The 72,089-nt window shown below is 44.5% G+C and overlaps 2 protein-coding genes across 2 annotated transcripts; both read left to right on the top strand.

The window, feature by feature from the left end:
• The first annotated feature begins 13,506 nt into the window (after window positions 1–13,506).
• Window positions 13,507–42,642, top strand: LOC123738994 (uncharacterized). The gene is made up of 10 exons (XM_082973916.1): window positions 13,507–13,783; window positions 22,847–22,948; window positions 23,199–23,663; window positions 23,866–24,002; window positions 31,543–31,652; window positions 31,798–31,845; window positions 31,942–31,989; window positions 32,086–32,133; window positions 32,278–32,361; window positions 42,516–42,642. Exons 1-10 carry the CDS (start codon window positions 13,636–13,638, stop codon window positions 42,640–42,642), a joined length of 1,317 nt encoding a protein of 438 aa, XP_082830042.1. The 5' UTR covers window positions 13,507–13,635.
• A 2,275-nt stretch (window positions 42,643–44,917) lies between these two features.
• On the top strand, window positions 44,918–61,389 carry LOC123739013 (uncharacterized). Its single transcript, XM_082973978.1, has 6 exons — window positions 44,918–45,398; window positions 51,988–52,089; window positions 52,320–52,769; window positions 52,993–53,129; window positions 60,234–60,343; window positions 60,777–61,389. Exons 1-6 carry the CDS (start codon window positions 45,317–45,319, stop codon window positions 60,907–60,909), a joined length of 1,014 nt encoding a protein of 337 aa, XP_082830104.1. The 5' UTR covers window positions 44,918–45,316; the 3' UTR covers window positions 60,910–61,389.
• The last annotated feature ends 10,700 nt before the right edge of the window (window positions 61,390–72,089 follow it).

Here is a 72,089-nt window from a genome sequence, read left to right as displayed (position 1 = left end):
CTGGACAGTCTGATTCAGGTATTGGAGGGAGTCCTGGACAGTCTGATTCAGGTATTGGAGGGAGTCCTGGACAGTCTGATTCAGGTATTGGAGGGAGTCCTGGACAGTCTGATTCAGGTATTGGAGGGAGTCCTGGACAGTCTGATTCAGGTTTTGGAGGGAGTCCTGGACAGTCTGATTCAGGTATTGGAGGGAGTCCTGGACAGTCTGATTCAGGTATTGGAGGGAGTCCTGGACAGTCTGATTCAGGTATTGGAGGGAGTCCTGGACAGTCTGATTCAGGTATTGGAGGGAGTCCTGGACAATCTGATTCAGGTATTGGAGGGAGTCCTGGACAGTCTGATTCAGGTATTGGAGGGAGTCCTGGACAGTCTGATTCAGGTATTGGAGGGAGTCCTGGACAGTCTGATTCAGGTATTGGAGGGAGTCCTGGACAGTCTGATTCAGGTATTGGAGGGAGTCCTGGACAGTCTGATTCAGGTATTGGAGGGAATCCTGGACAGTCTGATTCAGGTATTGGAGGGAGTCCTGGACAGTCTGATTCAGGTATTGGAGGGAGTCCTGGACAGTCTGATGCAGGTATTGGAGGGAGTCCTGGACAGTCTGATTCAGGTATTGGAGGGAGTCCTGAACAGTCTGATTCAGGTATTGGAGGGAGTCCTGGACAGTGTGATTCAGGTATTGGAGGGAGTCCTGGACAGTCTGATTCAGGTATTGGAGGGAGTCCTGGACAGTCTGATTCAGGTATTGGAGGGAGTCCTGGACAGTCTGATTCAGGTATTGGAGGGAGTCCTGGACAGTCTGATTCAGGTATTGGAGGGAGTCCTGGACAGTCTGATTCAGGTATTGGAGGGAGTCCTGGACAGTCTGATTCAGGTATTGGAGTCCTGGACAGTCTGATTCAGGTATTGGAGGGAGTCCTGGACAGTCTGATTCAGGTATTGGAGGGAGTCCTGGACAGTCTGATTCAGGTATTGGAGGGAGTCCTGGACAGTCTGATGCAGGTATTGGAGGGAGTCCTGGACAGTCTGATGCAGGTATTGGAGGGAGTCCTGGACAGTCTGATTCAGGTATTGGAGGGAGTCCTGGACAGTCTGATTCAGGTATTGGAGGGAGTCCTGGACAGTCTGATTCAGGTATTGGAGTCCTGGACAGTCTGATTCAGGTATTGGAGGGAGTCCTGGACAGTCTGATTCAGGTATTGGAGTCCTGGACAGTCTGATTCAGGTATTGGAGGGAGTCCTGGACAGTCTGATTCAGGTATTGGAGGGAGTCCTGGACAGTCTGATTCAGGTATTGGAGGGAGTCCTGGACAGTCTGATTCAGGTATTGGAGGGAGTCCTGGACAGTCTGATTCAGGTATTGGAGGGAGTCCTGGACAGTCTGATTCAGGTATTGGAGGGAGTCCTGGACAGTCTGATTCAGGTGTTGGAGTCCTGGACAGTCTGATTCAGGTATTGGAGGGAGTCCTGGACAGTCTGATTCAGGTATTGGAGGGAGTCCTGGACAGTCTGATTCAGGTATTGGAGGGAGTCCTGAACAGTCTGATTCAGGTATTGGAGGGAGTCCTGGACAGTCTGATTCAGGTATTGGAGTCCTGGACAGTCTGATTCAGGTATTGGAGGGAGTCCTGGACAGTCTGATTCAGGTATTGGAGGGAGTCCTGGACAGTCTGATTCAGGTATTGGAGGGAGTCCTGGACAGTCTGATTCAGGTATTGGAGGGAGTCCTGGACAGTCTGATTCAGGTATTGGAGGGAGTCCTGGACAGTCTGATTCAGGTATTGGAGGGAGTCCTGGACAATCTGATTCAGGTATTGGAGTCCTGGACAGTCTGATTCAGGTATTGGAGGGAGTCCTGGACAGTCTGATTCAGGTATTGGAGGGAGTCCTGGACAGTCTGATTCAGGTATTGGAGGGAGTCCTGGACAGTCTGATTCAGGTATTGGAGGGAGTCCTGGACAGTCTGATTCAGGTATTGGAGGGAGTCCTGTACAGTCTGATTCAGGTATTGGAGGGAGTCCTGGACAGTCTGATTCAGGTATTGGAGGGAGTCCTGGACAGTCTGATTCAGGTATTGGAGGGAGTCCTGGACAGTCTGTTACAGGTATTGGAGGGAGTCCTGGACAGTCTGATTCAGGTATTGGAGGGAGTCCTGGACAGTCTGATTCAGGTATTGGAGAGAGTCCTGGACAATCTGATTCAGGTATTGGAGTCCTGGACAGTCTGATTCAGGTATTGGAGGGAGTCCTGGACAGTCTGATTCAGGTATTGGAGGGAGTCCTGGACAGTCTGATTCAGGTATTGGAGGGAGTCCTGGACAGTCTGATTCAGGTATTGGAGGGAGTCCTGGACAGTCTGATTCAGGTATTGGAGGGAGTCCTGGACAGTCTGATTCAGGTATTGGAGGGAGTCCTGGACAGTCTGATTCAGGTATTGGAGGGAGTCCTGGACAGTCTGATTCAGGTATTGGAGGGAGTCCTGGACAGTCTGATTCAGTTATTGGAGTCCTGGACAGTCTGATTCAGGTATTGGAGGGAGTCCTGGACAGTCTGATTCAGGTATTGGAGGGAGTCCTGGACAGTCTGATTCAGGTATTGGAGGGAGTCCTGGACAGTCTGATTCAGTTATTGGAGTCCTGGACAGTCTGATTCAGGTATTGGAGGGAGTCCTGGACAGTCTGATTCAGGTATTGGAGTCCTGAACAGTCTGATTCAGGTATTGGAGGGAGTCCTGGACAGTCTGATTCAGGTATTGGAGGGAGTCCTGGACAGTCTGATTCAGGTATTGGAGGGAGTCCTGGACAGTCTGATTCAGGTATTGGAGGGAGTCCTGGACAGTCTGATTCAGGTATTGGAGGGAGTCCTGGACAGTCTGATTCAGGTATTGGAGGGAGTCCTGGACAGTCTGTTACAGGTATTGGAGGGAGTCCTGGACAGTCTGATTCAGGTATTGGAGGGAGTCCTGGACAGTCTGATTCAGGTATTGGAGGGAGTCCTGGACAGTCTGATTCAGGTATTGGAGGGAGTCCTGGACAGTCTGATGCAGGTATTGGAGGGAGTCCTGGACAGTCTGATTCAGGTATTGGAGGGAGTCCTGGACAATCTGATTCAGGTATTGGAGGGAGTCCTGGACAGTCTGATTCAGGTATTGGAGTCCTGGACAGTCTGATTCAGGTATTGGAGGGAGTCCTGGACAGTCTGATTCAGGTATTGGAGGGAGTCCTGGACAGTCTGATTCAGGTATTGGAGGGAGTCCTGGACAGTCTGATTCAGGTATTGGAGGGAGTCCTGGACAGTCTGATTCAGGTATTGGAGGGAGTCCTGGACAGTCTGTTACAGGTATTGGAGGGAGTCCTGGACAGTCTGATTCAGGTATTGGAGGGAGTCCTGGACAGTCTGATTCAGGTATTGGAGGGAGTCCTGGACAGTCTGATGCAGGTATTGGAGGGAGTCCTGGACAGTCTGATGCAGGTATTGGAGGGAGTCCTGGACAGTCTGATTCAGGTATTGGAGGGAGTCCTGGACAGTCTGATTCAGGTATTGGAGGGAGTCCTGGACAGTCTGTTACAGGTATTGGAGGGAGTCCTGGACAGTCTGATTCAGGTATTGGAGGGAGTCCTGGACAGTCTGATTCAGGTATTGGAGGGAGTCCTGGACAGTCTGATTCAGGTATTGGAGGGAGTCCTGGACAGTCTGATTCAGGTATTGGAGGGAGTCCTGGACAGTCTGATTCAGGTATTGGAGGGAGTCCTGGACAGTCTGATTCAGGTATTGGAGGGAGTCCTGGACAGTCTGATTCAGGTATTGGAGGGAGTCCTGGACAGTCTGATTCAGGTATTGGAGTCCTGGACAGTCTGATTCAGGTATTGGAGGGAGTCCTGGACAGTCTGATTCAGGTATTGGAGTCCTGGACAGTCTGATTCAGGTATTGGAGGGAGTCCTGGACAGTCTGATTCAGGTATTGGAGGGAGTCCTGGACAGTCTGATTCAGGTATTGGAGGGAGTCCTGGACAGTCTGATTCAGGTATTGGAGGGAGTCCTGGACAGTCTGATTCAGGTATTGGAGTCCTGAACAGTCTGATTCAGGTATTGGAGGGAGTCCTGGACAGTCTGATTCAGGTATTGGAGGGAGTCCTGGACAGTCTGATTCAGGTATTGGAGGGAGTCCTGGACAGTCTGATTCAGGTATTGGAGGGAGTCCTGGACAGTCTGATTCAGGTATTGGAGGGAGTCCTGGACAGTCTGATTCAGGTATTGGAGGGAGTCCTGGACAGTCTGATTCAGGTATTGGAGGGAGTCTTGGACAGTCTGATTCAGGTATTGGAGGGAGTCCTGGACAGTCTGATTCAGGTATTGGAGGGAGTCCTGGACAGTCTGATTCAGGTATTGGAGGGAGTCCTGGACAGTCTGATATTGTATTGGAAACATGAACTCATTACCTTGATGTTTTCTCTGTTCAAGAGGAAGATGGAGAGAGAGAGACACAGTGAGACAGATACAGAAAGAAAGAGAGAATTTTTTGGGGGGGGGTGAATCTTTGACATTTAGACCCCCCCTCCCTCCTTCCCCGGAAGAGGAAATTGGAAGTGACATTAAATGTAGACCTCAGGCCCTCTCTGAGGAACATAGAGACATCTCTGAATAACTATTCTCTCTGGTGTCCATGTCACACAGGAGACAGTAAATATAGACCTCAGGCCTTCTCTGAGAAAGATGGAGACATCTCTGAATAAATATTCTCTCTTAATGTCACACATTGAGCTATCTACTGTTCATCCTGCTGCTGGTGTCAACATCATATCAGAGTGTCAGTTTAAACCACTGCCTACAGTTTAAAAGGAAGTGAACCGCCAAAGTTTCAAATGGTGTGAATGACATTGCCACTGAAAAACCTCTGAGAAAGATGCAGACATGCAGTTTAACACATATGTCTGAATAACTCTTCTCACTGAGACAGCAGAGATGAAAATAACTATACATGGCCATCGATGGTGTGCAAGGTGAAATGTGTTAAACTACTAAGAGTATGAAACTGTAGAAAGCATCAAGGTAATGAGTTCATGTTTCCAATACCTGAATCAGACTGTTCAGGACTCCAATAACTGAATCAGACTGTTCAGGACTCCCTCCAATACCTGCATCAGACTGTCCAGGACTCCATATATACAATTCAGAAAGGACTGTCAGGCGAGAGGAGCAACCCTGGTGATCATCGACAGCAGAGAGGAACAGGCTTTAATTAAAACATTCAACAAAAGAGCCTGGTTTGGTCTGACTGACATAGAAGTTGAGGGAACCTGGAGATGGGTGGATGGCACACCACTGACCACAAGTTACTGGAACAAAGGGGAGCCAAATGATTTGCAAGGAGAAGACTGCGCTTTGGTTGACAACACTCTAAAGGACCCAGTAGTGGCTTGGAATGATGTGCCATGTAACCACAAAAATGGTTGGATCTGTGAAAGGCAGGTGTGTTAAGTCTATCAATAACAGGTTGGGGTTGGGAAGAGCTTGGGGGGGCTGGGGTTGGGGAGGGTTGGGAAGAGCTTGGGGGGGCTGGGGTTGGGGAGGGTTGGGGATGGGAAGAGCTTGGGGAGGGCTGGGGATGGGAGGGTTGGGGTTGGGGAGGGCTGGGGTTGGGGAGGGTTGGGGATGGGAAGAGCTTGGGGAGGGCTGGGGATGGGAGGGCTGGGGTTGGGGAGGGTTGGGGATGGGAGGGCTGGGGTTGGGGAGGGTTGGGGTTGGGGAGGGTTGGGGATGGGAGGGCTGGGGTTGGGGAGGGTTGGGGATGGGAAGAGCTTGGGGAGGGCTGGGGATGGGAAGAGCTTGGGGAGGGCTGGGGTTGGGGAGGGTTGGGGTTGGGGAGGGTTGGGGATGGGAGGGCTGGGGTTGGGGAGGGTTGGGGATGGGAAGAGCTTGGGGAGGGCTGGGGATGGGAAGAGCTTGGGGAGGGCTGGGGTTGGGGAGGGGTTGGGGAGGGCTGGGGTTGGGGAGGGTTGGGGATGGGAGGGCTGGGGTTGGGGAGGGTTGGGGATGGGAGGGCTGGGGTTGGGGAGGGTTGGGGAGAGCTTGGGGAGGGCTGGGGTTGGGGAGGGCTGGGGATGGGAAGAGCTTGGGGAGGGCTGGGGATGGGAGGGCAGGGGATGGGAGGGCTGGGGTTGGGGAGGGTTGGGGAGGGCTGTGGCTGGGAGGGTTGGGGAGAGCTTGGGGAGGGCTGGGGTTGGGGAGGGCTGGGTGGGTGGGTGGATAAGGGCTATATAAGGCCAGGGCAGCAAACCTGACCAACTGAGCTAATTGATATGTTCATTGATTGCTGGAAATCCAAAAACATGAAGTGCCTGTCGCACTCCAGGACCAGGGTTACCTATCTCTGGGCTAGGGTGTTGGCTGGGTTGAGATCCAATGGAGTTGAGTCAGGATGATGGCTGGGGGAAGGCTGGGTGGAGGCCAAGGGTTGGGGGAAGGTTGTTGGGAAGGAGGGATCAATACCAGGGGTGCTGGGTGGGGCAGAGGGGTGGATGCTGGGGTTGTTGAATTGGATGGAGGCCGGGGTAAGACTGTGGAGGAGTAGGGGTAGATGCTAAGGGTGTTGGGTGGGGAGGAGGATGGGGAAGGTTTGAGGGAGTAGGGGTAGATGCTGAGTTCAGCTACATGCTACTGTAGGTTATTCTCCATATGGCTGAGTTGACTGTTCAGCTACTGTAGGTTATTCTCCATATGCCTGAGTTGACTGTTCATTTACATGCTACTATAGGTTATTCTCCACATGGCTGAGTTGACTGTTCAGCTACTTTAGGTTACTCTCCCATATGACTGTAGGTTACTCTCATGCTACCGTAGGTTACTCTCCCAAGCTACTGTAGGTTACTCTCATGCTACAGTAGGTTACTCTCATGCTACAGTAGGTTACTCTCATGCTACTGTAGGTTACTCTCATGCTACAGTAGGTTACTCTCCCATGCTACTGTAGGTTACTCTCCCATGCTACTGTAGGATAATATCTGGATTGTATCATAATAACTCTAGGGTAATCATAATCATAACTCTACGTAACAGCCAGTGGAATCCTGTGGCGCGTTATTCAAATACCTTAGAAATGCTATTACTTCAATTTCTCAAACATATGACTATTTTACAGCATTTTAAAGACAAGACTCTCGTTAATCTAACCACACTGTCCGATTTCAAAAAGGCTTTACAAGGAAAGCAAAACATGAGATTATGTCAGCAGACTACCCAGCCAGAAATAATCAGACACCCATTTTTCAAGCTAGCATATAATGTCACAAAAACCCAAACCACAGCTAAATGCAGCACTAACCTTTGATGATCTTCATCAGATGACAACCCTAGGACATTATGTTATACAATACATGCATGTTTTGTTCAATCAAGTTCATATTTATATCAAAAAACAGCTTTTTACATTAGCATGTGACGTTCAGAACTAGCATACCCCCCGCAAACTTCCGGGGAATTTACTAACAATTTACTAAATTACTCACGATAAACGTTCACAAAAAGCATAACAATTATTTTAAGAATTATAGATACAGAACTCCTCTATGCACTCGATATGTCCGATTTTAAAATAGCTTTTCGGTGAAAGCACATTTTGCAATATTCTAAGTAGATAGCCCGGCATCACAGGGCTAGCTATTTAGACACCCAGCAAGTTTAGCACTCACCAAAGTCAGATTTACTATAAGAAAAATGTTATTACCTTTGGTGTTCTTTGTCAGAATGCACTCCCAGGACTTCTACTTCGTGCGTTCAAGACACTATCCAAAAGGGTAAAGAAGGGTGACGAGCACGACGCATTTCGTGACAAATAAATTCTAAATATTCCATTACCCTACTTCAAAACATGTCAACCGCTGTTTAAAATCAATTTTTATGCCATTTTTCTCGTAAAAAAGCGATAATATTCCGACCGGGAATCTGCGTTTAGGTAAAAAGACGAAAGAAAATAAAGCATGGGGTCGACTCGTGCACGCGCCTAAGCCCATTGTCCTCTGATCGGCCACTTGCCAAAAGCGCAAATGTGTTTCAGCCTGGGGCTGCCTCGATATCATTCAGCTTTTTCCCGGGCTCTGAGAGCCTATGGGAGCCGTAGGAAGTGTCACGTTACAGCAAAGATCCTCAGTCTTCAATAAACAGAGACAAGAAGAACAAGATCTTGTCAGAGAGGGCACTTCCTGTAAGGAATCTTCTCAGGTTTTTGCCTGCCATATGAGTTCTGTTATACTCACAGACACCATTCAAACAGTTTTAGAAACTTTAGGGTATTTTCTATCCAAAGCCAATAATTATATGCATATTCTAGTTACTAGGCAGGAGTAGTAACCAGATTAAATCGGGTATGTTTTTTATCCGGCCGTGTCAATACTGCCCCCTACCCCCAACAGGTTAAGAAGAGGTGATGATCAGGACCAGGTATGCAAAAGGTTGATGAGATGCAGGTGTGCAGAAGGTTGATGAGATGCAGGTGCGGGTAATCACTAGATCTCCCGCCTAACTTCGTTGCCTAGCAACCAGACAGGGTGCGTTCAGGAACCTAAGACAACACTCCAAACAAAAAAAAACAGTCAGCTAAGGCAGAAACAGACTCAGGAAGCGGGATTCCTGACAGGTTGTGTATGTTTTACATTTATTATTACTATTATTTTAAGGTTGTGTATGTTTTACATTATTTTATTACTATTATTTTATTAAGGTTGTGTATTTTTTACATTTATTATTACTATTATTTTAAGGTTGTGTATGTTTTACATTATATTATTACTATTATTTTATTAAGGTTGTGTATGTTTTTGTAGTAAAGGAATATAACGTTCCAGATTAAATGTATCTTTGGAGAAAGTGAAGTGTGTGTGGCTTTTACTTTTTAATCTTTTGCTTGAATAAAAACCACGCTTACAAATGAATGATGATAACAACCCTTTGCTACTCCATGTCTTAAAGTAAAGTGTTATAAGTCACTGTGGGTGTGAGGGAGCAGTAATAAAATGCTGTTTTATAACACCTACTTTGCTGTTGTTTCTTTTCACTGGGGTTTTGTCAACTACATTACCCATGTTTATTCTTTGTTCTGTCTTCTAAGCACGGTCCTCTTCACTGACTTTCATGATTCTTAATTCAAGGTGAGTGGTATTAAAGTGACAATGCTTTCTCCTATTATTGAATTACGTATGTGTTACAGGTCCCAGGTGGTGGGGAATAATCAAATGTTATTTGTCACAAGTGCCGAATACAACAGGTGATAACAGCTAGTCTGGGGATATGACTGATAACAGCTAGTCTGGGGATATGACTGATAACAGCTAGTCTGGGGATATGACTGATAACAGCTAGTCTGGGGATATGACTGATAACAGCTAGTCTGGGGATATGACTGATAACAGCTAGTCTGGGGATATGACTGATAACAGCTAGTCTGGGGATATGACTGATAACAGCTAGTCTGGGGATATGACTGATAACAGCTAGTCTGGGGATATGACTGATAACAGCTAGTCTGGGGATATGACTGATAACAGCTAGTCAAAGGGATATGACCGAGACATGGATGGTAACTAAGAACACACACATTTTCAACCTCTCACTACCTCTTTCTCGTTTTCACACACACACACACACACACACACAGAGAGAGAGAGAAACTCCCATATCTATTAGGTGTGTGTCACCACAACTGCAAGAATTGTGACCCAGAACGGGACAACCAGTGGAACACAAACACCATCGCAACCTATTTTTATCTGTTTCCTTTCATACTTCAACTATTTGCACATTGTTACAACACAGTACATAGTCAATAATATAACTTTTGAAACGCCTATATATCTTTTGTGAGTGTAATGTTTACTAATGTTGTCTGTTGTTCATTTCACATTCCTCTTGCTTTGGCATTGTAAACGTGTTTCCCATGCCAATAAATCCTTTGAATGTAATTTAATTGAGAGAGAGAGATGGAGAGGAATAAGGTTTTTATTTTACCTTTATTTATCTAGGCAAATTAGTTAAGAACAAATTCTTATTTTCAATGACAGGCTAGGAACAGTGGGTTAACTGGATTGTTCAGGGGCAGAACAACAGATTGTTCCTTGTCAGCTCGGGGATTTGAACTTGCAAACTTTCGGTTACTAGCCCAACGCTCTAACCACTAGGCTACACTGCCGTTGTAATGTAACAAAATGTGGAAAAAGTCAAGGGTCTAAATACTTTCTGAATTCAATGTGTGATGGTGAACCGGAGTGCTGAGGAGGTGAACCGGAGTCCTGAGGAGGTGAACCGGAGTCCTGAGGAGGTGAACCGGAGTCCTGAGGAGGTGAACCGGAGTCCTGAGGTGGGGAACCGGAGTCCTGAGGTGGTGTCCTGAGGTGGTGAACCGGCGTCCTGAGGTGGTGAACCGGTGAACCGGCGTCCTGAGGAGGTGAACACGGACGTCCTGAGGTAGGTGAACCGGCGTCCTGAGGAGGTGAACCGGCGTCCTGAGGAGGTGAACCGGAGTCCTGAGGTGGTGAACCGGCGTCCTGAGGAGGTGAACCGGAGTCCTGAGGTGGTGAACCGGCATCCTGAGGAGGTGAACCGGAGTCCTGAGGAGGTGAACCGGCGTCCTGAGGTCAATATAAAGTGATACAAATGGTAATGTAAAACATCCAGAGGTGTTGGGGTCAATGGGAGTCAGATGGGCGGGGCACACAGGGAATTCACTCCAATGTCACAGGACTCCTCAGACACACCCCTTATTACTGGTGAAGGAAGGGAGGAATTACACACAGGACTCCTCAGACACACCCCTTATTACTGGTGAAGGAAGGGAGGAATTACACACAGGACTCCTCAGACACACCCCTTATTACTGGTGAAGGAAGGGAGGAATTACACACAGGACTCCTCAGACACACCCCTTATTACTGGTGAAGGAAGGGAGGAATTACACACAGGACTCCCCAGACACACCCCTTATTACTGGTGAAGGAAGGGAGGAATTACACACAGGACTCCTCAGACACACCCCTTATTACTGGTGAAGGAAGGGAGGAATTACCCACAGGACTCCTCAGACACACCCCTTATTACTGGTGAAGGAAGGGAGGAATTACACACAGGACTCCTCAGACACACCCCTTATTCCTGGTGAATGAAGGGAGGAATTACACACAGGACTCCTCAGACACAGCCCTTGAGAAGTGTAGTACTCTAATCCGAGCCAGGTCTCATGCAAATGATCAACATGCAAGTTACAGTAAGTCGTTTTCCTTTTTCCCAGTAAGTAGCACGTGACACGCTGACTCTCACACATAGCTGTTGTTACACTCATTCACACTTCTGTTCTTAGTGACACCATACTTTCCTCTGATAAACAGGAAGTTGGTAGAGTAGTGTGCAATGCAGTTAGTGTCTCTCCACTTGTTCTGATGTCGATAGAGGATGAGGAAGAGGATATGAGAAGTGAGAGTAATTGTAGACCTTAGGCCCTCTCTGAAAAAAGACAGAGACATCTCTGATTAAATATTATCTCTGGTGTCCATGTCACTCAGGAGACAGTAGTTAATATTGTGAGTGCGCCGTCTTGCATTGAGCTATCTACTGTTCATCTTGCTGCTGGTGTCAACATCATATCAGAGTGTCAGTTTAAACCTCTGCTTACAGTTTAACAGGAAGTGAACCGCCAAAGTTTCAAATGGTGTGAATGTTATCGCCATTGAAAAACCTCTGAGATAGATGCAGACATACATTCTAATACATATCTCTGAATAACTCTCCTCACTGAGACAGTAGAGATTAAAATAACTATACATGGCCATCGATGGTGTGCAAGGTGAAATGTCTTAAACTACTAAGAGTATGAAACTTTAGACTTCTCTGCTGTTTATGTCCTACAGCTATCATGTTGTAGCAGTATGAAGAGTTAGACTAGACTTCTCTGCTGTTTATGTCCTGCAGCTATCACATTGTAGCAGTATGAAGAGTTAGACCTAACTTCTCTGCTGTTTATGTCCTGCAGCTATCACGTTGTAGCAGTATGAAGAGTTAGACCTAACTTCTCTGCTGTTTATGTCCTGCAGCTATCATGTTGTAGCAGTGTGAAGCGCACGTGTGCACATGCTCAGTCATTTTTTGCAATACACCGTCTTGCATCTTGTCACGCCATGACCATAGACAGCCCTTGGTTCTCTATGGTGTAGTAGGTCAGGGCGTGACAGCGACGGTCAACGGTCCGGAACCTCCAGCGACGGTCAACAGTCCGGAACCTCCAGCGACGGTCAACGTTCCGGAACCTCCAGTGACAGTCAACAGGCCGGAGGCTTCTTCTGCGCCGGTGCCCAGTCCAGGCACGGCGTCCGGTCCCGCTCCATGGCAGGAGCCTTCCTCTACACCGGTGCCCAGTCCAGGCACGGCGTCCAGTCCCGCTCCAAAGCCGGAGCCTTCCTCTGCGCCGGTGCCCAGTCCAGGCACGGCGTCCAACCCAGCTCCATGGCCAGAGCCATCCTTTGCGCCGGTGCCCAGTCCAGGCACGGCGTTCAGCCCGGCGCGATGGCCGGATCCAGGGTCTGAGCGGGGGCTACGACCTGCACCGGAGCCGCCACCGACACTAATCACCCCTTTCCCTCCCCATTTGGTTTCAGGTTTTGTGGCCGGAGTCCGCACCTTTGGGGGGGTACTGTCACGCCCTGACCATAGAGAGCCCTTGGTTCTCTATGGTGTAGTAGGTCAGGGTGTGACTAGGGGGTGTTTTAGTCTATATTTTCTATGTTGGTGTTTTTGTATTGTTCCCAGTTAGAGGCAGCTGGTAATCATTGCCTCTAATTGGGGATCATATTTAGGTAGCAGTTTTCCCACCTGTGTTTGTGGGATATTGTTTGTTTTTGTATGTGCTTGTGACACTACGACTTCACGTTCTTTGTAAGTTTTGTTTCTAGTTTCACTGAAATAAAGATGTGGAACCCAACACACGCTGTGCCTTGGTCCACTCATTTTGAAGAACGTGACACATCTAGCTATCTGGAGACAGTAAATGTAGACCTCAGACCCTGTCTGAGAGAGATAGAGACACCTCTGAATAACTATTCTCTCTGGTGTCAATGTCACACAGGACACAGCATAGTGTATAAAACTCTACATGGTCATTGATGGCCGACCACAGAGTGCAAGACTTAATGCAGCATTTCCTAAACTCAGTCCTGGGAACCCCAGGAGGTGCATGTTTTAGTTTTTTCCATAACAATACACAGCTGATACAAATAATTAACTCTTCATCATCAAGCTGTGATTAGTAGAATCCACTAAATATACGAACTAATCTGCACTGTGGTAAACTAAACTAACATAAACTAAATATACAAACTAATCTTCACTGTGGGAAACAAACATGGTTCTCAGAAAATAAGTCTGGAGTCACATGGTGGTGGTTAGTGTCATACTATTGGTTAGACAGTTTCCCCTTTAATGAGGTTGACAGTTAAAACTGTCTCTTACATTAGACTGAGTCACACAGAGGCTCCAGCTGTGCAGAGAACAGACACAAACCTACAACTGAGATAACAGCAGACTTTACAGCAGTAGAAGTTACAGCAGTAGAAGTTACAACAGTAGAAGTTACTGCATTTGAACACACGTGTGTAAAGATGTCAGAGGAAATCTATGAAAACAGCGATGGATTTAGAGGCAAAAAAATAAATGAAATAGAGACCATGGATTTTAATGATCAAATATACAACAACGAAAGACCCATCATGCCCTGCAAGAAGGATGGAGTTGGTGATCAACATTCAGGTAACAGTTTATCCTGGTATAGTGCTTGACACTGACACACACTTACACCCCAACACACACATGCACACACACACACACATGCACCCGCACACACACACAACTTTTTTGCACTACATTTCCTACACTGACTATATGCATACACACTGGATTCTACAACAGGCTCACATGTACTGACACTGACACCACACACAACATAAATACAGACATTTCTCATTTACATAAATATTCACACCCAAGTCAATACATGTTAGAATCACGTTTGGCAGCGATTACAACTGTGAGTCTCTGGGTAAGTTGAATCTCTAAGAGCTTTTTCTTTTCAAATTTCTTCAAGCTCTGTCAAATTGGTTGTTGATCATTGCTTGGCAACCATTTTGAAGTCTTACCATAGATTTGCAAGCAGATTTAGATCACAACTGTAACTCTGCAAACTCCAGTGTAGATTTGGTCTTGTGTTGTTGGTTGTCTGGTGGAAAGCAGACTGAACCAAGTTTTCTTCTAGGATTTTTCCTGTACTGAGCTCCATTCTATAAAACATTTTATCCTGAAAAACTCCCCATTCCTTAACAATTACAAGCATACCGATAACATGATGCAGCCACCACTATGATTGAAACTATTGAGAGAAGTACTCAGTAATGTGTTGTGTTGGATTGCCCCCCTGTATTCAGTACAAAAAGTGAATTGCTTTGCCACATTTCTTTGCAGTATTACTTAAGTGCCTTGTTGCAAACAAGATGCATGTTTTGGAATATTTTTTATTCTGTACAAGCTTCCTTCTTTTCACTCTGTCAAGTAGGTTAGTATTGTGGAGTAACTACAATGTTGATCCATCCTCAGATATCACCCTTCTGTATCTGTGGTGAAATGTGGCAGAGCTAGAGCGATGTTTGTCAGACCATGAGACATCCTGAAAATCGGTCTTCTCTCAAAATCTTACGTAGCATCTGAACGGTTTGGCCTACAAACTATTATAACCCCTCTATTGAAAGATGAGACTCTCACAAACGGGATGGGGTTCTCCATTTAGGACGTCCACAAGCCTCACACCACTCTGAAGGTCCCTGGTACCAGTAAAAAGAAAGTGAATGGAAGTATATATGGAGATAGTTTAGTGCCTAAAATAAGGGGATAAATATATGTAAAAAAAATTACATGTTTCCTGATCTTTCTAATATCTCTCAGATTTAGGGCACTTCAGAACAAACATCCTTTTGATATTTTTGGGGACTATCTGTTGTTCCATGTCGTGAACCTGTTATTCAATGTGTTTCCATTGGCTAATAGCGTAAATGCCAAATTCAATGCTTCATGTAATAATTTTTTCACATTTGTTTTTATACATTAATGGGTCTTAAAATTATAAATCAAATAGCTAAATAATCCTTGGTATCTTAAAACAATTCCATATGTTGGCTCAGACCCTCCCCTCCCCCGGCTCAGACTCTAGAGGGTTAAACACTATAATTGCAAGCAGAGTGATTCATTGCAACTTATTATGTGACTTGTAAGCAAATGACTTATTATAAATGAGCTTATTTAGGTTGAAGTGGTTGAATACTTATTGAATCAAAACATTTCAGTTTTTCATTTTATATATAAAACCTTATATGTTATAACAGGTCAGTATATAAATATTATGTTATATATAAATATTATGTTATATATATATATATATATATATATATATATATATATATATATTTATATATATATATATAAACATAATTCCTCTTTGACATTATGGGGTATTGTGTGCAGGTCAGTGATAAAACATCATTTAAAAGTCAGTCAGTAACAACAAAATGTGGAAAAAGGCACTTTTCTGATGGCACTAGCTACCTCTATTACCTCGTACCCCTACACATCGGTAGGTACTCCCTGTACATAGCTACCTCTATTACCTCGTACCCCTTCACATCTGCTTGGTACTGGTACTCCCTGTACATAGCTACCTCTATTACCTCATACCCCTACACATCAGCTTGGTCCTGGTACTCCCTGTATATACAGTGCATTCAGAAAGTATTCACACCCCTTGACTTTTTCCAAATTTTGTTACGTTACAGCATTATTCTAAAATGTATTTAACCTGTTATGGATAGGGGGCAGTATTTTCACGGCCGGATAAAAAACGTACCCGATGTAATCTGTTTATTACTCCTGCCCAGAAACTAGAATATGCATATAATTGTTTGATTTGGATAGAAAACACCCTAAAGTTTTAAAACTGTTTGAATGGTGTCTGTGAGTATAACAGAACTCATATGGCAGGCCAAAACCTGAGAAGATTCTGTACAGGAAGTACCCTGTCTGACCATTTCTTGGCTTTCTTTGTCATCTCTATCGAAAATAGAGGATCTCTGCTGTAACTTGACACTTTCTAAGGCTCCCATAGGCTCTCAGAAGGCGCCAGAACGTTGAATGATGACTCTGCAGTCCCAGGCTGAAAAACAGTAGCGCATTTGGATAGTCGTCGATCTGAGAACAATGAGACGGGCGTGCACGTGAAGAGTCCATTTTACATTTTCAGTCTTTGAACGAAAACGACGTCTCCCGGTCGGAATAATATCGCTATTTTACGAGAAAAATCGCATAAAAATTGATTTTAAACAGCGTTTGACATGCTTCGAAGTACGGTAATGGAATATTTTGAATTTTTTTGTCACGATATGCGCCGGCGCGTCACCCTTCGTTACCCTTCGGATAGTGTCTTGAACGCACAAACAAAACGCCGCTATTTGGATATAACTATGGATTATTTGGAACCAAACTGTCACATAATCCATCGTGCTGTTGAAAGGAGGACCAAGGCGCAGCGGGAATATGGATGCTCATATTTTAATTTAAAAAAAAGGAGTAAAGCATCCACTGAAAAAACAATAAACAAAACAATGAACAGTACTCACGATACGACAGTGTAGCAGGCTAAACCAAAAAAAGCAGTGCTCACAACAATTCCCCACAAACACACAGACAAACACACCCAACTAATATAGGACTTCCAATCAAAGGCAACACCACACAGCTGCCTTCAATTGGAAGTCCACCCCAATTACCTCTACATAGAAACACCCAACCTAGACAGAACAAAGAAAACACAACTTCTTCTGCCACGCCCTGACCAACACTTATACACCTACTCCACCTGCTGGTCAGGACGTGACATTACCCCCCCCCCCCCTAAAGGTGCAGACCCCGAATGCACCTTCAAAAGAAAAAATACAGAACACCCAAAACAACCCGTAAATTTCCCCCTAACTACAGGGAGGGAAGGGAGGGTGGCTGCCGTCAACGACGGCACTGTGCTACATCCCCCCTCCCCAACCCACCTATGTTGGAGGCGGCTCAGGTTCTGGCCGTTGCAGGCAGTCGGGACAGTCCGGCAGCTCGGGGCGGTCCGGCCGCTCCGGCGGCTCGGGGCGGTCCGGCCGCTCCGGCGGTTCGGGGCGGTCGGGCCGCTCTGGCGACTGTTGACTGGCGGGCAGCTCTGGCGACTGTTGACTGGCGGGCAGCTCTGGCGACTGTTGACTGGCGGGCAGCTCTGGCGACTGTTGACTGGCGGGCAGCTCTGGCGACTGTTGACTGGCGGGCAGCTCTGACGACTGTTGACTGGCGGGCAGCTCTGACGACTGTTGACTGGCGGGCAGCTCTGACGACTGTTGACTGGCGGGCAGCTCTGACGACTGTTGACTGGCGGGCAGCTCTGGCGACTGTTGACTGGCGGGCAGCTCTGGCGACTGTTGACTGGCGGGCAGCTCTGGCGACTGTTGACTGGCGGGCAGCTCTGGTGACTGTTGACTGGCGAGGCTGGGTTTACGCACTTGAAGCCTGGTGCGTGGTGCTGGTACTGGGCGTACCAGATTGGGAACACGCACCTCAAGGCTAGTGCGTGTAACGGGAAACACCGGACCGTTGAGTCGCACTGGCAGTCTTAAGCGCAGGGTTGGCATCTCCGGTGCTGGCTCGATGCCTACTTTCCCCTGGCACGTGCGGGGTGCTGGTATTGAGCCTACTGGCCTAAAAATACCAGGCCCTACCATGGCACCTACCCCAAAGCACGGGACCTGTCCAGTCTGTTTACTTTTAACAAGGGTACGGGGCGCTGGCCTGGGTTTCCAATCTTGCCCCGTCACACAGCCCTTGTGCCCCCCCCTAAAAAATTCTTGGGGGTGCCTCTCGGTCTCCCTTACCCGTCGTGTTCCCCAGTCCTCGCCAGAATTCTTCCGCTGCTTGGTCCTGTGTTGGTGGGAAATTCTGTCACATAATCCATTGTGCTGTTGAAAGGAGGACCAAGGCGCAGCGGGAATATGGATGCTCATATTTTAATTTTTTTTAAAAGGAGTAAAGCATCCACTGAAAAAACAATAAACAAAACAATGAACAGTACTCACGATACGACAGTGTAGCAGGCTAAACCAAAAAAAGCAGTGCTCACAACAATTCCCCACAAACACACAGACAAACACACCCAACTAATATAGGACTTCCAATCAAAGGCAACACCACACAGCTGCCTTCAATTGGAAGTCCACCCCAATTACCTCTACATAGAAACACCCAACCTAGACAGAACAAAGAAAACACAACTTTTCTGCCACGCCCTGACCAACACTTATACACCTACTCCACCTGCTGGTCAGGACGTGACACAAACCAACATTTGTTGTTGAAGTAGAAGTCCTGGGAGTGCATTCTGATGAAGAACAGCAAAGGTAATCCAATTTTTCTTATAGTAAATCTGAGTTTGGTGAGCACCAAACTTGGTGGGTGTCAAATTAGCTAGCCCGTGATGGCGAGCTATCTACCCAGAATATTGCAAAATGTGCTTTCACCGAAAAGCTATTTTAAAATCGGACACCGCGATTGCATAAAGGAGTTCTGTATCTATAATTCTTAAAATAATTGTTATGTTTTTTGTGAACGTTTATCGTGAGTAATTTAGTAAATTCACCGGAAGTGTTCGGTGGGAATGCTAGTTCTGAACGTCACATGCTAATGTAAAAAGCTGGTTTTTGAAATAAATATGAACTTCATTGAACAAAACATGCATGTATTGTATAACATAATGTCCTAGGGTTGTCATCTGATGAAGATCATCAAAGGTTAGTGCTGCATTTAGCTGTGGTTTTGTTTTTTGTGACATTATATGCTAGCTTGACAAATGGGTATCAGATTATTTCTGGCTGGATACTCTCCTGACATAATCTAATGTTTTGCTTTTGTTGTAAAGCCTTTTTGAAATCGGACAGTGTGGTTAGATAAAGGAGAGTCTTGTCTTTAAAATGGTGTAAAATAGTCATATGTATGGAATCTTCTCAGGTTTTGGCCTGCCATTTGAGTTCTGTTATACTCAGACACCATTCAAACAGTTTTAGAAACTTTAGGGTGTTTTCTATCCAAAGCCAATAAATATATGCATGGGTTTTCATTGAGAATCTAGAATTTTAAGGCAGTTGCTTGCAGTTCCTATCGCTTCCACTGGATGTCAACAGTCTTTAAAAATTTGTTGATGTTTTTCCTTTGTGTAATGAAGAAGTAGCCCTGTTCAGAAAGAGGGTCGAGTGAAGTGTACTGTTTGATAGAGGCGCGTGACCTGAAAAACACTCTCCACTTTGTTTTCCTCCGGTATTGAACGCAGTTTATCCCGTCTTAAATTTTATCGATTATTTACGTAAAAAAATACCTAAAGTTGTATTAGGAAAGTTGTTTGAAGTGCTGGGACAAAGATTACAGGTAATTTCTGAGAGATTTTGTAGTCATATTGCGCAAGTTGTTACCGGTGTTTCTCCTGGATCAAACGTGGACATTTTGGATATATAACGACGGAATTAATCAAACAAAAGGACCATTTGTGATGTTTATGGGACATATTGGAGTGCCAACAGAAGAAGCTCGTCATTTTTACATTTACATTTACGTCATTTAGCAGACGCTCTTATCCAGAGCGACTTACAAATTGGTGCATTCACCTTAAGATATCCAGTGGAACAACCACTTTACAATAGTACATCTATATGTTTTTTTGGGGGGGGGGGCGGGGGGGGTTAGAAGGATTACTATATCCTATCCCAGGTATTCCTTAAAGAGGTGGGTTTTCAGGTGTCTACGGAAGGTGGTGATTGACTCCGCTGTCCTGGCGTCGTGAGGGAGCTTGTTCCACCATTGGGGTGCCAGAGCAGCGAACAGTTTTGACTGGGCTGAGCGGGAACTGTGCTTCCGCAGCGGTAGGGGGGCCAGCAGGCCAGAGGTGGATGAACGCAGTGCCCTTGTTTGGGTGTAGGGCCTGATCAGAGCCTGAAGGTACGGAGGTGCCGTTCCCCTCACAGCTCCGTAGGCAAGCACCATGGTCTTGTAGCAGATGCGAGCTTCAACTGGAAGCCAGTGGAGTGTGCGGAGGAGCGAGGTGACGTGAGAGAACTTGAGAAGGTTGAACACCAGACGGGCTGCGGCGTTCTGGATGAGTTGTAGGGGTTTGATGGCACAGGCAGGGAGCCCCGCCAACAGGGATTTGCAGTAATCCAGACGGGAGATGACAAGTGCCTGGATTAGGACCTGCGCCACTTCCTGTGTAAGGCAGGGTCGTACTCTGCGAATGTTGTATAGCATGAACCTACAGGATCGGGTCACCGCCTTGATGTTAGCGGAGAACGACAGGGTGTTGTCCAGGGTCACGCCGAGGCTCTTAGCACTCTGGGAGGAGGACACAATGGAGTTGTCCACCGTGATGGCGAGATAAAGGCAAGGCGTTAATTATATGTTATTTCTGAGTTTTGTGTCGCGCCTGGCGGGATGAAATATGATTGTCAGTGTTTGTTTGATGGGGTGCTGTCCTGAGATTATAGCATGGTTTGCTTTCGCCGTAAAGCCATGTTGAAATCTGACACGGTGGCTAGAAAAACAAGAAGTTCAGCTTTAATTTGGTGTGTGCACTTGAAAGTTAAATATTTTAAATATATTTTTTTTAATTTGGCGCTCTGCCATTTCACCGGATGTTGTCAAATCGATCCCGTTAACAACCCTCCAGACGAGCTTCAATGCCATACAACTCTCCTTCCGTGGCCTCCAACTGCTCCTAAACAACTAAATGCATGCTTTTCAACCGATCGCTGCCTGCACCTGCCCGCCTGTCCAGCATCACTACTCTGGACGGTTCTGACTTAGAATATATGGACAACTACAAATACCTGGGTGTCTGGTTAGACTGTAAACTCTCCTTCCAGACTTACATCAAACATCTCCAATCCAAAGTTAAATCTAGAATTGGCTTCCTATTTCGCAACAAAGCATCCTTCACTCATGCTGCCAAACATACCCTCGTAAAACTGACCATCCTACCGATCCTCGACTTCGGCGATGTCATTTACAAAATAGCCTCCAATACCCTACTCAACAAACTGGATGCAGTCTATCACAGTGCCATCCGTTTTGTCACCAAAGCCCCATATACTACCCACCACTGCGACCTGTACGCTCTCGTTGGCTGGCCCTCGCTTCATAATCTCCGCCAAGCCCACTGGCTCCAGGTCATCTACAAGACCCTGCTTAGGTAAAGTCCCCCCTTCTCTCCGCTCACTGGTCACCATAGCAGCACCCACCTGTAGCACGCACTCCAGCAGGTATATCTCTCTGGTCACCCCCAAAGCCAATTCCTCCTTTGGCCGTCTCTCCTTCCAGTTCTTTGCTGCCAATGACTGGAACGAACTACAACAATCTCTGAAGCTGGAAACACTTATCTCCCTCACTAGCTTTAAGCACCAGCTGTCAGAGCAGCTCACAGATCACTGCACCTGTACGTAGCCCATCTATAATTTAGCCCAAACAACTACCACTTCCCCTACTGTATTTATTTATTTTGCTCCTTTGCACCCCATTATCTCTATTTCTACTTTGCACTTTCTTCTACTACAAATTTACCATTCCAGTGTTTTACTTGCAATATTGTATTTACTTTGCCACCATGGCCTTTTTTTGCCTTTACCTCCCTTATCTCACCTCATTTGCTCACATTGTATATAGAGTTATTTTTCTACTGTATTATTGACTGTATGTCAATAATAAGGTGAAATAAAAAATAAAATAAAAAGACGGGCGAGGAGCTGTCCGTTGTGAGCGTTGGAATCAAGGGGTGAATCGAGTGGAACAGTGTCCAAGCCCGACTGTTAACGACACCACAGTCCAGGAAACTCTCTTCGGCGCCTGAGTCAGTGAGAGCAGGCAGAGGGAAAAGCCAGGCTCTGCAACACGAGGGCGCCGTCAAGCAGGGGTCTGGGGGGAGATGGGCCGGCGATTTGGCTCAACAGTATATCCCCCACTACTGCTGAGCACCACTTTTGCTGGACGCAGGGAACAAGTGGAGACAAAGTGACCAACCTGGCCACAGAACAGGCAGCTTCTAGTGCTGATTTGCCGCTGCCTCTCCTCTGGAGAGAGACGGGCCCGGCCGAGCTACACGGAGGCAGCCAGTCAGGAAGGAAATCTTGACCCGTTCACTACCATAAGAGTTGGGCTGCTGCTCGAATACTAGTGAACATTGTACCAAAAAGGCTCTGTGTCTAGATTGATCAAGACAATTTTTATGGATGAGGGAAAAAAACAATTGAATCCATTTTAGAATAAGGCGTAACAAAATGTAGAAAAAGTCAAGAGGTCTGAAAACTTTCCAAATGCACTGTAGCCATGTTATTTTGACTTGTTATTCTTCTTAGTTTTTTCACTGTGTATTTATTTATTGTGTCGCTATTTTAAATGTTGTATCTTCAACTCGGCATTGTTGGAAAAGGACCCGTAATTCAGCATTTTACTATTAGCATACACCTGTTGTTTACCAATCAAATGACAAATTACGTTTCATTTTGATTGAAATAGGTGCCGGCAGTCATTTGGGTACCTGGACTCTGCATTATGTTCAAGCCAATCATCTGTTAGAGGTTCTGGAACTCAGTTCTGGTGGTCTGTTCCATGTCAACCATGCGTTTTTCAAAGAGAAACTGGACACATATGTAGAAACCAACTACAACGCTGATAAAGAGCAAGTTCTTATGGTAATCATTTGTGCTTCAGTGTTTTGTCAGTGGTGGAAGAGATACTCTGGAGCTGTTGCAGTGTGTCTGGGGCTGCTGTGTGTTCTCCTACTGGCTGGGATCATAGGCCTGTTACTCTACCGTGAGTTTGATATGTTCTCACTCAAACATTCTTCATCATCAGTGATGTAATGACCAGGGTTCAATTACATTTACATTTCAGTCAATTCCATTCAGAAAGTAAGCCAAATTTAAATTCCAAAAATTGGAAATCAATTGGAATTCCAGTGTATTTCCTGAATTGACTGGAATTGAATGCAACTGACCCCAACCTTGGTAATGTCTGATTAACTTTTCCACTGTTACCTTGTTCAATGATCTCATTATTTCAGAGAGAAACCAATTGACCAGTTACAACACCCTGACCAAAGATGGAGACCAGTTACAGACCAGCGGCAACAACTTGAGAGACCAGCTACAGACTAGCAACAACACCCTGACCAAAGAGAGAGACCAGCGACAGACTAGCAACAGCACCCTGACCAAAGAGAGAGACCAGCTACAGACCAGTTACAACACCCTGATCAAAGAGAGAGACCAGCTACAGACCAGTTACAACACCCTGACCAAAGAGAGAGACCAGCTACAGACCAGTTACAACACCCTGATCAAAGAGAGAGACCAGCTACAGACTAGCAACAACTCCCTGACCAAACAGAGAGACCAGCTACAGACCAGCTACAACACCCTGACCAAAGAGAGAGACCAGCTACAGACCAGATACAACACCCTGACCAAAGAGAGAGACCAGCTACAGAAAGAGATAGAACGTCTGAAACAATCTTTAGTTGAGAAAGGTGAGTCAAATAGTCTCATGACTATTCTGTTTGACAGTCTCTGTATCAGTTCACGTCACTTACAGACAGGAATTTAACTTATATTAAATGAAAAATGATGCTTCCAAACCGTCCATTAGTTAGTGTCTTCCTTGAGTGTTTGATTGATACTTAATTAAACGTCGTATTAAAGTGACTAAAGCAAGAAATGTTCAACTTCTAGTGTGTCCGCAAGAATGGAAGAAGCTTGGTAGCAGTTGTTACTACGTCTCTACTGAGTACAAATCCTGGGAGGAGAGCAGACAGGACTGCAGAAATAGAGGAGCAGACCTGGTGGTCATCAACAGCGAAGAGAAACAGGTGTGTGACAAAGCGAGAGGGTGAGTGAGTGAGTGAGTGAGTGAGTGAGTGAGTGAGTGAGTGAGAGACAAAAAGAGAGTGAGACAGGGATGCAGCTTAAGCCCCACCCTCTTCAACATATATATCAACGAATTGACGAGGGCACTAGAACAGTCTGCAGCACCCGGTCTCACCCTACTATAATCTGAAGTCAAATGTCTACTGTTTGCTGATGATCTGGAGCTTCTGTCCCCAACCAAGGAGGGCCAACAGCAGCACCTAGATCTTCTGCACAGATTCTATCAGACCTGGGCCCTGACAGACCTGGGCCCTGACAGTAAATCTCAGTAAGACAAAAATAATGGGTGTTCCATAAAAGGTCCAGTTGCCAGGACCATGAATAAAAATTCCATCTAGACACCGTTGCCCTAGAGCACACAAAACTATACATATCTCGGTCTAAACATCAGCTCCACAGGTAACTTCCACAAAGCTGTGACCGATCTGAGAGACAAGGCAAGAAGGGCCTTCTATGCCATCAGAAGGAACATAAAATTGACATACCAATTAGGATCTGGCTAAACATTGTTTTAATCAGTTATAGAACCCATTGCCGCTCACCAACCAAGAATTCACAAAATGGGACAAACATCAAATTGAGACTCTGCATACATCATTCTAAAAAAATATCCTCTGTGTACAATGTAAAACACCAAATGATGCATACAAAGCAGAATTAGGCCGATACCCGCTAATTATCAAATTCCAGAAAAGAGTCGTTAAATTCTACAACCACCTAAAAGGAAGCGATTCCCAAACCTTCCATAACAAAGCCATCACCTACAGAGAGATGAATCTGGAGAAGAGTCCCCTAAGCAAGCTGGTCCTGGGTCTCTGTTCAAAAACACAAACAGACCCCACAGAGCACCAGGACAGCAACACAATTACACAAATAATAATTACTTGACATGTTAGAAAGTATTAACAAAAAAATAGAGCAAACTAGAATGATATCTGGCTCTAAACAGAGAGAACACAGTGGTAGAATACCTGACCCCTGTGACTGACCCAGACTTAAGGAAAGCTTTGACTATATACAGACTCAGTGAGTATAGCCTTGTATTGAGAAAGGCCGCCGTAGGCACACCTGGCACTCAACAGAAGACCGGCTACAGTGGGGGAAAAAAGTATTTGATCCTCTGTTGATTTTGTACGTTTGCCCACTGACAAAGAAAGGATCAGTCTATAATTCTAATGGTTGGTTTATTTGAACAGTGAGAGACAGAATAACAACAAAAATATCCAGAAAAACGCATGTCAGAAATTTTATAAATTGATTTGCATTTTTATTTTCTTTACTATCTTTATTGATTTATTTAGTACTTTAACTACTTGCAAATAATATGACATTTGAAATATCTTTATTGTTTTGGAACTTTTGTAAGTATAATGTTTACTGTTCATTTGTATTGTTTATTTCAGTTTTGTTTATAATCTAGTTAACTTGCTTTGACAATGTAAACATATGTTTCAGAGAGAGAGAGAGAGAGAGAGAGAGAGAGAGAGAGCTTTTGACTTTCTTTACTGAAACATTCTCATTTCATTTAAAACTCACCACCCAACCTCCCCCTTAAAAATAAAACCAAAAATACATCCTGTAATGCATACATGTACCATACTTGCCTTTCCAGCAACCACATGATACAAACCAACATCACAATACTCAAGACAATACCCACTCCTACAACCGTATATCCAAAACATCTTCCCCAGCTATACAGACAGCCCCCCCAACACACCATATCTCCTGAAACATCTCCACACTTTTTATCATTTTATAGAACTCAAACTCAACCCTAAGGCGCGCAGAGACCATCCCATTAAACAATAATAAAGGGTCTGTTATCCCCCCACCTTTGACCCTGTTCCTCCTTGTTAGCCAAATAGCTAACTTTGCCTGAGCAAACAGAAAATTCAACAAAACACATTTTTCCTTCTCCTTACTTGAATACCTGTATCCCATTATGAACACCCCACCAGTAAAGACCACCCCCAACCTCTCACACAGACATTCCAACAGAGACATTAATGGCATTAATCTGGTGCACACAGAAAACACATGAATCACAGTTTCTTTCATTTTACAGAAAGGACACTCCTGCCCGGCTCCCGGTTCAACCCGTGCCAACCAGCTGTTAGTGGCCAGGGCTCCATGAAGAACCCTCCACTGGAGGTCCCCTGACCTCTTTGGTACTGGGGGTTTGTAGAGCCCCCTCCATCTAAAACCCACCATACTCTCCGCTCCACATACACCCTGCCACTGATGTGCCTTCACTCCTGTTAGGCTCCTAATGTTCCTCACCTTAACACAGAGGTTGTAGAGGGCTTTACCTCCCACCCCTTCAAACTCCCCCAGGCTCGGAGTGTTAAAATCTAACAAGTCCTCCAGACCCCTTTGCCAGTCTCCAGTCTCTGCCGTCACCTGCAGTGGCGGAAACATTGGTGGCCCCTCTCCCTTTGGCTGCTCAAACATCCCCCTTACCGGCTCAGACGGTGCCTCCTGGACCTCCTCCAGGAATCTCTCCAGCAGCCTAAGAGACGTTATTCCTGTTTGCTGTGCCAAGACTTCCGGGCTTTTCCACCCCTCCTCTCCCAGGAGTCTCAAGTCACCCAGCCTTTTTACACCCCCTGCCATCAGTTGCCTCTGCAGGGTGGCCGACTGGACCGATCTCAGAGGGATGGCTGGGTTGTGGAAGATAGGCTCCTCCCACACCCACAGCCCAGGCTCCACACCCCCTTCTCGTGTGTGCCTTAGCAGCTGCCAGGCCCTCAGCACCGCAGAGTAAAAATCTGAGAGACCTGCTGTACTCAGCCTCTCCAGCTTCATGAGGAACAGCTGCCGGTCCAACCCTAAATCTCCAGCTCTCCTCAGCAGCGCGCATGCTGGTTCCCTCCAGCCAACATCAGTATGGTACAGCAGTCTCTGTGCCGCCTTTAGCCGGAAAGCAGCCATCCTGCTCTCCAGTTCCACCAGGCCCTGTCCTCATTCGTGGACGGTCATATACAACACTGCCGCCCTCAGCCAGTGATGGCCCGACCAGAAGAAGTCCACCAGCTTGCGTTGCAGGCCTGCGAGCCGACCGGCGGGGGGGTTGAGGACAGCCAGTTTATGCCACAGGGAAGATGGCACCAGGTTGTTAATTATCAGCACCCTCCCTCTATATGACACTTGGGACAGGAGCCACCTCCACCTGGCCAGTCTTGACACCACTGCCTGTGACAGCCCCTCCCAGTTCTTCCTGACCCACCTCTCCGAGCCCAGGTACACCCCCAACACTTTAAGCCCTTCACAACCCCACTGCAAACCCCCTGGAAGCAGAGGAGGAGCCCTATCCCCCCATGCCCCACATAACAGAGCTTTGCTCTTGCCCCAGTTTACCTTAGCTGATGAAGCTCCCTCGTACACCTTCAGACTGGTCTCCAGTGCCTGCATATCCTTACCATCCCTGACCATCACAGAAACATCATCTGCATATGCTGACACTGCTATGGCTGTCACCACACCCATACCTGTCCAGCACACTCCCTGCAGTCTCCTGTGTAGCAGTCCTAAAAAAGGCTCAATGGCTAGTGTGTATAACTGCCCAGATAGAGGGCATCCTTGTCTAATGCCCCGTCTCACCCAGACTGGCCTACTGAGCCCCCCTCCCACCTTAACCATACATGACGCCCCAGCATACAATAGCTTCACACAGGTCAAAAAACTCCTCCCAAACCCAAACACAGACATCACATTAAACAGATATTCATGGTCCACTCTGTCAAAAGCCTTCTCTTGATCTAAAGAGACCAGTCCAAAGTTCACATTAGAACCTCTCGACAAGTCCAACATGTCCCTAATTAAGAACAGGTTGTCCGTGATTGAGCGTCCCGGTACACAATATGTTTGGTCCTTAAGTACCATCGAGTCCAAGTGGGACTTCAGTCTGTTAGAGAGGACCTTGGCAAATATCTTGTAGTCCGCACAGAGCAATGCCACAGGCCTCCAGTTCTTAAGTTCACACAAGTCCCCTTTTTTGGGCAGGAGAGTCAGAGCCGCCCGACGGCAGCTCATCGGCAACTCTCCTACCCCGATGCATTCACGCAACACGCAAAAGAAGTCCTGTCCAATTATTCCCCAGAATTTTTTATAAAACTCCACTGGGAGTCCATCGACCCCCGGTGCACGACCGGGGGACATCTGGGTTACGGCCTCTGCCAGTTCATGGGACAACAGAGGAACGTCCAAATCGTCCCTCTGTGCCAGAGAGAGTTTAGGGAGTCCTGTGAACAAGACCTGAGCACACAAAGGATCACACTCTTCTGCCCTATACAATTCAGTATAAAACTCCACAGTCCGCTCCCGCATCTCACCCACCACAGAGGTCACCCGCCCATCAGACAGCCGTAGACAATGCATACCTTTGGTTTCACTGCTCTGTCTTTCCAAACCAAAGAAGAAGGAGCTGGGAGCATCCATCTCATTGAGCATGGAGAATCTAGCTCTTACAAGTGCTCCCTTTGCTTTAACCTGGAAAAAACTGCCCAGGTCCCTGCGTAATTCAGCTAAATTAGCCTGGAGGCCTACATTGCCTTGCCCCACCATCTCTACCTCCATCTCACTAATACACCGCTCTAGTTCCCCCAATACTCTCCTAGCCTCTGAGGATGAGAGAGCTGTGTATTGTTGACAGAAAAGCCGAATTTGGACTTTCCCCACATCCCACCATTGGCTCAGAGACTCATACTCCTCTATTTGCTGCCTCCACCTTTCCCAGAAGGTCTGGAAACCTGCGCAAAAAGTGGCATCTTGTAAGAGCTTTACATTGAATTTCCAATAGGATACCTGCCGGGGCCCTGGTGAAATAGACAGCCGAGCCATGGTTATGTGATGATCGGAAAACCCCACCGGGAGAATGGTAGCGCCCAACAGCCTATTGCTCCGATTCCTAGACATATAAAACCGATCAAGTCGGGCTGCACCCACCCTAGCCCCAAAAACCTTCACCCATGTGTACTGTCTTGTGTTCGGATGTTTAGTTCTCCAAACATCCACTAAGTCGAACTGATTAATAATGTCCCTTAACACTCCCACTGACACTGAATGAGGCTCTTCCCCATTTCTGTCTTTTGTAAAATACATTGTGAAGTTCCAGTCCCCTCCGACCACCAGTGTCTCCTCAGGCGCTACCTGTGAGAGTTCCTGTCTAAGACTCCCAAATAGAACCCCTTTTTCTCTCCCTGTGTTAGGCGCATACACATTTATAAAGACAAAACCCATGTTGTTAATTTCTGCTTTAACAACAAGGAGCCTACCCCTACACACCTCCTTTGAGGAGCAAATTTTTACAGACAGACCCGGTGCAAAAAGGACTGCCACTCCTGCACTAAGATTTGTCCCATGGCTCAACACACTTGCCCCTTTCCACCAGAGCCCCCAATCGACTTCATTCAACACATCACTATGTGTCTCCTGCAGAAACAACACCTGTACTTTTTTTTGTTTTACATATTCACCCAACACACTCCTCTTTCCCGCATCTCTGGCGCCATTTATATTGAGCGAGCCTACGCGAAGAGTCTCCATAAGAAGTGGGAGAAAAGCCAGCAGAGAAAAAAGACCAATAGCAAAGCTCAAAAGTCCCAGTGTCAGAAAGAAAGTATACATCTAAACAGTGTCCGAAGGTAAACCCTTACGCACTGTTGTGACCCACTTCCTCAACCTAAACCGTTTCCTGGGTGAGAGGACACCATGCCCCTCATTTTTCACAGCATGTTGTACTGATCGTACAAACTTTCTTGAATCAGGGAAAAAAGCCTCAAGATTAACTTTTTTCCCCTTGGTCTCATTCAGGAACTTTGTCAGTTCTCTCAACGTGTACTTAGACCCCTCTGCTTGACTGGCTGTCAGCTCCGGGCCTATTGAAGAGGAGTCTGAAAAAAATATCTCCTCATCCTCTTCCTCAGACTCACTTTCCTCCTCATCTCTATCTCCCACCCTGACCACCTGCTCTTCCTCTCTGGTCATGGCATCCCCCACAGCAACAGGCAAAATTTCCATTGTGCCTTTAACCACACCCTTTTTCCTTTTCCGCTTGGCACCCTCCTCCTCCCCCCCTAGTCTCTTACACTTCCCCACTATACTCTCCTCATCCACTAGCATAACCTGACTAGACCTAGCATCCTCTACACCACCCTCCATAGCATGACTAGGCCCAGCATCATTTACACCATCCTCCATATCATAGCTAAGCCCAGCCTCAGCTACCCCACCATCTCTAGCCTGACTAGGCTTAGCCTCCACTACCCCACCATCTCTAGCCTGACTAGACCCAGCCTCCGCTACACCACCATCTCTAGCCTGACTAGACCCAGCCTCCACTACACCACCATCTCTAGTCTGACTAGACCCAGCCTCCTCTACCCCACCATCTCTTGCCTTACTAGACCCAGCCTCAGCTACCCCACCATCCCTGGTATGACTAGGCCCAGCCTCTGCTGTCTGCATCTCATTTCCCCCTGCACTTTGACCTCGATTTCCCCCACCGGCGCTTGTACCCTCACTTTGTCTATGGCCTTTATGTGGGCACGCAAAGCTCTTATGCCCCAAATCCCCACACTCAAAACACCGTAGACTGTCTGTGCTGGCAAACCCTGCATAGAGCCCCTCCCCATGCCTCACTTTAAAATGCACATTTAGCTGTTGCTCATTGTTGTTCAGAAACATAAACACTTGCCTCCGGAACGAAACAACGTGCTTAACAGCAGCTGCCTGAAAACCTGCCGACAGTACACGAAACCCGCTAGCAAACTTACCAAAACGACTCAGCTCTTTCCTGATTTGATAGTCCGTAATAAACGGAGGTAAATTTGCAACAACTACTCTTGTCGAAGGGGTGGAAAGAGGTAAAACTGGCACCAACACATCCCTTACAAATATTCCGCTAGCAATTAGCCTACCAACCAAATTTTCTCTTTTCATGAAGACCACCACTGCTTTGTTCATTCTAGAAGCAGAATGTATAAATTCAGCTCCTACCTGTTCGCCGACCGCGAGCAGAACCTCCTCCACCTTAACTCCATTCTCAGGAACACACCTGAATCCATGCCGTATCGACATTGTCTCCTCCGCGCTAGGCTGAGAAGCCATCGCGCATACCACACCTTGCAAACCCCAGAAACCTTACTCTGTCCTCTTCCACCTTAACTCTGAAAAAAAACGGTGGATACCGCTAAAACAAATATTGCATTAACCCTCCACCATAGAAAATAAAATGTAAGAAAAAGATCAAGAAAAGAGTCTAGAAAGTTAGGACAGAGTCCTCCGCACCAAACACTCAAACTCCAAAAAACTCCCAGCATGCACACACACACAGAGAGAGAGAGAGAGAGAGAGAGAGAGAGAGAGAGAGAGAGAGAGAGAGAGAGAGAGAGAGAGAGAGAGAGAGGAGAGAGAGAGAGAGAGAGAGAGAGAGAGAGAGAGAGAGAGATTAACAATGTTGTCTCTCTCCCTTAACTACAGACATTGGTCAATTGGTTATGTGGAGTATATGACTATGTCTGGATTGGTCTGACTGACTCTGTTACTGAGGGGACCTGGAAATGGGTGGACGACACACCACTGACCACAAAGTAAGACATTCATGAATTCTGTGTCACTATGACGTCACTGTCTGGAGTAGTAGGTTCAGAGTGGACAGTCTGATTCTATGTGTTGTTTCTCCTACAGGTATTGGAACAGTGGACAGTCTGATTCTATGTGTTGTTTCTCCTACAGGTATTGGAACAGTGGACAGTCTGATTCTATGTGTTGTTTCTCCTACAGGTATTGGAACAGTGGACAGCCTGATTATATGTGTTGTTTCTCCTCCAGGTATTGGAACAGTGGACAGTCTGATTCTATGTGTTGTTTCTCCTTCAGGTATTGGAACAGTGGACAGTCTGATTCTATGTGTTGTTTCTCCTACAGGTATTGGAACAGTGGACAGTCTGATTCTATGTGTTGTTTCTTCTACAGGTATTGGAACAGTGGACAGTCTGATTCTATGTGTTGTTTCTCCTACAGGTATTGGAACAGTGGACAGTCTGATGCTATGTGTTGTTTCTCCTACAGGTATTGGAACAGTGGACAGCCTGATTCTGTGTGTTGTTTCTCCTACAGGTATTGGAACAGTGGACAGTCTGATTCTATGTGTTGTTTCTTCTACAGTTATTGGAACAGTGGACAGTCTGATTCTATGTGTTGTTTCTTCTACAGTTATTGGAACAGTGGAGAGCCTAATGGTGGCGTGGCTGACAACTGTGTGTATTTCTACTCCTGGACATCAGACAAAGGAGAATGGTGGGACTATTACTGTTCCTATAAATACAGATGGATCTGTGAGAAATAGGATTCATCCTCGGTACTCTGAACTGCTAAATAGGATTATGCTAAGTACTATCAATCGTAAACTTTTTTCTGCTTATTCAATTTACCTTGTCAAGTACATACAATATATAACAATACAAATGTATAATACATTATAATAAAAATAACAAAACATATGCAATAACAATACAATGAACTGATAACAGAAGGACTGTTCTCTTTATTGTCGTAGTAATTCACCACTAAGGACTCAAAGTAAAAGGAAATGAATCCTGAGTTGACTGTTCAGCTACTGTAGGTTATTCTCCATATAGCTGAGTTGACTGTTCAGCTACTGTAGGTTATTCTCCATATGGCTGAGTTGACTGTTCAGCTACTGTAGGTTATTCTCCATATGGCTGAGTTGACTGTTCAGCTACTGTAGGTTATTCTCCATATGGCTGAGTTGACTGTTCAGCTACTGTAGGTTATTCTCCATATGGCTGAGTTGACTGTTCAGCTACTGTAGGTTATTCTCCCATACGGCTGAGTTGACTGTTCAGCTACATGCTACTGTAGGTTATTCTCCCATATGGCTGAGTTGACTGTTCAGCTACTGTAGGTTATTCTCCCATATGGCTGAGTTGACTGTTCAGCTACTGTAGGTTATTCTCCATATGGCTGAGTTGACTGTTCAGCTACTGTAGATTATTCTCCCATATAGCTGAGTTGACTGTTCAGCTACTGTAGGTTATTCTCCCATATGGCTGAGTTGACTGTTCAGCTACATGCTACTGTAGGTTATTCTCCATACGGCTGAGTTGACTGTTCAGCTACTGTAGGTTATTCTCCATATGGCTGAGTTGACTGTTCAGGTACTGTAGGTTATTCTCCATATGGCTGAGTTGACTGTTCAGCTACTGTAGGTTATTCTCCCATATGGCTGAGTTGACTGTTCAGCTACTGTAGGTTACTCTCCCATATGGCTTAGTTGACTGTTCAGCTACTGTAGGTTACTCTCCCATATGGCTGAGTTGACTGTTCACTTACTGTAGGTTATTCTCCATATGGCTGAGTTGACTGTTCAGCTACTGTAGGTTATTCTCCATATGACTGAGTTGACTGTTCAGCTACATGCTACTGTAGGTTATTCTCCATATGGCTGAGTTGACTGTTCAGCTACTGTAGGTTATTCTCCATATGGCTGAGTTGACTGTTCAGCTACATGCTACTGTAGGTTATTCTCCATATGGCTGAGTTGACTGTTCAGCTACTGTAGGTTATTCTCCATATGGCTGAGTTGACTGTTCAGCTACTGTAGGTTATTCTCCATATGGCTGAGTTGACTGTTCAGCTACTGTAGGTTATTCTCCATATGGCTGAGTTGACTGTTCAGCTACATGCTACTGTAGGTTATTCTCCATACGGCTGAGTTGACTGTTCAGCTACTGTAGGTTATTCTCCATATGGCTGAGTTGACTGTTCAGCTACTGTAGGTTATTCTCCATACGGCTGAGTTGACTGTTCAGCTACATGCAACTGTAGTTTACTCTCCACAATGGCTGAGCTGACTGTTCAGCTACTGTAGTTTACTCTCCTATATGGCTGAGTTGACTGTTCAGCTACATGCTACTGTAGGTTACTCTCCCATATGGCTGAGTTGACTGTTCAGCTACATGCTACTGTAGGTTATTCTCCATATGGCTGAGCTGACTGTTCAGCTACTGTAGTTTACTCTCCCATATGGCTGAGTTGACTGTTCACCTACATGCTACTGTAGGTTATTCTCCCATATGGCTGAGTTGACTGTTCAGCTACTGTAGGTTATTCTCCATACGGCTGGGTTGACTGTTCAGCTACTGTAGGTTATTCTACATACGGCTGAGTTGACTGTTCAGCTACATGCTACTGTAGGTTATTCTCCCATATGGCTGAGTTGACTGTTCAGCTACATGCTACTGTAGGTTATTCTCCATATGGCTGAGTTGACTGTTCAACTACTGTAGGTTATTCTCCATACGGCTGGGTTGACTGTTCAGCTACTGTAGGTTATTCTCCATATGGCTGAGTTGACTGTTCAGCTACTGTAGGTATTTCTACATATGGCTGAGTTGACTGTTCAGATACTGTAGGTTATTCTCCCATATGGCTGAGTTGACTGTTCAGCTACATGCTACTGTAGGTTATTCTCCCATACGGCTGAGTTGACTGTTCAGATACTGTAGGTTATTCTCCATACAGCTGAGTTGACTGTTCAGCTACTGTAGGTTATCCTCCATACGGCTGAGTTGACTGTTCAGCTACTGTAGGTATTTCTCCATATGGCTGAGTTGACTGTTCAACTACTGTAGGTTATTCTCCATACGGCTGAGTTGACTGTTCAGCTACATGCTACTGTCGGTTATTCTCCCATATGGCTGAGTTGACTGTTCAGCTACATGCTACTGTAGGTTATTCTCCCATATGGCTGAGTTGACTGTTCAGCTACATGCTACTGTAGGTTATTCTCCCATATGGCTGAGTTGACTGTTCAGCTACATGCTACTGTAGGTTATTCTCCCATACGGCTGAGTTGACTGTTCAGCTACTGTAGGTTATTCTCCATATGTCTGAGTTGACTGTTCAGCTACATGCTACTGTAGGTTATTCTCCATATGGCTGAGCTGACTGTTCAGCTACTGTAGGTATTTCTCCATATGGCTGAGTTGACTGTTCAGATACTGTAGGTTATTCTCCATATGGCTGAGTTGACTGTTCAACTACTGTAGGTTATTCTCCATATGGCTGGGTTGACTGTTCAGCTACTGTAGGTTGTTCTCCATATGGCTGAGTTGACTGTTCGGCTACATGCTACTGTAGGTTATTCTCCATACGGCTGAGTTGACTGTTCAGCTACTGTAGGTTATTCTCCATATGGCTGAGTTGACTGTTCAGCTACATGCTACTGTAGGTTATACTCCATATGGCTGAGTTGACTGTTCAGCTACATGCTACTGTAGGTTATTCTCCATATGGCTGAGTTGACTGTTCGGCTACATGCTACTGTAGGTTACTCTCCCATACGGCTGAGTTGACTGTTCAGCTACTGTAGGTTATTCTCCATATGGCTGAGTTGACTGTATAGCCACTGTAGGTTATTCTCCATACGGCTGAGTTGACTGTTCAGCTTCTGTAGGTTATTCTCCCATATGGCTGAGTTGACTGTTCAGCTACATGCTACTGTAGGTTATTGTCACATATGGCTGAGTTGACTGTTCAGCTACATGCTACTGTAGGTTATTCTCCATATGGATGAGCTGACTGTTCAGCTACTGTAGTTTACTCTCCCATATGGCTGAGTTGACTGTTCAGCTACATGCTACTGTAGTTTACTCTCCCATATGGCTGAGTTGACTGTTCAGCTACATGCTACTGTAGGTTATTCTCCATATGGCTGAGTTGACTGTTCAACTACTGTAGGTTATTCTCCATACGGCTGGGTTGACTGTTCAGCTACTGTAGGTTATTCTCCATATGGCTGAGTTGACTGTTCGGCTACTGTAGATTATTCTCCATATGGCTGTGTTGACTGTTCAGCTACATGCTACTGTAGGTTATTCTCCAAAACGGCTGAGTTGACTGTTCAGCTACTGTAGGTTATTCTCCATATGGTTGAGTTGACTGTTCAGCCACTGTAGGTTATTCTCCATATGGCTGAGTTGACTGTTCAGCTACTGTAGGTTATTCTCCCATATGGCTGAGTTGACTGTTCAGCTACATCCTACTGTAGGTTATTCTCCATATGGCTGAGTTGACTGTTCAAGTACTGTAGGTTATTCTCCATACGGCTGGGTTGACTGTTCAGCTACTGTAGGTTATTCTCCATATGGCTGAGTTGACTGTTCGGCTACTGTAGGTTATTCTCCATATGGCTGAGTTGACTGTTCAGGTACATGCTACTGTAGGTTATTCTCCAAAACGGCTGCGTTGACTGTTCAGCTACTGTAGGTTATTCTCCATATGGTTGAGTTGACTGTTCAGCCACTGTAGGTTATTCTCCATATGGCTGAGTTGACTGTTCAGCTACTGTAGGTTATTCTCCCATATGGCTGAGTTGACTGTTCAGCTACATCCTAGAGTAGGTTATTCTCCATATGGCTGAGTTGACTGTTCAAGTACTGTAGGTTATTCTCCATACGGCTGGGTTGACTGTTCAGCTACTGTAGGTTATTCTCCATATGGCTGAGTTGACTGTTCGGCTACTGTAGGTTATTCTCCATATGGCTTAGTTGACTGTTCAGCTACATGCTACTGTAGGTTATTCTCCAAAACGGCTGAGTTGACTGTTCAGCTACTGTAGGTTATTCTCCATATGGTTGAGTTGACTGTTCAGCCACTGTAGGTTATTCTCCATATGGCTGCGTTGACTGTTCAGCTACTGTAGGTTATTCTCCCATATGGCTGAGTTGACTGTTCAGCTACATCCTACTGTAGGTTATTCTCCCATATGGCTGAGTTGACTGTTCAGCTACTGTAGGTTATTCTCCATATGGCTGAGTTGACTGTTCAGCTACTGTAGGTTATTCTCCCATACGGCTGAGTTGACTGTTCAGCTACTGTAGGTTATTCTCCATATGGCTGAGTTGACTGTTCAGATACTGTAGGTTATTCTCCATACGGCTGAGTTGACTGTTCAGCTACTGTAGGTATTTCTCCATATGGCTGAGTTGACTGTTCAACTACTGTAGGTTATTCTCCATACGGCTGAGTTGACTGTTCAGCTACATGCTACTGTCGGTTATTCTCCCATATGGCTGAGTTGACTTTTCAGCTACATGCTACTGTAGGTTATTCTCCCATATGGCTGAGTTGACTGTTCAGCTACATGCTACTGTAGGTTATTGTCCCATATGTCTGAGATGACTGTTCAGCTACATGCTACTGTAGGTTATTCTCCATATGGCTGAGCTGACTGTTCAGCTACTGTAGGTATTTCTCCATATGGCTGAGTTGACTGTTCAGATACTGTAGGTTATTCTCCATATGGCTGAGTTGACTGTTCAACTACTGTAGGTTATTCTCCATATGGCTGGGTTGACTGTTCAGCTACTGTAGGTTATTCTCCATATGGCTGAGTTGACTGTTCAGCTACATGCTACTGTAGGTTATACACCATATGGCTGAGTTGACTGTTCAGCTACATGCTACTGTAGGTTATTCTCCATATGGCTGAGTTGACTGTTCGGCTACATGCTACTGTAGGTTACTCTCCCATACGGCTGAGTTGACTGTTCAGTTACTGTAGGTTATTCTCCATATGGCTGAGTTGACTGTTCAGCCACTGTAGGTTATTCTCCATACGGCTGAGTTGACAGTTCAGCTTCTGTAGGTTATTCTCCCATATGGCTGAGTTGACTGTTCAGCTACATGCTACTGTACGTTATTCTCCCATATGGCTGAGTTGACTGTTCAGCTACATCCTAATGTAGGTATTTCTCCATATGGCTGAGTTGACTGTTCAGATACTGTAGGTTATTCTCCATACGGCTGAGTTGACTGTTCAGCTACTGTAGGTTATTCTCCCATATTGCTGAGTTGACTGTTCAGCTACATGCTACTGTAGGTTATTCTCCCATACGGCTGAGTTAACTGTTCAGCTACATGCTACTGTAGGTTATTCTCCCATGTGGCTGAGTTGACTGTTCAGCTACATGCTACTGTAGGTTATTCTCTATATGGCTGAGTTGACTGTTCAGCTACATGCTACTGTAGGTTATTCTCCATATGGCTGAGCTGACTGTTCAGCTACTGTAGGTTATTCTCCATATGGCTGAGTTGACTGTTCAGCTACTGTAGGTTATTCTCCCATATGGCTGAGTTGACTGTTCAGCTACATGCTACTGTAGGTTATTCTCCCATATGGCTGAGTTGTCTGTTCAGCTACTCTAGGTTATTGTCCCATATGTCTGAGTTGACTGTTCAGCTACATGCTACTGTAGGTTATTCTCCATATGGCTGAGCTGACTGTTCAGCTACTGTAGTTTACTCTCCCATATGGCTGAGTTGACTGTTCAGCTACTGTAGTTTACTCTCCCATATCGCTGAGTTGACTGTTCAGCTACTGTAGGTTATTCTCCCACATGGCTGAGTTGACTGTTCAGCTACATGCTACTGTAGGTTATTCTCCCATACGGCTGAGTTGACTGTTCAGCTACATGCTACTGTAGGTTATTCTCCCATGTGGCTGAGTTGACTGTTCAGCTACATGCTACTGTAGTTATTCTCCCATATGGCTGAGTTGACTGTCCCATCTATGTAGGTTTCTCCATGGCTGAGTTACTGTCAGATACTGTAGGTTATTCTCCATACGGCTGAGTTGACTGTTCAGCTACTGTAGGTTATTCTCCCATATTGCTGAGTTGACTGTTCAGCTACATGCTACTGTAGGTTATTCTCCCATACGGCTGAGTTAACTGTTCAGCTACATGCTACTGTAGGTTATTCTCCCATGTGGCTGAGTTGACTGTTCAGCTACATGCTACTGTAGGTTATTCTCTCATATGGCTGAGTTGACTGTTCAGCTACATGCTACTGTAGGTTATTCTCCATATGGCTGAGCTGACTGTTCAGCTACTGTAGGTTATTCTCCATATGGCTGAGTTGACTGTTCAGCTACTGTAGGTTATTCTCCCATATGGCTGAGTTGACTGTTCAGCTACATGCTACTGTAGGTTATTCTCCCATATGGCTGAGTTGTCTGTTCAGCTACTCTAGGTTATTGTCCCATATGTCTGAGTTGACTGTTCAGCTACATGCTACTGTAGGTTATTCTCCATATGGCTGAGCTGACTGTTCAGCTACTGTAGTTTACTCTCCCATATGGCTGAGTTGACTGTTCAGCTACTGTAGTTTACTCTCCCATATCGCTGAGTTGACTGTTCAGCTACTGTAGGTTATTCTCCCACATGGCTGAGTTGACTGTTCAGCTACATGCTACTGTAGGTTATTCTCCCATACGGCTGAGTTGACTGTTCAGCTACATGCTACTGTAGGTTATTCTCCCATGTGGCTGAGTTGACTGTTCAGCTACATGCTACTGTAGGTTATTCTCTATATGGCTGAGTTGACTGTTCAGCTACATGTTACTGTAGGTTACTCTCCAATGGCTGTAGGTTACTCTCTCATGCTACTGTAGGTTACTCTCCCATGTAGCTGAGTTGACTGCTCGCCATGCTACTGTAGGTTACTCTCCCATATGGCTGAGTTGCTGTCCAGCTACTCTAGGTTACTGTCCCAATGTCTGAGTTGACTGTCGCCATGCTACTGTAGGTTACTCTCCCATGCTACTGTAGGTTACTCTCCCATGCTACTGTAGGTTACTCTCCCATGCTAGCTGTAGGTTGACTCTCCCAGCTACTGTAGGTTACTCTCCCATGCTACTGTAGGTTACTCTCCCATGTCTACTGTAGGTTACTCTCCCATGCTACTGTAGGTTACTCTCCCACGCTACTGTAGGTTACTCTCCCATGCTACTGTAGGTTACTCTCCCAAGCTACTGTAGGTTTCTCTCCCATGCTACTAGTAGGTTACTCTCCCATGCTACAGTAGGTTAATATCTGGATTGTTTCATCATAACTCTTGTCTGGTGTGGGATGTGCAGTTCCGGAGTGCAGAGAATAACTTGTACTGATGTGGATTGGAGCAAACAAACCATCTACATAGTGGTGATGTGTACGTTTTAGATTATATTATTACTATTATTTTACTAAGGTTGTATATGTTTTACATTATATTATTACTATCATTTCATTAAGGTTGTGTTCGTTTCACATTATATTATTACTATTATTTTATTAAGGTTGTGTATGTTTTACATTATTTTATTACTATCATTTTATTAAGGTTGTGTATGTTTTACATTATATTATTACTATCATTTTATTAAGGTTGTGTATGTTTACATTATATTATTACTATTATTTTATTAAGGTTGTGTATGTTTTTGTAGTAAGGAATATAACGTTCCAGATTAAATGTATCTTTGGAGACAGTGAAGTGTGTGTGGCTTTTACTTTTTAAGTATTTTGCTTGAATAAAAACCACGCTTACAAATGAATGATGATAACAACCCTTTGCTACTCCATGTCTTAAAGTAAAGTGTTATAAGTCACTGTGGGTGTGAGGTAGCAGTAATAAAATGCTGTTTTATAACCCCTACTTTGCTGTTGTTTCTTTTCACTGGGGTTTTGTCAACTACATTACCCATGTTTATTCTTTGTTCTGTCTTCTAAGCATGGTCCTCTTCACTGACTTTCATGATTCTTAATTCAAGGTGAGTGGTATTAAAGTGACAATGCTTTCTCCTATTATTGTATTACGCATGTGTTACAGGTCCCAGGTGGTGGGGAATAATTAAATGTTATTTGTCACAAGTGCCGAATACAACAGGTGATAACAGCTAGTCTGGGGATATGACTGATAACAGCTAGTCTGGGGATATGACTGATAACAGCTAGTCTGGGGATATGACTGATAACAGCTAGTCTAAGGATATGACTGATACCAGCTAGTCTGGGGATATGACTGATAACAGCTAGTCTGGGGATATGACTGATAACAGCTAGTCTGGGGATATGACTGATAACAGCTAGTCTGGGGATATGACTGATAACAGCTAGTCTGGGGATATGACTGATAACAGCTAGTCTGGGGATATGACTGATAACAGCTAGTCTGGGGATATGACTGATAACAGCTAGTCTGGGGATATGACTGATAACAGCTAGTCTGGGGATATGACTGATAACAGCTAGTCTGGGGATATGACTGATAACAGCTAGTCTGGGGATATGACTGATAACAGCTAGTCTGGGGATATGACTGATAACAGCTAGTCTGGGGATATGACTGATAACAGCTAGTCTGGGGATATGACTGATAACAGCTAGTCTGGGGATATGACTGATAACAGCTAGTCTGGGGATATGACTGATAACAGCTAGTCTGGGGATATGACTGATAACAGCTAGTCTGGGGATATGACTGATAACAGCTAGTCTGGGGATATGACTGATAACAGCTAGTCTGGGGATATGACTGATAACAGCTAGTCTGGGGATATGACTGATAACAGCTAGTCTGGGGATATGACTGATAACAGCTAGTCTGGGGATATGACTGATAACAGCTAGTCTGGGGATATGACTGATAACAGCTAGTCTGGGGATATGACTGATAACAGCTAGTCTGGGGATATGACTGATAACAGCTAGTCTGGGGATATGACTGATAACAGCTAGTCTGGGGATATGACTGATAACAGCTAGTCTGGGGATATGACTGATAACAGCTAGTCTGGGGATATGACTGATAACAGCTAGTCTGGGGATATGACTGATAACAGCTAGTCTGGGGATATGACTGATAACAGCTAGTCTGGGGATATGACTGATAACAGCTAGTCAAAGGGATATGACTGATAACAGCTAGTCTGGGGATATGACTGATAACAGCTAGTCTGGGGATATGACTGATAACAGCTAGTCTGGGGATATGACTGATAACAGCTAGTCTGGGGATATGACTGATAACAGCTAGTCAAAGGGATATGACCGAGACATGGATGGTAACTAAGAACACACACATTTTCAACCTCTCACTACCTCTTTCTCCTTTTCTCACACACACACACACACACACACACACACACACACACACACACACACACACAGAGAGAGAGAGAGAAACTCCCATATCTATTAGGTGTGTGTCACCACAACTGCAAGAATTGTGACCCAGAACGGGACAACCAGTGGAACACAAACACCATCGCAACCTATTTTTATCTGTTTCCTTTCATACTTCAACTACTTGCACATTGTTACAACACAGTACCTAGTCAATAATATAACTTTTGAAACGTCTATGTTCTTTTACAACTTTTGTGAGTGTAATGTTTACTAATGTTTCAGTTGTTCATTTCCCTTTAGTTTTTTTTACATTCCACTTGCTTTGGCAATGTAAACATGTGTTTCCCATGCCAATCAATCCCTTTGAATGTAATTTAATTAAGAGAGAGAAAGAGATGGAGAGGAATAAGGTAACAAAATGTGGAAAAAGTCAAGGGGTCTGAATACTTTCTGAAATCACTGTGTGATGGTGAACCGGAGTCCTGAGGAGGTGAACCGGAGTCATGAGGAGGTGAACCGGAGTCCTGAGGAGGTGAACCGGAGTCCTGAGGAGGTGAACCGGAGTCCTGAGGAGGTGAACCGGAGTCCTGAGGTCAATACAAAGTGATACAAATGGTAATGTCAAACATCCAGAGGTGTTGGGGTCAATGGGAGTCAGATGGGCGGGGCATACAGGGAATTCACTCCAATGTCACAGGACTCCTCAGACACACCCCGTATTACTGGTGAAGGAAGGGTGGAATTACACACAGGACTCCTCAGACACACCCCTTATTACTGGTGAAGGAAGGGATGGAATTACACACAGGACTCCCCAGACACACCCCTTATTACTGGTGAAGGAAGGTAGGAATTACACACAGGACTCCTCAGACACACCCCTTATTACTGGTGAAGGAAGGGATGAATTACACACAGGACTCCCCAGACACACCCCTTATTACTGGTGAATGAAGGGAGGAATTACACACAGGACTCCCCAGACACACCCCTTATTACTGGTGAAGGAAGGTAGGAATTACACACAGGACTCCCCAGACACACCCCTTATTACTGGTGAAGAAACAGGGGAATTACACACAGGACTCCTCAGACACACCCCTTATTACTGGTGAAGGAAGGGAGGAATTACACACAGGACTCCCCAGACACACCCCTTATTACTGGTGAATGAAGGGAGGAATTACACACAGGACTCCTCAGACACTCCCCTTATTACTGGTGAAGGAAGGGAGGAATTACACACAGGACTCCCCAGACACACCCCTTATTACTGGTGAAGGAAGGGAGGAATTACACACAGGACTCCTCAGACACACCCCTTATTACTGGTGAAGGAAGGGAGGAATTACACACAGGACTCCCCAGACACACCCCTTATTACTGGTGAAGGAAGGGAGGAATTACACACAGGACTCCCCAGACACACCCCTTATTACTGGTGAAGGAAGGGAGGAATTACAAACAGGACTCCCCAGACACACCCCTTGAGAAGTGTAGTACTCTAATCCGAGCCAGGTCTTATGCAAATGATCAAACATGCAAGTGTACAGTAAGTGGTTTGCCTTTTTTCCAGTTAGAAACATGTGTCACGCGAACTCTCACACAGAGCTGCTGTTACACCCATCACACTTCTGTACTTAGTGACACCATACTGTCCTCTGATAAACAGAGAGTTGGTAGTGTTTTGCTTGTTTTGATGTAAATAGAGAATGAGGAAGAGGGAAGGAGAAGTGAGAGTAATTGTAGACCTTAGGCCCTCTCTGACACAGCTAGACAGAGTGGGGGGGGGAGATACAGAGAGAGACACAGCTAGACAGAGTGGGGGGGGAGAGATACAGAGAGAGACACAGCTAGACAGAGTGGGGGGGGAGAGATACAGAGAGAGACACAGCTAGACAGAGTGGGGGGAGAGAGATACAGAGAGACACAGCTAGACAGAGTGGGGGGGGGGGTGGAGAGATACAGAGAGTGACACAGCTAGACAGAGTGGGGGGAGAGATACAGAGAGAGACACAGCTAGACAGAGTGGGGGGGGGGAAGATACAGAGAGACACAGCTAGACAGAGTGGGGGGGGGGAGATACAGAGAGAGACACAGCTAGACAGAGTGGGGGGAGGGAGAGAGGGAGATACAGAGAGAAACACAGATAGACAGAGTGGGGGGGGGGGAGATACAGAAAGAGACACAGCAGACAGAGTGGGGGGGGGGGGAGAGGGAGATACAGAAAGAGACACAGCTAGACAGATATGGAGAGAGAGACATTTAGACCCCCCTCCCTCTCTCCCTCCCCGGAAGAGGAAAGGAGAAGTGTGAGTAAACATCTCTGAATAACTATTCTCTCTAGTGTCCATGTCACACAGGACACAGCATAGTGTATAAAACTCTACATGGTCATTGATGGCCGACCACAGAGTGCAAGACTTAATGCAGCATTTCCTAAACTCAGTCCTGGGAACCCCAAGAGGTGCTCGTTTTAGTTCTTGCCACAACACTACAAAGATAATAATTAACTCTTCATCATCAAGCTGTGATTAGTAGAATCCGCTGTGTAGTGATACGTAACCTCTCAGAACTACAGTCATGCTCTGTGATGTGTGTGTGAATTCACAGGGTCCCATTTTACTCCATGTAAATATATTGTCACGTCAATGCTTTAATCACATGGTAAAACATATCTACACTGTGGTAAACTAAACTAATATAAACTAAATATACAAACTAATCTATACTGTGGTAAACAAACATGGTTTTCAGAAAATAAGTCTGTGGTCACATGGTGGTTGTTAGTGTCATACTATTGGTTAGACAGTTTCCCCTTTAATGAGGTTGACAGTTAAAACTGTCTCTTACATTAGACTGAGTCACACAGAGGCTCCAGCTGTGCAGAGAACAGACACAAACCTACAACTGAGATAACAGCAGACTTTACAGCAGTAGAAGTTACAACAGTAGAAGTTACAGCAGTAGAAGTTACAGCAGTAGAAGTTACAGTAGTAGAAGTTACAGTAGTAGAAGTTACAACAGTAGATGTTACAGCAGTAGAAGTTACAGTAGTAGAAGTTACAGCAGTAGAAGTTACAGTAGTAGAAGTTACAACAGTAGAAGTTACAACAGTAGAAGTTACAGCAGTAGAAGTTACAACAGTAGAAGTTACAACAGTAGAAGTTACAACAGTAGAAGTTACAACAGTAGAAGTTACGATTGAAGAAGTGTACAACGAGGAAATCTATGAAAACAGCGATGGATTTAGAGGCAAAAAAATAAATAAAATAGAGACCATGGATTTTAATGATCAAATATACAACAACGAAAGACCCATCATGCCCTGCAAGAAGGATGGAGTTGGTGATCAACATTCAGGTAACAGTTTATCCTGGTATAGTGCTAGACACTGACACACACACACCCCACACACACACACACACACACACACACACACACACACACACACACACACACACACACACACACACACACACACACACACACACACACACACACACACACACACACGCACACACATATAAATACAGACATTTCTCATTTAAATTAATATTCACACCCCTGAGTCAATACATGTTAGAATCCCTTTTGGCAGCGATTACAGCTGTGAGACTCTGGGTGAGTCTCTAAGAGCTTTGTACACCTGGACAATATTTGCCAGTTATTCTTTTCAAAATTCTTCAAGCTCTGTCAAATTGGTTGTTGATCATTGCTTGGCAACCATTTTGAAGTCTTATCATAGATTTGCAAGCAGATTTAGATCACAACTGTAACTCTGCAAACTCCAGTGTAGATTTGGCCTTGTGTTGTAGGTTGTCTGGTGGAAAGCAGACTGAACCAGGTTTTCTTCTAGGATTTTTCCTGTGCTTAGCTCCGTTGTAGAATTTTTTTATCCTGAAAAACTCCCCAGTCCTTAACAATTACAAGCATACCGATAACATGATGCAGCCACCACTATGATTGAAAATATTGAGAGGTACTCAGTAATGTGTTGTGTTGGATTGCCCCCCTGTATTCAGTACAAAAAGTGAATTGCTTAGCCACATTTTTTTGCAGTATTACGTTAGTGCCTTGTTGCAAACAAGATGCATGTTTTGGAATATTTTTTATTCTGTACAAGCTTCCTTCTTTTCACTCTGTCAAGTAGGTTAGTATTGCGGAGTAACTACAATGTTGATCCATCCTCAGATATCACCCTTCCGTATATGTGGTGAAATGTGGCAGAGAAGGAGCGATGTTTGTCAGACCATGAGACATCCTGAAAATCGGTCTTCTCTCAAAATCTTACGTAGCGTCCGAACGGTTTGGCCTACAAACTATTATAACCCCTCTATTGAAAGATGAGACTCTCACAAACGTGATGGGGTTCTCCATTTAGGACGTCTACAAGCCTCACAAGACTCTGAAGGTCCCCAGTACCAGTTTAAAACATTTATGGATGTATATATGGAGATAGTTTAGTGCCTAAAATAAAGGGATAAATACATGTAAAAAATATTAGTAAAATGTTTCCTGATCTTTCTAATATCTCTCAGATATAGGACAGACACTTCAGAACAAACTTCCTTTTGATATTTTGGGAGACTATCTGTTGTTCCATGTAGTGAATCTGTTATTCAATGTGTTTCTATTGGCTAATAGCAGTAATGACTATCTGTTATTCCGTGTGTTTCTATTGGCTAATAGCAATAATGACTATCTGTTATTCCGTGTGTTTCTATTGGCTAATAGCAGTAATGACTATCTGTTGTTCAATGTGTTTCTATTGGCTAATAGCAGTAATCTGTTATTCAATGTGTTTCTATTGGCTAATAGCAGTAATGACTATCTGTTATTCAGTGTGTTTCTATTGGCTAATAGCAGTAATGACTATCTGTTATTCAATGTGTTTCTATTGGCTAATAGCAGTAATCTGTTATTCAATGTGTTTCTATTGGCTAATAGCAGTAATGACTATCTGTTATTCAGTGTGTTTCTATTGGCTAATAGCAGTAATGACTATCTGTTATTCAATGTGTTTCTATTGGCTAATAGCAGTAATCTGTTATTCAATGTGTTTCTATTGGCTAATAGCAGTAATGACTATCTGTTATTCAATGTGTTTCTATGGGCTAATAGCAGTAATCTGTTATTCAATGTGTTTCTATTGGCTAATAGCAGTAATGACTATCTGTTATTCAATGTGTTTCTATTGGCTAATAGCAGTAATGACTATCGGTTATTCAGTGTGTTTCTATTGGCTAATAGCAGTAATGACTATCTGTTATTCAATGTGTTTCTATTGGCTAATAGCAGTAATGACTATCTGTTATTCAATGTGTTCCTATTGGCTAATAGCAGTAATGACTATCTGTTATTCAATGTGTTTCTATTGGCTAATAGCAGTAATGACTATCTGTTATTCAGTGTGTTTCTATTGGCTAATAGCAGTAATGACTATCTGTTGTTCAATGTGTTCCTATTGGCTAATAGCAGTAATGACTATCTGTTATTCAGTGTGTTTCTATTGGCTAATAGCAGTAATGACTATCTGTTATTCAATGTGTTTCTATTGGCTAATAGCAGTAATCTGTTATTCAATGTGTTTCTATGGGCTAATAGCAGTAATGACTATCTGTTATTCAATGTGTTTCTATTGGCTAATAGCAGTAAGGACTATCTGTTATTCAATGTGTTTCTATTGGCTAATAGCAGTAATGACTATCTGTTGTTCAGTGTGTTTCTATTGGCTAATAGCAGTAATGACTATCTGTTATTCAATGTGTTTCTATTGGCTAATAGCAGTAATCTGTTATTCAATGTGTTTCTATGGGCTAATAGCAGTAATCTGTTATTCAATGTGTTTCTATGGGCTAATAGCAGTAATGACAATCTGTTCCATGTAGTGAATACAGTGTCATGCAAAAGTATTCATCCCCCTTGGCGTTTTACCTATTTTGTTGCATTACAACCTGTAATTGAAATAGATTTTTATTTGGATTTCATGTAATGGACACATACAAAATAGTCGAAATTGGTGAAGTGAAATGAAAAAATGACTTATAAAAATGGAAAAGTGGTGTGTGCATATGTATTCACCCCCTTTGCAATGAAGCCCCTAAATAAGATCTGGTGCAACCAATTACCTTCAGAAGTCACATAATTAGTTAAATAAAGTCCACCTGTGTGCAATCTAAGTGCCAATTAATCTTTCACGTGATCTCAGTATATATACACCTGTTCTGAAAGGCCCCAGAGTCTGCAACACCACTAAGCAAGGGGCACCACCAAGCAAGCGGCACCATGAAGACCAAGGAGCTCCCCAAACAGATCAGGGACAAAATTGTGGAGAAATACAGATAAAAAAATATCCGAAACTTTAAACATCCCGCGGAGCACTATTTAATCCAATATTACAAAATGGAAAGAATATGGCACCACGGACCAGGCAAGGAGGGCATTAATCAGAAAGGCAACAAAGAGACCAAAGATAACCTTGAAGGAGCTACAAAGCTCCACAGCGGAGATTAGAGTATCTGTCCATAGGACTACTTCAAGCCGTACACTCCACAGAGCAGGGCTTTAAGGAAGAGTGGCCAGGAAAAAGCCATTGCTTAAAGAAACAAATAAGCAAACACGTTTGGTGTTCGCCAAAAGGCATGTGGGAGACTCCCTAAACATATGGAAGAAGGTACTCTGGTCAGATGAGACTAAAATTTAGCTTTTTGACCAACAGGGAAAACGCTATGTCTGGCGCAAACCCAACTTCTCTTATCACCCCGAGAACACTACCCCACAGTGAAGCATGGTGGTGGCAGCATCATGCTGTGGGGAGGTTTTTCATCGGCAGGGCCTGGGCTACTGGTCAGAATTGAATTATGGATGACGCTAAATACAGGGAAATTCTTGAGGGAAACCTTTTTCAGTCTTCCAAAGATTTGAGATTGGGACGGAGGTTCACGTTCCAGCAGGACATTGACCCTAAGCATACTGCTAAAGCATAAATGTTTAATATCCATAATTTTTATGATTATTTATTTGAATTGCGCGCCCTCCAAATTCACGGGATGTTGTCGACAGGTGTCCCGCTAGCGAGAGGCCTAGCCTTAAGAAGTTTAAACAATAAAAAATATTTAGCATCTACAAAGTGATAGGCATGTTGTGTAAATCAAATGATACAAACCCCCCAAAAATCTATTTTAAGGTTGTAAGGCTGCTAAATAGGAAAAATGCCAAGGGGCGGTGAATACTTTCGCAAGCCACTGTATGTTATTCAATCCGTTTCTATTGGCTAATAGCAGAAATGCCAAATTGAATGTTTCATCCAATAATTTTTTGAAATTATTTACTTAAAATTCTAAACCAAATAACTAAATATGACCATCTTAAAACAATTCCATATGTTAGTTTAGAACCCCCCACCCAGCTTAGACAGGGCTCAGACTCTAGATGGTTAAACACTATAATTATTTTGGTTTGCCATAACAAAGTGGTTGAATACTTATTAAAACAAGACATTTCATATTTACATTTTTTATATATGTATATAACAAACATAATTCCTCTTTGACATTATGGGGTATTGTGTGCAGGTCAGTAACAAAACATCATTTAAAATTCAGTCAGTAACTACAAAATGTGGAACAATGCACTTTTCTGAAGGCACTAGCTACCTCTATTACCTCGTACCCCTACACATCAGCTTGGTACTGGTACTCCCTGTACATAGCTACCTCTATTACCTCGTACCCCTACACATCAGCTTGGTACTGGTACTCCCTGTACATAGCTACCTCTATTACCTCGTACCCCTACACATCAGCTTGGTACTGGTACTCCCTGTACATAGCTACCTCTATTACCTCGTACCCCTTCACATCAGCTTGGTACTGGTACTCCCTGTACATAGCTACCTCTATTACCTCGTACCCCTACACATCAGCTTGGTACTGGTACTCCCTGTACATAGCTACCACTATTACCTCGTACCTCTACACATCAGCTTGGTACTGGTACTCCCTGTACATAGCTACCACTATTACCTCGTACCCCTACACATCAGCTTGGTACTGGTACTCCCTGTACATAGCTAACTCTATTACCTCGTACCCCTACACATCGGTAGGTACTCCCAGTATATAAAGTGTGTTCGGAAAGTATTTTTCCATAATTTGTTACATTACAGCCTTATTCTAAAATGTATTAAATAAAACATTTTCCTCATCAATCTACACAAAATACCCCATAACAAAGCAAAAACAGGTTTTTAGACATTTTTGCAAATGTATATATATGAAAAACACAGAAATACCTTATTTACATAATTATTCAGACCCTTTACTATGAGACTCAAAATTGAGCTCAGGTGCATCCTGTTTCCAATGATCATCCTTGAAATGTTTCTACAACTTTATTGGAGTCAGCCTGTGGAATATTCAATTTATTCAACATGATTAGAAAGGCACACACCTGTCTATATAAGGTCCCAAAGTTGACAGTGCATGTCAGAGCAAAAACCAAGCCATGAGGTCGAAGGAATTGTCCGTAGAGCTCCGAGACAGGACTTTGTTGAGGCACAGATCTTGGGAAGGGTGCCAAAAAATGTCTGCAACATTGAATGTCCCAAGAACACAGTGGCCTCCATCATTCTGAAATGGAAGAAGTTTCGAACCACCAAGACTTCCTGAAGCTGGCCATCCGGACAAACTGACCAATTGGGGGAGAAGGGCCTTGGTCAGGGAGGTGATGATCACTCTGACAGAGCTCTAGAGTTCCTCTGTGGAGATGGGAGAACCTTCCAGAAGGACAACCATCTCTGCAGCACTCCACAAATCAGGCCTTTATGGTAGAGTTACCAGACGGAAGCCACTCCTCAGTAAAAGGCACATGACAGCCCACTTGGAGTTTGCCAAAAGGCACCTAAAGACTCTCAGACCATGATATTCTCTGGTCTGATGAAACCAAGATTAAACTCTTTGGCCTGAATGCCCAGCATCCCGTCTGGAGGCAACCTGCCACCACCAGAGCAAAGTACAGAGAGATCCTTGATGAAATCCTGCTCCAGAGTGCTTAGGACCTCAGACTTGGTGAAGGTTCACCTTCCAACAGGACAACGACCCAAAGCACACAGCCAAGACAACACATGATTGGGTTTGAGACAAGTCTCTGAATGTCCTTGAGTGGCCCCGCCAGAGCCCGGACTTGAACCCGATCTAACATCTCTGGAGAGACCTGAAAATAGCTGTGCAGTGACGCTCCCCATCCAACCTGACAGAGCTTGAGGATCTGCAGAGAAGAATGGGAGAAACTCCCTAAATACAGGTGTGCCAAGCTTGTAGCGTCATACCCAAGAAGCAAACATTTCAAAACATCTGTTTTTGCTTTGTCATTATGTGGTATTGTATCTAGATTGTTGAGGGAAAAAAACAATTGAATCAATTTTAGGATAAGGCTGTAACGTAACAAAATGTGAAAAAAGTCTAAGGGTCTGAATACATTCCAAATGCACTGTAGTCATATTTTTACAGGTTATTCTTCTTTGTTATTCACTGTGTATTTATTTATTGTGCCACTATTTTAAATGTTGCATCTTCAACTCAGAATTGTTGGAAAAGGACCCGTAATTCAGCATTTTACTATTAGCATACACCTGTTGTTTACGAAGCAAATGACAAATGAAATTAGATTTTGATTGAAATAGGTGTTGGCAGTCATTTGGGTACCTGGACTCTGCATTATGTTCAAGCCAATAATCTGTTGGAGGTTCTGGAACTCAGTTCTGGTGTTCTGTCCCAGTCATTTGGGTACCTGGACTCTGCATTATGTTCAAGCCAATAATCTGTTAGAGGTTCTGGAACTCAGTTCTGGTGTTCTGTTCCATGTCAACCATACGTTTTTCAAAGAGAAACTGGACACATATGTAGACACCAAATACAACGAGTTCTTATGGTAATAATTTGTGCTTCAGTGTTTTGTCAGTGGTGGAAGAGATACTCTGGAGCTGCTGCAGTGTGTCTGGGGCTGCTGTGTGTTCTCCTACTGGCTGGGATCATAGGCCTGTTACTCTACCGTGAGTTTATGTTCTCACTCAAACATTCTTCATCATCAGTGATGTAATGACCAGGGTTCAATTACATTTACATTTCAGTCAAATCAGAAAGTAAACCAAATTCCAATTCCAAGATTTGGAAATCAATTGGAATTCCAGTGTACTTCCTGAAATGCAACTGACTCCAACCCTGGTAATGTCTGATTAACATTTCCACTGTTATCTTGTTCAATGATCAAATTATTTCACAGAGAGAAACCAATTCACCAGTTATAACAGCCTGACCAAAGATGGAGACCAGTTACAGACCAGCGGCAACAACTTGACTGAAGAGGGAGACCAGCTACAGACTAGCAACAACACCCTGACCAAAGAGAGAGACCAGCTACAGACTAGCAACAACACCCTGACCAAAGAGAGAGACCAGCTACAGACCAGATACAACACCCTGACCAAAGAGAGAAACCAGCTACAGCCCAGTTACAACACCCTGACCAAAGAGAGAGACCAGCTACAGACCAGCTACAACACACTGACCAAAGAGAGAGACCAGCTACAGACCAGCTACAACACACTGACCAAAGAGAGAGACCAGCTACAGACCAGTTACAACACACTGACCAAAGAGAGAGACCAGCTACAGACCAGCTACAACACACTGACCAGAGAGAGAGACCAGCTACAATCTTTAGTTCAGAAAGGTGAGTCAAATAGTCTCATGACTGTTCTGTTTGACAGTCTCTGTATCAGTTCACATGTCACTTACAGACAGGAATTTAACTTATATTAAATTAAAAATGTGAGAAAAAATGTATGACTTCCAAACCATCCATTAGTTAGTGCCCTGTCTTCCTTGAGTGTGTGATTGATACTTAATTCAATGTTGTATTAAAGTGACTAAAGCAAGAAATGTTCAATTTATAGTGTGTCCTCAAGGATGGAAGAAGCTTGGTAGCAGTTGTTACTACGTCTCTACTGACTACAAATCCTGGGAGGAGAGCAGACAGGACTGCAGAAATAGAGGAGCACACTTGGTGGTCATCAACAGCCAAGAGAAACAGGTGTGTGTGTGTGTGTGTGTGTGTGTGTGTGTGTGTGTGTGTGTGTGTGTGTGTGTGTGTGTGTGTGTGTGTGTGTGTGTGTGTGTGTGTGTGTGTGTGTGTGTGTGTGTGTGTGTGTGTGTGTGTGTGTGTGTGAGAGAGAGCGTGTGAGAGTGAGTGAGAGAGTGTGAGAGTGAGTGAGAGAGAGAGTGACAGAGAAAGAGAGAGAGAGATTGACAGGGAGAGAGAGAGAGAGTGTGAGAGTGAGCGAGAGAGAGAGAGTGACAGAGAAAGAGAGAGAGAGAAATTGACAGGGAGAGAGAGAGAGAGAGATGCAGCTTAAGCCCCACCCTCTTCAACATATATATCAACGAATTGGCACTAGAGCAGTCTGCAGCCCCGGTCCTCACCATATTAGAATCTGAACTCAAATGTCTACTGTTTGCTGATGATCTGGTGCTTCTGTCCCCAACCAAGGAGGGCCTACAGCAGCACCTAGATCTTCTGCACAGATTCTGTCAGACCTGGGCCCTGACAGTAAATCTCAGTACGACCATGAATACAAATTCCATCTAGACACCGTTGCCCTAGAGCACACAAAAACTATACATACCTCGGCCTAAACATCAGCTCCACAGGTAACTTCCACAAAGCTGTGAACGATCTGAGAGACAAAGCAAGAAGGGCCTTCTATACCATCAAAAGGAACATAAAATTTGACATACCAAATAGGATCTGGCAAAAAATAATAATGAATCAGTTATAGAACCCATTGCCCTTTATGGTTGTGAGGTCTGGGTCCGCTCACCAACCAAGAATTCACAAAATGGAACAAAAAATCAAATTGAGACTCTGCATGCAGAATTCTTAAAAGATATCCTCTGTGTAAAACAGCAAATAATGCACGCAGAGCAGAATTACCGTAATTTCCGGACTATTAAGCGCACCTGAATATAAGCCGCACCCACTGAATTTAAAAAATAATATTATTTTGAACATAAATAAGCCGCACACGTCTATAAGCCGCAGGTGCCTACCGGTACATTGAAACAAATGAACGTTACACAGGCTTTAACGAAACACGGCTTGTAACAAAAATAAATAGTAGGGTGACCATATTATAGTTTTCAAAAAAGAGGACATGTCCGGGAAAAAGAGACCAGCTACAGAAAAAATAGTATGGTCACCCTAGTATTAGCTGTCTCATTTGGAGTGTTTTTAACTTCGACTAATTTACTTTGCACGCCACCATTCTTCCAATCAAAATACTGAATAAGCAGAGGGAATATTTTCACAGCACCGTGTTTGCTCCCATCAGTAGAAACACCACTGTAAGGTATGTCTTCTAGTGCTTTCAGAACTATGTCGACAGAAGGTGGTGCTATCACAGCGTTAACCTGTTTAGGATAGGGAGCAGTATTTTCACGGCCGGATAAAAAACGTACCCGATTTAATCTGGTTATTACTCCTGCCCAGAAACTAGAATATGCATATCATTATTTTATTTGCATAGAAAACACCCTAAAGTTTCTAAAACTGTTTGAATGGTGTCTGTGAGTATAACAGAACTCATATGGCAGCCAAAACCTGAGAATATTCCATACAGGAAGTGCCCTCTCTGACCATTTCTTGGCCTTCTATAGCCTCTTTATGGAAAACAGAGGATCTCTGCTGTAACGTGACATTTTCTAAGACTCCCATAGGCTCTCAGAAGGCGCCAAAACGTTGAATGATGACTCTGCAGTCCCTGGGCGGAAAACAGTAGGGGATTTGGATAGTGGTCGATCTGAGAACAATGACACGGGCGCACGCGTGCACGTGAAGACACCATTTTCTTCTTTCAGTCTTTGAACGAAAACAACGTCTCCCGGTCGAAAAACAAAACCACAGCTAAATGCAGCACTAACCTTTCATGATCTTCATCAGATGACACTCCTAGGATATTATGTTATACAATACATGCATGTTTTGTTCAATCAAGTTCATATTTATATAAAAAAAACAGCTTTTTACATTAGCATGTGACGTTCAGAACTAGCATACCCCCCGAACACTTCCGGTGAATTTACTAAATTACTCACGATAAACGTTCACAAAAAACATAACAATTATTTTATAGATACAGAACTCCTTTATGCAATCACGGTGTCCGATTTTAACCTCTTACATCTAGACGTTCCGCTAGCGGAACACCTGCTCCAATATCCAATGATAGGCGTGGCGCGAATTACAAATTCCTCAAAAATACAAAAACTTCAATTTTTCAAACATATGACTATTTCACAGCATTTTAAAGACAAGACTCTCCTTTATCTAACCACACTGTCCGATTTCAAAAAGGCTTTACAGCGAAAGCAAAACATTAGATTATGTCAGCAGAGTACCAAGCCAGAAATAATCAGACACCCATTTTTCAAGCTAGCATATAATGTCACAAAAACCCAGAAGACAGCTAAATGCAGCACTAACCTTTGATGATCTTCATCAGATGACACACCTAGGACATTATGTTATACAATACATGCATGTTTTGTTCAATCAAGTTCATATTTATATCAAAAAACAGCTTTTTACATTAGCATGTGACGTTCAGAACTAGCATACCCCCCGCAAACTTCCGGGGAATTTGCTAACAATTTACTAAATTACTCACGATAAACGTTCACAAAAAGCATAACAATTATTTTAATAATTATAGATACAGAACTCCTCTATGCACTCGATATGTCCAATTTTAAAATAGCTTTTTGGTGAAAGCACATTTTGCAATATTGTAAGTACATAGCCCAGCCATCACGGGCTAGCTATTTAGACACCCGGCAAGTTTAGCACTCACCAATATCAGATTTACTATTATAAAAGTTTGATTACCTTTTGTTGTCTTCGTCAGAATGCACTCCCAGGACTGCTACTTCAATAACAAATGTTGGTTTGGTCCAAAATAATCCATCGTTATATCCGAATAGCGGCGTTTTGTTCGTGCGTCCCAGACACTATCCGAATGGTAAAGAAGGGTCGCGCGCATGGCGCAATTCGTGACAAAAAAAATCTAAATATTCCATTACCGTACTTCGAAGCATGTCAACCGCTGTTTAAAATCCATTTTTATGCCATTTTTCTGGTAAAAAAACGATAATATTCCGACCGGGAATGTCCATTTAGCTAAACGGTCGACGCGGGCACGAGCCTGAGTCTCACAGTACTGTAACCAGCCACTACCCAAACGCGCTACTTTGTTTCAGCCAGAGCCTGCAAAGCCATGATTCAGCTTTTTACCGCCTTCTGAGACCCTATGGCAGCCGTAGGAAGTGTCACGGGACAGCTAAGATCCTCACTCTTCAATAAACAGAGACAAGAGGAACGACACCTTGTCAGACAGGCCACTTCCTGCATGAAATCTTCTCAGGTTTTTGCCTGCCATATGAGTTCTGTTATACTCACAGACACCATTCAAACAGTTTTAGAAACTTTAGGGTGTTTTCTATCCAAAGCCAATAATTATATGCATATTCTAGTTACGGGCAGGAGTAGTAACCAGATTAAATCGGGTATGTTTTTTATCCAGCCGTGAAAATACTGCCCCCTAGCCATAACAGGTTAAAATAGCTTTTCGGTGAAAGCACATTTTGCAATATTCTGAGTAGATAGCCCGGCCATCATGGCTAGCTATTTTGACACCCACCAAGTTTGGTACTCACCAAACTCAGATTTACTATAAGAAAAATTGGATTACCTTTGCTGTTCTTCATCAGAATGCACTCCCAGGACTTCTACTTCATCACCCAATGTTGTTTTGGTTCCAAATAATACATAGTTATATCCACATAGCGGCGTTTTGTTCGTGCGTTCAAGACACTATCCGAAGGGTAACGAGGGTGACGCGCCCGGCGCGAATCGTGACAAAAAAATTCGAAATATTCCATTACCGTACTTCGAAGCATGCCAAACGCTGTTTAAAATCAATTTTTATGTGATTTTTCTCGTAAAAAAGCGATAATATTCCGACCGGGAGTCGTTGTTTTCGTTCAAAGACTGAAAATGTAAACATGGAGTCGTCTCGTACACGCGCGCACACCTGTCTCATTGTTCTCAGATCGACCACTTACCAAATGCGCTACTGTTTTTCAGCCAGAGACAGCAAAGTCATCATTCAACGTTCTGCCGCCTTCTGAGAGCCTTTGGGAGCCTCAGGAAGTGTCACGTTACAGCAGAGATACTCTGCTTTGGATAGAGATGGCAAAGAAGGCCAAGAAATGGTCAGACAGGGTACTTCCTGTACAGAATCTTCTCAGGTTTTGGCCTGCCATTTGAGTTCTGTTATACTCACAGACACCATTCAAACAGTTTTAGAAACTTTGGAGTGTTTTCTATCCAAAGCTAATAATTATATGCATATTCTAGTTTCTGGGCAGGAGTAATAACCAGATTAAATCGAGTACGTTTTTTATCCGGCCGTGAAAATACTGCCCCCTATCCATAACAAGTTAACAATTGCTTCGGTCTTAGTACGAGCACTTGAACATTTTCGCGCAGTCTCAGAATCAGGGAAAGCCTTTTTAACAAGGCAGATGTGCAGTCCATTGATCTGTACCTAATGTGATGCTTCGTGTTGTGGAATGCAAAAACTCCCTCCACAGCAGTAACAGCATCTTCTGTTTTACCTGCTCTCACGAAATAGTCAGTTAATTGTGTTTTGCGGAGCTTATGTGGGCTTCTAGGTCGCTAGGACCTTTATTTGACACTGACACGTACCTGCCAGCTTTGCAGGTCATGCATTCTGCTTCACACGTGATCCCGACCAAGACGAAAACACGGGAACTTTCTCTGTAAATCGTCTGTGAATTTACATTTGCGTTTGGGCATTTTTACGCTGTTCTGGAGCCATGTGCCACTGTTGACAAGCAAGCTGCTGCTGTCTCTTGGCTGTTGCCATGGTGAGGGTAATGATTGAGATGCAGTTTGACCAATGTTTGCGTAGGCCTACATGACCCACCAATGGTGGCGTGTGAGAAGGCGGGACCTAAAGAGAAAGGTCAAAGCAATGCAAAAACCCTCAAAACGCACACAATGAATGGCGACAGTAGAAAGCAAAAGCCGAATCCCGGACATTTTGGGCGATTTAGAAATCCCGGCAGGACGCATTTTTTTAGGTCCAAAAAGAGGACATGTCCGGGAAAAAGAGGACGTATGGTCACCCTATCAATAGGCTTTAACGAAACATGGCTTGTAACAAAAATAAATAGGCTTTAACGAAACACGGCTTGTAACAAAAATAAATAGGCTTTAACGAAACACGGCTTGTAACAAAGATAAATAATTTGCAGTAAACAGTAGCCTACCAAGAAAGTCATTGGTCACTATCTTCCTCCTCCTGTGCACTGAAGTCATCTCCTTCGGTGTCGGAGTTGAATAGCCTCAGAATTGCTTCATCCGATATTGGATCGTTTTCATTGTCGCTCTCGTCACTTTCATCCTGAGGCAAATCCCCCGCTGAGCCCTCTTCAACACGCAGCAGTCCAGCCTTTCGAAACCCGTTGATGATAGTGGATTTTTTGACAATGCTCCACGCTGTCAGGACCCACTGGCAGACTTGACCATAAGTTGCTCTTCGCATGCGGCCCGTTTTAGTGAAGTATTTAAAAAAAAAGAATTTCCCCCAAAAAAATTGAAAGCGGGAAAAATCCATATATTAAGCCGCGAGGTTCATAGCGTGGGAAAAAAGTTGCGGCTTATTACCCAGTAATTATCAAAATCCAGAAAAGAGTTGTTAAATTCTACAACCACCGAAAAGGAAGCGATTCCCAAACCTTCCATAACAAAGCCAGCACCTACAGAGAGTTGAACCTGCAGAAGAGTCCCCTAAGCAAGCTGGTCCTGGGCTCTGTTCAAAAACACAAAGACCCCACAGAGCCTCTGGACAGCAACATAATTAGACCCAACCAAATCATGAGAAAACAAAAAGATAATTACTTGACACATTAGAAAGTATTAACAAAAAAACTGAGCAAACTAGAATGCTATTTGCCCTAAACAGAATACCTGACCAATGTGACTGACCCAAACTTAAGGAAAGCTTTGACTATGTACAGACTTAGTGAGCATAGCCTTGCTATTGAGAGAGGCAGACCTGGCTCTCAAGAGAAGACAGGCTATGTGCACACTGCCCATAAAATGAGGTAGAAACTGAGCTGCACTTCCTAACCTCCTGCCAAATGTATGACTCTATGAGAGACACATATTTCCCTCAGATTATACAGATGCACAAAGAATTTGAAAACAAAGCCAATTTTGATAAACTCCCATATCTACTGGGTGAAATACCACAGTGTGCCATCACAGCAGCAAGATTTGTGACCTGTTGCCACAAGAAAAGGTCAACCAGTAAAGAACAAACACCATTGTAAATACAACCCATATTTATTTTCCCTTTTGTACTTTATCTACTTCCTCATAATATGACACTTGTAGTATCTTTATTGTTTTGGAACTTTTGTAAGTGTAATGTTTACTTGTATTGTTTATTATCTAGCTCACTTTCTTTGGCGATGTTAATGTCCCATCGTTCGTCGGAAGGAGCGGACCAAAGTGCAGCTTGTGTATCGTTCCACATATTTTATTGAACTGTGAAACTATGCAAGATACACAAATGAACTAAAGAACAAAAACAACAAACCGTGACGAAGCGGTGCAACATACACTAACTCAAAAACAACCTCCCACAAACAACTACTTAAGTATGATCTCCAATTAGAGACAACGATGACCAGCTGCCTCTAATTGGAGATCATCCCAAAAAAGCCCAACATAGAAATACAAAAACTAGAACATAACATAGAAAATCTAAACAAGAAAAAAACCCTGTCACGCCCTGACCTACTCTACCATAGAAAATAACAGCTTTCTATGGTCAGGACGTGACAGTTAACATATGTTTCCCATGCCAATAAAGCTCTTAAATTGAATTGAAATTAAATGACAGAGAGAGAGAGAGAGAGAGAGAGAGAGAGAGACAGAGAGAAAGAGAGAGAGACAGTGAGAGAGAGACAGAGAGAGAGAGACAGAGAGAGAGATAACGAGTAGTAATGGCTATGTATTAACAATGTTGAATCTCTTCCACAATGACAGACATTAGTCAATTGGTTATGTGGACGAAAGAACTATGCCTGGATTGGTCTGACTGACTCTGTTTCTGAGGGGACCTGGAAATGGGTGGACGACACACCACTGACCACAAAGTAAGACATAAATGAATTATTTTTCACCATGACATCAATGTCTGGAGAAGTAGGTTCAGAGTGGACAGTCTGATTCTATGTGTTGTTTCTCCTACAGGTATTGGAACAGTGGACAGTCTGATTCTATGTGTTGTTTCTCCTACAGGTATTGGAACAGTGGACAGCCTGATTCAATGTGTTGTTTCTTCTACAGGTATTGGAACAGTGGACAGCCTGATTCTATGTGTTGTTTCTTCTACAGTTATTGGAACAGTGGACAGTCTGATTCTATGTGTTGTTTCTTCTACAGGTAACGGAAAAGTGGACAGCCTGATGCTATGTGCTGTTTCTCCTACAGGTATTGGAACAGTGGACAGTCTGATCCTATGTGTTGTTGCTCCTACAGGTATTGGAATAGTGGACAGCCTGATTCTGTGTGTTGTTTCTTCTACAGGTATTGGAACAGTGGAGATCCTAATGGTGGAAGAGCTGAGAACTGTGTGTATTTCTACTCCAGGTCATCAGACACAGGAGAATGGTGGGACTATGACTGTTCCTATAAATACAGATGGATCTGTGAGAAATAGGATTCATCCTCGGTACTCTGAACTGCTAAATAGGATTATGATAAGTACTATCAATCGTAAACTATTTTCTGCTCATTCTATTTACCTTGTCAAGTACATACAATATATAACAATGCAAATGAATAATACATTATAATCAAACCAACAAAACATATGCAATAACAATACAATGAATTGATAACAGAATAACTGTTCTCTCTGTTGTTGTGGAAATTCACCACTAAGGACTCAAATTCAAAGGAAATGAATCCATCTTTATTATCTCAGTCATCGAGGTTCACTGACTCAACACAAGCCTGATGTTAATTTTTATTATTATTACTTTTTAGTTTAGTCTACTTGCTAAATATTTTTCTTAACTCTTCTTGAACTGCACTGTTGGTTAAGGGCTTGTAAGTAAGCATTTCACGGTAAAGTCTACACTTCTTGTATTCGGAGCATGTGACTAATAAAGTTTGATTTGATTTGAGACCCTTTAAACTGCGACACAAACAAGTCATATAAGCACGGTTGGTTCCTGCATGAGACTGACTGATACCACACCAGGCTTCTTACCTTGAAACTGAGATACTCCTTTTGGTTCCCAGAGCAATGTTCTGGCTGTACTGGGAAATTGCTTATTCAGTGATAGTGTGGATTCCTCCCATGTACAGTCAATCAGTTACACACATGAACCCAACAAAGTTGGTTATTAGAGAAGCAGCATTATTCTAAACATACGAGTGGATAAACACAGAGAAAATGTCACACTGTATTATATAATAGTTGATCAAACATGGAGTCTAGAAGGACTGTTCTCTACTGTATAATAGTTGATCTAACATGGAGATGTCATAACGTTGGCTGACTCTCTATCGTTCGTGTCTGTGGACGATCATTAATGGGAACACTTATGTTATCAAATCAATTCTCTGTGTAATTACTGCACAATTAAACTAATCATGTAAACAGTAATTAACTAGGAAGTCGGGGAACCAGGTGAAAATGTTATTTAAAGAGTTACATTTTTGAAAATTTTAACTCTCTTCAGATATTTTCATATCTTATCGATTACCTTCACAACTTAATGTATTATTACCTCATCAGTCATATTCTGAATGTCGCAAACCCTTGGATATGTGTACGAAGCCTAGCATAAATGATGAATCAGGGATTTACAAATTGTCTTCATTATTTATTTACTAACTAACTAAATAATCACACAGAATTACATAAAAACACACAGGATAGATTATTCATTGGTTACTAACACAAAGCCATGAAATGTCCCTAGTGGACTAAATCGATATGACGGCTTGGTAGACAATAGAATGGGAGGGGCAGGTAAGAAAGAGCAGGAGAACAGACGAAGGACTCCACTATCGTACACACATCTGTTATCTAGGCTCATGGAAATGCTAACCCTTTGCACATAAACGGCCGCTCATTCGAAAATAAATTGCAAGTTACATATTTACGAGTGTAGACCTTTGTGGCCTGTCCGTCTGCTGGAGAGTCAGTCGACAGAAAGTCTCTGGTTTGTCCACCAGAGATCAAAGTCTTTTGTAGTTGTAGTTTGTTATAATGGATTTGTCAGGCGTACCAATGGTCGTTCAATAGGGAAATGTTCTCCTCTCGTCTTCGGTCGAGTTTCCTAGACTATTGTACATATACAGCTGCCGACTAAATGTGTAGTCTTGTCGAGATTTTCTTCTTAACCATTTGTTTCGTATTCAGCTGGCGCTGCACGTAACTGGTCTGTATTTAAATTGCCAACCATTTCAACATGTAGCTACTGCTCCATGCTCTCTGGTCTCTGGAGTGGTAGCCATTTCAACGTGCGGATGATCCTCACGTTCTCCGATCTAATGTTAATTTTGTCCCAAGTCCTTTTATTAACTCTGTGAAAAGGGGTGTTCCATGACGTTTTGTCGTAATGTCTGTGCTCACGTGGGTGTGGTTCCTGACTGGATAAACTTAACATGAAAAAACATTATCTCATTTAGAAGACTCAAGTCACATTTCTATCTTTTCAAAAGTAGTCATACTTATTCATTTTATGCAACATTCAGGTAGAAATCTAATAACTGAGGAATGTTGTAACAGTCGTCGTATATACTGGACCAAGGCGCAGCGGGTTGAGTGCTCATTTTATCTTTTATTAGAACACTTAATAAACAAAACAAGAAAACGTACGAACGAACAGTATTGCAAGCTAACACAGCAGTGCAACAACAACATCCCACAAGGGACATGTGAAAACAGGGCTACCTAAGTATGACTCTCAATCAGCAACAACGATGTACAGCTGTTCCTGATTGACAGCCATACCAGGCTAACACAAAGAAATACACAACATAGACAGAGCATAGAAATACAAAACATAGAACATAACCAAAACCCCCGGAATACTCTAAACAAACACCCCTCTACATAAACACACACCCTAACAAACCCCGAACCACATAAAACAAACACCCCCCTGCCACGTCCTGACCAAACTACAATAACAAATAACCCCTTTACTGGTCAGGACGTGACAGTACCCCCCCCCAAAGGTGCAGACCCCGGATGCACCTCACACAAAAAATAAACCCCAAAATAAAGCCCCCGACGGTTCCCGTGCTACACCCCCCCTCCCCAATACTCCTACTGTGGAGGTTGCTCAGGCTCTGGCCTTAGTTCCCCACCTAACCTGTCCACCCCCGCTGAATACCTCGGGCTGAAGCGCGTCGCTGTAGACCTCGGGCTGAAGCGCTTCGCTGTAGACCTCGGGCAGAAGGGCGACTCTGGGAGCTCCGGACCGTAGTGCGACTCTGGGAGCTCCGGACCATAGGGCGACTCTGGCTGCGCCCGTTCCGGACTGTAGGCCATCTCTCTCGGTTCCGGACTGTAGGCCGTCTCACTCGGTTCCGGACTGTAGGCCGTCTCACTCGGTTCCGGACTGTAGGCCGTCTCACTCGGTTCCGGACTGTAGGCCGTCTCTCTCGGTTCCGGACTGTAGGCCGTCTCTCTCGGTTCCGGACTGTAGGCCGTCTCTCTCGGTTCCGGACTGTAGGCCGTCTCACTCGGTCCCGGACTGTAGGCCGTCTCACTCGGTCCCGGACTGTAGGCCGACTCTCTCGGTTCCGGACTGTAGGCCGTCTCACTCGGTCCCGGACTGTAGGTCGTCTCTCTCTCAGTTCTGGATTGTGGGCCTTCTCTAGACGGGGCACTGTTGCCGGACACTCTGGACGGGGCACTGTTGCCGGACACTCTGGACGGGGCACTATTGCCGGACACTCTGGACGGGGCACTGTTGCCGGACACTCTGGACGGGGCACTGTTGCCGGACACTCTGGACGGGGCACTATTGCCGGAAGCGCTGGACGGGGTACTGTCATCAGAAGCTCTGGACGAGGACTGTGCACTTAAAGCCTGATGCGTGGGGCTGGTAGTGGAGGTACCAGACTGGAGACACGCACCTCAAGGCTAGTGTGAGGAGCAGGAACAGGACGAGTTGGACTGGGCTGACGCACTGGAGTCCTGGGGCGTGGGGCTGGTAGTGGAGGTACCAGACTGGAGACACGCACCCCAAGGCTAGTGTGAGGAGCAGGAACAGGACGAGTTGGACTGGGCTGAAACACTGGAATCCTAATGCGTGGTGCTGGCTTTGGATACGCCAGACTGGATACACGCACCTCAGGACTGGTGGGAGGAGCGGGAACAGGATACACTGGGCCGTGAAGGCGCACTGGCGGTCTCGAGCACAGTACTGGCACCACCCTTACTAGCTGGATGCCCACTTCCCCCTGGCAAATGCGGGACGCTGGCACCGCACACACCGGCCTATGAATGCTCGGCCTCGACGCCGTGCGCATCTCCCCATAGCATGGGGCCTGACCAGTAACATGCTGCCTCCGGTAAGCATGGGGAGTTGGCTTGGGACTTAACCCTGCCCCAGCCAAACTACCCGTGTGCCCCCCCCCAAAACATTTATTGGGGCTGCCTCTCAGGCTTAAATGCCAACCGTGTACCAATTTAACAGTCCCAGTCCTCTTCGCTCCATTTTCGCCATTCCTCCCTCGCTGTCTCCACCTGTTTCCATGGCAGGGTCTTGTCCCCTGCCATTACCTCTTCCCATGCCCAAGATGTCCTCCACTCCCTTCTCTCCCTGGCCCAGGATCCTTGCTCCTCCTGGGCCCGCTGCTTGGTCCATTGGTGGTGGGAAGTTCTGTAATGGTCGTCGTATATACTGGACCAAGGCGCAGCGGGTTGAGTGCTCATTTTATCTTTTATTAGAACACTTAATAAACAAAACAAGAAAACGTACGAACGAACAATATTGCAAGCTAACACAGCAGTGCAACAACAACTTCCCACAAGGGACATGTGAAAACAGGGCTACCTAAGTATGACTCTCAATCAGCAACAACGATGCTGATTGAGAGCCATACCAGGCCAACACAAAGAAATACACAACATAGACAGAGCATAGAAATACAAAACATAGAACATAACCAAAAACCCCGGAATACTCTAAACAAACACCCCTCTACATAAACACACATCCTAACAAACCCCGAACCACATAAAACAAACACCCCCCTGCCACGTCCTGACCAAACTACAATAACAAATAACCCCTTTACTGGTCAGGACGTGACGAATGTACACTTCCAAAATTACAGTTATATTGGTCTACTGTCTTTCATGATGTCACAAAATAAAACAACTTCAACAGGATCGTTCTTTAATTTCCCACCGACCGGTTCCACATTCTCAAAAATAGAAATATTGTTTAATTCTCCACATTTGGGGACGTAGGAGTTTTGGCAGGAGAAGATCCTTTGTCTCAAAGAGGTTTCTTTCCCCTCAAACCTGCCAAACCCAAAGTTCCTACCTGGTGTTTACGCCATAAAACTGTGGAGAGAGAAAGAGAGAGAGAAAAGGGGGGTTGGCAGCCTATGACTCCCCCCCACCCATCCACCCAAAGGCACATGATGACAAGAGTCAATAAGCAACAGGAGAGATTTAGACCAGTCACCCAACAGCAGGATAACACGGAAGAGAGTATGAGTAACGTGAGTTAGAAAACTCCCAGTATGACCCACCATGGTACTCTTACCTAGCTGATGAGTCTGCTCTTTTACTGGACAGGTGGATATGTAATGCCCTGTAGCATCACAATACAGGCAACTGTTGTAGTTCAGCCCCTGGAGACCTTCCGTAAGGTTCTGAAATAGCTCCTCATGTTTTTCAATGGTGACTCCCTGCAGGCAGGTTCGAGGTCAAGGCAGGCTGAATGGTCAGGCAGGTGGGCTCAGTGTCAGGGCAGACAGGCTTGAGGTCAAGGCAGGCTGAATGGTCAGGCATTCGGGCTCAGTGTCAGGGCATGCAGAACGGGTCAGAACCGGGAGGGCTAGAAAAACAGAGACTAGGAAAGCAGGAGCATGGAAAAACACGCTGGTAAGCTTGACAAGACAAGACGAACAGGCAACACACAAACAGAGAACACAGGTATCAATACACTGGGGATAATGAGGAAGCTGGGCGACACCTGGACGTGGGTGGAGACAAGCACAAAGACAGGTGAAACAGATCAGGGAGTGAAAGTAATACACATGACTAGACATGTTCCATTACAGAACAGTATGTTGTTCTGCTCCACCATAACAGGAGGATGGACAGACTAGACATATTCCATTACAGAACAGTATGATGTTCTGCTCCACCATAACAGGAGGATGGACAGACTAGACATGTTCCATTACAGAACAGTATGTTGTTCTGCTCCACCTTAACATGATGGACAGACTAGACATGTTCCATTACAGAACAGCATGTTGTTCTGCTCCACCATAACAGGAGGATGGACAGACTAGACAAAGATGTGTCTGGGAGACAGGATTCGTGATTGGTGCTCTGGCTCTCTAATGTTATGATGGACTGAAGACCCTGTTAACTATGTTATGATGGACTGAGACCCTGTTAACTATGTTATGATGGACTGAGACCCTGTTAACTATGTTATGATGGACTGAGACCCTGTTAACTATGTTATGATGGACTGAGACCCTGTTAACTATGTTATGATGGACTGAAGACCCTGTTAACTATGTTATGATGGACTGAGACCCTGTTAACTATGTTATGATGGACTGAGACCCTGTTAACTATGTTATGACATGCGTATACAAAAATAGAAAGTAGCAATGTGCATGCCCCATCCACCTGAGGATCTGTCTTTTTCAACCATCTATTTCCTGTATTTGAGGGGTGGGACTTCCACTTGTCACTTAAATCTCTCTGGTTTGATTGCTTTCATCGTACTCCTGTGACTCTTCCATATTCTTGCTTGTGCCTATAGTTTTCCCCCGGCAGCATTACGACCGTAAAAAGGTTTGTAATTACCTGTCAAAGGCTAAATCTTAGTCTGGAATTTAACCCACCGTCTCGACACGTGCATCACGAGAAAGAGAAGAAAGATAACTTTATTTTTTGATCGGTGTTCATTTTTGGGGGGATTTTAATACGGTTTAAATGTTTACAAACTAGATGCTCTGAAATGAAAGCAACTTCTGAAAAGTTATATTACGCTGGCCCGGGTTGAATCGAGCGACGACGGGCGAGGGAGGAACGCTTTACTCAACTCAAACTGTAATCGGTCATGTTGTCATCAAGGCAGCTAGGTGCATCATCCAGAAACATCTCTTTTCCATGAAATAAATGTTTTAATTCATTGGGAAGGCAGATAAATCGTTCTTATCAAAATCAATAACCTTTGCATGTGAAAACACAGAATGCTACTCATTACTCCTCGAGCTTAATTACCTAACTTTTTGTTTTGAGCCAATTTCACCGTCTTCCAAAGCGGAGCACCTGGCTCACGCCCAGGAGGCAGCCCTGCTCCAGAACGAATGCAGTCACTTTTCCCCCAGTTCAAATTCTTCCCACCGGGGTAACCCGGGCCAGATAAACAAATCTCCTCACTGACAAACTTGTTGAATTATGCAAGAGAGCGTGACAACACTTTAATGACTGAGACAGTCTAGACGGCGCAGGCGAGTGCAGTTAGGGTAGATAGAGCAAGTGTTTGGAGGTTGCAGTCATACCCCTCCCCTTTATGTTAATTTATTCATATATGCAACTCCGCCAAGTATATTTATATAAATTAGGCACATATAATTTTCTTTCTTTTAATACAAATTTAAAAAAAATACCTGATAGAATAAGAACATTTATATATGAATACATAACATTTATATATGAATACATAACATTTATATATGAATACATAACATTTGTTGTGACATTTCACAATACATGTACATCCTACCTCAATCTCTGAACTTTGTCATTGCCATGTTCTATAACTCAGTAAATAACTGATGTATTCTAAAAATAAAACAATTACTTAATTTATTAGAATTGTTTTAACACCTTAAAGTAATTTAGATGACCGTTGCTATAGAAAGAGGAAACATCCTCTGCTTTCACGTTCTCATTCACTGTAAAATAATTAAACGCTGGGTTTTCCAGGGGGAAGAGGGGGCGAAGACAGGGAGGGTTTGATTGATTCAAAGGGTCGGTGGGTGGGGCGGGATGTGACCAGAATTTCTCCCGTTGAGTGAGTGGAGGTCTTCGGTTGGATAAGACACACACACGCAAGTAGACCCCCCCCCCCCCCCATTATACATTAATTTTCCCCTGAGCCAGGCTTTGGAGGTGTCACGTCCTGACCAGTATAAGGGTTATTTGTTATTGTAGTTTGGTCAGGACGTGGCAGAGGGTATTTTGTTTATGTGGTTCGGGGTGGTGTTTTATGTAGTAGGGTGTTTGATTTATTATTTCCGGGTTTTTGGGGTTATATGGACGATTGTGAGAAGTGGACGTGGGAGGAGATTATGGCAGGAGAAGGTCCATGGAGGAAGTGGAGCGATGACAGGGAACGCTACAGGGGAACACGACTGGCTTTTAAGCCCGAGAGGCTGCCCCAAGAATGTTTTGGGGGGGGCACATGGGTAGTTTGGCTGGGCGAGGATTGAGCCCCAGGCCAAATCCCCATACCTTTTCTGGGCAACCAGTGACTGGACAGGTCCCGTGCTTCGGGGTAATGGGTACTGTGGCGAGGCCAAGTATTTTTAGGCCGGTACGCGCAATACCAGCGCCCCGCATTTGCCAGGGGGAAGTGGGCATCCAGCCAGTAAGAGTGATGCCAGTTCTGCGCTCGAGACCGCCAGTACGCCTCTACGGTCCAGTGCGTCAGCCCTGTCCGACTCGTCCTGTTCCCGCTCCCCGCACTATCCCTGAGGTGCGTGTTCCCAGGCTGATACCTCCAGTACCAGCACCACGCATCAGGCTTCCAGTGCGTCAGCCCAGTCCGACTCGTCCTGTTCCCGCTCCCCGCACTAGCCCTGAGGTGCGTGTTCCCAGGCTGATACCTCCAGTACCAGCACCACGCATCAGGCTTCCAGTGCGTCAACCCAGTCCGACTCGGCCTGTTCCCGCTCCCCACACTAGCCCTGAGGTGCGTGTCCACAGACTGGCACATCCAGTACCAGTACCATGCATAAGGCTTGCAGTGCGTCAGCCCAGCCTCGAGAGTTCGGCAATAGTGTGCAGTCCAGAGTGTCCGGCAACAGTGTGCAGTCCAGAGTATCCGGCATCAGTATGCAGTCCAGAGTATCCGGCAGCAGTGTGCAGTCCAGAGTATCCGGCATCAGTATGCAGTCCAGAGTATCCGGCAACAGTGTGCAGTCCAGAGTATCCGGCAACAGTGTGCAGTCCAGAGTATCCGGCAACAGTGTGCAGTCCAGAGTATCCGGCACCAATGTGCAGTCCAGAGTATCCGGCAACAGTGTCTAGTCCGGAACCGAGGGAGTCTGCCTGCGACCCAGAACCGAGGGAGTCTGCCTGCGACCCGGAACCGAGGGAGTCTGCCTGTGACCCGGAACCAAGGGAGTCTATCAGCAACCCGGAACTAAGTAAGTCTGTTGACGATCCAGAACTAAATAGGATTAACTATGTATCAAATGAGTCTTCCTACAGTGTGGAACGGAAGAGGTCTGCCTACGATCTGGAACGATGGGAGTCTGCCTACGGCCCGAAACTGATCAAGTCTGTCTGCATTCTGGAGGACAGTAGGCCGGAGCCAGAACCACCTCCTGTATAGGTGGGTTGGGGAGGGGGGGGGTGTAGCACAAGTGCCGTCGGTGACGGCAGCCACCCTCCCTTCCCTCCCTTTAGTTTAGGGGGATTATTGTTATTGTTGTTGTTGTTTTGTTTTTTTTATTTTATGAGGTGCATCCGGGGTTAGCACCTTTAGGGGGGGTACTGTCACGTCCTGACCAGTATAAGGGTTATTTGTTATTGTAGTTTGGTCAGGACGTGGCAGAGGGTATTTTGTTTATGTGGTTCGGGGTGGTGTTTTATGTAGTAGGGTGTTTGATTTATTATTTCCGGGTTTTTGGGGTTATGTTTTAGGTTTGTATTTCTGTGGTCTCTAGTCTTTTGTATTTCTTTGTCTAGTTTATTGGGGTTGGACTCTCAATTGGAGGCAGGTGTTTTCTTGTTGCCTCTGATTGAGAGTCCTATATATGGGTAATTGTTTGGTGTAGTGTTGTGGGAGATTGTTTCTTGTTTTGCTGAGTGTGCCTGACAAGACTGTTTTGTTGTTCGTGCGTTCTTCGTTTGTTATTTTGGTGTTCTCTTTATTTAAAATAAAATACAAGATGAGCATCCACATTCCTGCTGCGTTTTGGTCCTCCATTCCCGACGACAACCGTTACAGGAGGCTCATATCTGTGTGTGTGTATGTGAGTGTGTGAGGTTTGTGGACTGTAATGTATACCTTTACCCCCCACTAGAGGCTTCCCTGATAACAGCTAGTTAAAGGGATATGACTGAGACATGGATGGTAACTAAGAACACACACACACACATTTTCAACCTCACTTCCTCTTTCTCTCACTCCTATTCTCTCTCTCTCACACACACACACACACACACACACCACACACACACACACACACACACACACACACACACACACACACACACACACACACACACACACACACACACACCCCCCCCCCCGTTGAGAGGCCATCAAGGTTGGATATATAACTAACTGTCCACTATCTGATGACAGGATCAATAACTAACTGTCCACTATCTGATGACAGGCTCAATAACTAACTGTCCTCTATCTGATGACAGGATCAATAACTAACTGTCCTCTATCTGATGACAGGATCAAAAACTAACTGTCCTCTATCTGATGACAGGATCAATAACTAACTGTCCTCTATCTGATGACAGGATCAATAACTAACTGTCCTGTATCTGATGACAGGATCAATAACTAACTGTCCTGTATCTGATGACAGGATCAATAACTAACTGTCCTCTATCTGATGACAGGATCAATAACTAACTGTCCTGTATCTGATGACAGGATCAATAACTAACTGTCCACTATCTGATGACAGGATAAATAACTAACTGTCCACTATCTGATGACAGGATCAATAACTAACTGTCCTGTATCTGATGACAGGATCAATAACTAACTGTCCTCTATCTGATAATAGGATCAATAACTAACTGTCCACTATCTGATGACAGGATAAATAACTAACTGTCCACTATCTGATGACAGGATCAATAACTAACTGTCCTCTATCTGATGACAGGATCAATAACTAACTGTCCACTATCTGATGACAGGATCAATAACTAACTGTCCTGTATCTGATGACAGGATCAATAACTAACTGTCCTGTATCTGATGACAGGATCAATAACTAACTGTCCTCTATCTGATGACAGGATCAATAACTAACTGTCCACTATCTGATGACAGGATCAATAACTAACTGTCCTCTATCTGATGACAGGATCAATAACTAACTGTCCTCTATCTGATGACAGGATCAATAACTAACTGTCCACTATCTGATGACAAGATCAAAAACTAACTGTCCTCTATCTGATGACAGGATCAATAACTAACTGTCCTGTATCTGATGACAGGATCAATAACTAACTGTCCACTATCTGATGACAGGATCAATAACTAACTGTCCTGTATCTGATGACAGGATCAATAACTAACTGTCCACTATCTGATGACAGGATCAATAACTAACTGTCCACTATCTGATGACAGGATCAATAACTAACTGTCCACTATCTGATGACAGGATCAATAACTAACT

Source organism: Salmo salar, chromosome 04, assembly GCF_965601325.2.
Source record: "Salmo salar chromosome 04, fSalSal1, whole genome shotgun sequence".
NCBI classification, from domain to species: domain Eukaryota; kingdom Metazoa; phylum Chordata; class Actinopteri; order Salmoniformes; family Salmonidae; genus Salmo; species Salmo salar.
The sequence above is the reverse complement of the archived record's forward strand: the minus strand, read 5'-3'. Positions and strand labels throughout refer to the sequence as shown.

What these genes read in the sequence shown, in the direction of transcription:
- LOC123738994 (XM_082973916.1), top strand. Translation starts at nt 13,636, where the DNA reads ATGTCAGAGGAAATCTATGAAAACAGCGATGGATTTAGAGGCAAAAAA. An exon ending in GACACACCACTGACCACAAA is followed by an intron (nt 31,653 to 31,797) that starts GTAAGACATTCA and finishes TTTCTCCTACAG; the next exon opens with GTATTGGAACAGTGGACAGT. An exon ending in ATGTGTTGTTTCTCCTACAG is followed by an intron (nt 31,990 to 32,085) that starts GTATTGGAACAG and finishes TTTCTCCTACAG; the next exon opens with GTATTGGAACAGTGGACAGT.
- LOC123739013 (XM_082973978.1), top strand. Translation starts at nt 45,317, where the DNA reads ATGGATTTTAATGATCAAATATACAACAACGAAAGACCCATCATGCCC. An exon ending in AGTTGGTGATCAACATTCAG is followed by an intron (nt 45,399 to 51,987) that starts GTAACAGTTTAT and finishes TTTGTGCTTCAG; the next exon opens with TGTTTTGTCAGTGGTGGAAG. An exon ending in GACACACCACTGACCACAAA is followed by an intron (nt 60,344 to 60,776) that starts GTAAGACATAAA and finishes TTTCTTCTACAG; the next exon opens with GTATTGGAACAGTGGAGATC.